The sequence below is a fragment of the Nicotiana tabacum genome, chromosome 8 (genome assembly GCF_000715075.1).
Source record: "Nicotiana tabacum cultivar K326 chromosome 8, ASM71507v2, whole genome shotgun sequence".
Lineage (NCBI taxonomy): Eukaryota > Viridiplantae > Streptophyta > Magnoliopsida > Solanales > Solanaceae > Nicotiana > Nicotiana tabacum.
Genome location: NC_134087.1, coordinates 97808866 through 97880954, shown reverse-complemented (window position 1 = coordinate 97880954; position 72089 = coordinate 97808866). Strand labels below are relative to the sequence as shown.

The 72089-nt window shown below is 38.2% G+C and overlaps 1 protein-coding gene and 1 non-coding gene across 2 annotated transcripts; one reads left to right on the top strand and one right to left on the bottom strand.

Moving 5' to 3' along the window:
• Positions 1-1352: 1352 nt before the first annotated feature.
• Positions 1353-3650, bottom strand: LOC107790736 (dof zinc finger protein DOF3.2-like). Its single transcript, XM_016612693.2, has 2 exons — positions 3377-3650; positions 1353-2515 (listed from the first exon to the last, which is right to left on the bottom strand). Exons 1-2 carry the CDS (start codon positions 3407-3409, stop codon positions 1679-1681), a joined length of 870 nt encoding a protein of 289 aa, XP_016468179.1. The 5' UTR covers positions 3410-3650; the 3' UTR covers positions 1353-1678.
• A 31584-nt stretch (positions 3651-35234) lies between these two features.
• On the top strand, positions 35235-35308 carry TRNAN-GUU (transfer RNA asparagine (anticodon GUU)). The gene has a single exon. It is a non-coding gene; the product is annotated as a tRNA-Asn (tRNA).
• The last annotated feature ends 36781 nt before the right edge of the window (positions 35309-72089 follow it).

Genomic DNA, 72089 nt, shown 5'->3' with positions numbered 1-72089 from the left:
CAACCCCTAGCCTTCCAAGCTAACGATGCGAGTTCGATTTCCACTGCCGTTCTATATCTATTTATTCTAAATATTTTAATCTATTCATTCAATCAAATTTGGTTTATTAGTATTAATACATCATTGAATATGCAATTCCAAAAAATCTTTCACATCCGATTCTATGATGCAATATGGAGTATGAGTCTAAATTACACATTCAGCTGACTTGAAAGCCATCACCTTTGTCACCGATTTATTACTGTTCAAGATTACAACATCATTGTATTGGATTTCAACTGGGCGGTGGATTGCTGGAAATTTTATCGCATCAGAAGAAATAAACAGTTGGTTGGTTTATGTCCCAAAACAAATGGAGTAGCAGAAACAATGAATTTGGGCGTTTATTAGCTTCCAGTGCTTTTACTGAGAAAATGACGTGACAGCACACAATTCATACGGTCAAATGACATGTGAAAATCTTATGTTAGAAGAATGCCTCTTTTTCTCCTCTAAAATGTACCAGAAAACAAGTGAATATTGAAAAACTATAGAAAGAAAAATTGAATGGAAGAGACAACAAGTTCTCTGTTAAGGTGGATGTTGACAATTAACATGGATATAAAAACGTAAATATATTAGTACTACTTTTTTTAATGAAACCGTGAAAATAATTAGCTGAATTGACTGCCCCATAAAGTAGAGATTGATGGATTCAATTTGGTGCAGCATGGTCAAATAATGAAACCCGAGAACCAGAAAAAAGATGGCTCATTTAATAGTTAACAGCAACGATATTAGAATGTTAAGTTTGAAAATAGATAGGTTCGAATGGGGTTGGCACATATATAGAATATTGTCAAGTTTGTCCTCAAGAAAAACAAAAACTGCCAATTGGCAATTCTCAGAAACTGTGAAAAAAATTATACTCCATATATATACGTGACATAGTAAAATATTGTAAATACTATTTCAGCGTTGGATTTGAACGAAAATCAATCCCGAAATTGGTGCTCATGCTTCACTCAAGTTCGATAGCTTAAAAGAAGAGAAGAGCCTTGCAAAATCTCATTATCATTTAATTATTCCTATCATATAATATTCTTTCTAAGAAACAATCATGATAGCATATCAATCATAAATTAAATATGAAACATATCAATCACATTCACTTTCCTTAAACAACAATCCAGTAAAATTTTATAAGTGGGGTCTGGCCGAGAGGATAGTGTATACGCAGACCTTATCCTTACTCCGAAGGAGTAGAGAAGCTGTTTCCAATAGACCCTCGGCTCAAGAAGAAGAAAAGAGACAGTAGAGCGTAACAAACCAACAAAATTTCACACACCACAGTATGTCTGTCAGGAGCCAGATTAAAGAAGAATAAATCAACTTTCATAATTTCATTAGTTTGTCAATCCATAAGGAAGAGACCTAAAAGAGACATCCCAAATAGTTTTAAAAAAAATAGAGAGAGAGATGATTCAGGTGAATCAAATCTCTTTACACAACTCAAGATCATTAAGTTAAGTTTCAACTCTGATCTAAGAACAAAATTCTTTCATCTTTTTTACCTAGCAAAGACTGAGCGACATAGATAATAAATAAAATAAAAAACTCTTGGTAATGAACCCTTCTCTTTGGTGGATACTGCATAGCGCGAATCCAGATTAATCAGCTAAAAAAGTAACTCTAACATCTACATGAGAGGGCTATTGAGAAGTCCATGCCAAGAGTTACCACCAACCCCATTCCATATTCTCCTGCTTGAATCAAAATCAGTACCCATATTTCCATCTCCATTATTTATCTGCCATGGAAATCCCCACAACACTCTGTTGTCACCTTGATCTCTAGACATGTTGCACATCTCTTGTTTTACAGCTGTGACTGTAGTAGCTGTTGTTGTTGTAAGACCACTACTTATTTCTTGATCATAATGCATACTTCCCATTTCTTGATCACTTATATTATTGGCCCTCATTCCACCAGTTTCCACATGATGTCCCATATTCCCAACTCCATAATATAAATTTTGGTGAAATCCACCCCTAAGTGCATCAAAATATCCACTTTGAATTTCAGAAGGGGCAATGTTAGTCCTATTACACATCATTGAAATATTATGGTTTTCAATTCCCAAGTGCCCATTTCCTTGGTTTTGAAGTCTAGCAAATGCTAGGCCTAGATCAGTAGAGTCATAGGACATTGGTCTAGTGAGAGAAGAAAGTGGATTATTAGGGCTAGTGTTGATGGAATGATCTTGGCTAGTACTTCTTGATGAGGACCTTTTGTTCTTCCTACAGCCTCCTCCTACTGGAACATTTCTTAATGTCCCACCTTTAGTCCAGTATCTTCTGCATGATTTGCAAAAGTATCTAGGTTGAGAGAGACTGTAGTTGTTGTAGTAGCAGAATTTGGTGTTGCTGGAATCACATCTTGGACATTTCTGTGCTTGCTCGGGTGGCTTTGGCTTCTTGTCTTGCTGTGGCTTTGTGCTCACCAACACGCTTTCTAGGGTTTGGGAAGACAGTTCCTGAAAAAACACATTAACTATAGAAGATCAGAACTTGTTATCACTTGGAGGGAAAAATTGTAAAGAACTAGTAGTAGTAGTAGTAGTATATTTCATGAAGTAGAAAAGGAAACACTTAATTAATGTTCTAACTTCTAATGGATGCCGTAACTTTACATTCAAAAACATTTAACTTGAAAAGCAACATAGTTTTCTTATTAAATTATAAAGGGTTAGCTAGCATATCTTTGTTCTTATTTTGAAATACAAGAAATTTTCAAAAACTAGCAAAAGTATAAGCTTGTACAATAATACTAGATAGCACTTGGGCACAAATTATGAGTAATTCATTTACTTGGGGGGGGGGGGGTGTATTTTTGGGGTAAATAGTCCATGTATGTCTGATGATCTTTGTTTCTGATTTTACTTTCTCCCTTCAGAACTTCAAATGGATTGTATTTCAAAAATTACTTCTTCTCAATTAATTAAGATGGTTTCCAAAGAAACTCACCCTCCAAACCGAGGAATGAGAAGTAGGAGAATGACAACATATATAACCACTCCTAATGTGAACCAAAAACACTTAACAAGACTCAACAAGTGAAGAAAAACAGCTAGCATGCACTTTCGATCTTTTCACATGTAGTTTAGTAGAAGTGGTTATAGCTTTACAAGGACAAAAACAATTTCAAAATCTTCTCGGAGAGAGAGGAAACAGAAAATGAAAAACAAACAAACACGCGCACACAGAAAAAGAAAAGAATACAAGATCAAAAAGTCAATTGACACAAGTTGAACAAAACATAACAGAGAATAGAAAGAAACTAATCATTACTACTGCAAATACTACTCTTTATTTGCATCTAACTCACTAATTTATACCTGGTGATGATGTTGTGCGCTAGAGGGATCCATAATTAATGCACAATTATCTCTCTCTGAGCAGCTTAATATAAATTTTAGAGCTTGAAACTGATCAATCCTCCAAACTGGTTTAATTTTTGGGGGCTTAAGTAAGACAAATTAAAAGACAGGAATAAACTAAGAAACTGTTGAATAGAAGCAGAAGACAAATTTGAATTGCAAAGGAAAGGAGAGGAAATGATGCAAAAGCCAAGAGAACAACTTGTGTTGTGAGTGCTTCAATTCTCTCTAACCGCTCTCAAAATATATATATATATATATATATATATATATATATATATATATATATATATATATATATATATATATATAAATGTACATTAAGGAAAGACTGTGTGGAGCTAGGGAGTGGGCTGTTGCTTCAGTACATGTCTTAATTAGGTCCCTACTTTTAAAACAACCAACTCAATATATTCCTAAATGGGGTAAATGGTCCCTACTTTTACACTTCTCTTTGTTTAATAATTCATTATTAGTTCTACGGGATGTCTATATCTTCCATCAATATATATATATATATATATATATATATATATATATATATATATATACTCCATTAGGTAACCTTATTCATCAAAACTTAAACAAATGGAAGAAATCACCTATATTTTTGCCTCTGCAAAAATTTAAACCAAAAATTTCATGATTCTTACATCACTTCATTGATCATTAATCCCAGTTTTAAACTTCCTACAAAATTTAGTCTCGCTGGAAATTTTGTAATAAAGATCACATTATTTTATTATTGTTTATAGATAAATAAAACGAATATATATTGATGAATTACTAATTAAACGATTAAACTGAGTAGGCGATATGTATTTATCCTCCCTCCTTTCTGCAGTAAGTCTCCAATTGCTCGCGAGTTTTTTCTTCTTCTGACACTATGCAATGTATATGGAATTAAAATGATGACTTTCAGATGTTTAGGTAAGACTTTTACAAGTTTTATGACAAAAAAAATATGTAGAAAAGAAAAGATAATGGGCATGACTGATGTCGATCTCATTCTTTGTCCCATTATGCAAGCTCACCTTGTCTTGCACCCGCTCATGTCATTTCAGTTATGCTAGGAATTATTTTAAAAGAAAAAAATAATTGGCGTGCACTTTGTTTTAATATTCATATGAATGTTTATACCCTCAACCCGAAGAACTTAAATAGCGTGGAATTACAGACGTTAAACTTGAGAATTAAAGGACGCACAATATATTTTAAAGATAAAATTGCTGAAGGCTGAAGGTTGTTCTTCCTTCTTGTGAAAAGAGCTTTTCTCTATTTTATTTTTTATTTTTTAAAAAGATAAAAATCAGCCATACACGAGGAAAATGAAGAAGAATTTTCTTTGACATTTTTGTGATTGTGTTCTATTAGTACGATGGAATTTGTTTAAGATTTAAAAGATATAGTAATACAGATTCTTTTTCACTATATTCGTACAAAATTAAGTACGGATTTTCAACCTTGTTAACTAGGCTTTGGTTTGTGATGACCCAGTAGGTCATCTTATGTTTTAGAATCTAATTTTGTGTTTCAAAGCATCAAATACCTCATTTTAACCTTTCTCGATTTGCATGCGCAGTCCGGATATTTTTCCTGAAAGCTTTTATGTTAAAAACCGATAAAATATGGCATTTTTTGCCTTGAATCCATTTGAGTTGATTTCGGTCAATATTTTGAGTAAACGGCCCCGGATTCATTTTTTGACGGTCCCGGCGGGTCCGTATCGTGATATGGGTCTTGAGCGTATGCCCGTAATCGAATTCGGAGGTCCCTAGCTCGAGTTATAGCATTTTGTAGAAATTTGAAAGTTTAAAAATTTAATGACTTTGAAAGTTTGACCAATGTTTGACTTTATTAATATCGGGTATGTATTTTGGTTTCGATATTCAGTATAGGTCAAATTCTATATTTATGACTTGTCTGTCAAATTTGGTGAGAAACGGAGTAAGTTTAACGTGATTCGGACGTCCGGTTGTGAAATAGAAGTTCACGAGGTTTCTTGAAAAATTTCCTTTGATTTGATGCTAAATTCATATTTATAGGTGTTATTTTGGTGTATTTTGGTCATGCGATCAAGTTCTTATGATGTTATTACACTTGTGCGCATGTTTAGTTTGGAGCCCGAGGGGCTCGGGTGAGTTCCGGATAGGCTACTGAGTGGTTTTGAACTTAGAAACATAGCTGATGCATTTCTATTTCTGGTGTTGTCTGCAGATCTCGCAATTGCGAGGTATGGCTCGTAAATGCGAGCCTCGCTTTTTCAAAAAATATGTTGCATTTGCGAGTCCGGCCTAGGTTGGGGAGTTGTCAATTCCGCTTTTGCGAAGGCAGAGTCGCATTTGCGACTCAGCATCTTTGGGGATGAACTTCGCATTTGCGAAGAAAGGTCCGCATTTGCAAGGGCATCGGAGTTCGCATTTGCGACCACTTTATCGCAAATACGATTACTGAGATTTTGGAAGGAGTTCGCAATTGTGATGTTCGCGATTGCGAACATGATATCGCAATTGCGATATCTACAACTGTGTAAAACTTGAGTGAGACGAGATTTCTCTCATTTCTTCAAAATTTCAAACCAAGAAAACCCTAGAGGCGATTTTCCCAAGAACCCCTATTCCCCAAATCATTGGTAAGTGATTCTAATCTATTTTCTTTCATTCTTTCATTACATTTCCTAAGATTTCAACCTAAAATCTAGTGTTTTCATGGTGAAAATTGGGGGTTTGGGTAGAACTAGGGATTTTTGTAAAATTGGGATTTAGACCTCAAATTAAGGTCGGATTCCAATACAAATTACATAATCAGGCTCGGGGTGAATGGATTACCGGGTTTTGGTTCGAATTTTGGGTTTGAACCAAGTGGGCCAGGGAGTTGACTTTTGTTGACTTTTTCAATAATGACCTAAATTGAATCTTTTGCAATCGTGGATAATTCCTAAGGCTTATTTTGAATCGTTTGGTTGGTAATTTTCTAGATATTGTTGGTTCGGAAGCTTATTTGAAAGGCATAGTTGTGGTTGAGCTTTGAGTGGTCTTTGGAGCGAGGTAAGTGTTGTGTCTAACCTTGACTTGAGGGAACTATGAATCCTTGGACTATGTGCTATGTGAATTCCATGTGAGTGGCGTATATGCGAGGAGACGAGTGCTTATACGCTGCCTAATTACTTGTTTTCCCTGACTTCCATTGTTCTTTAATTATCTCCTTCCATGTCTTAAATGTTATATGCCCTAAATGCTTTTATGCTTATTTGCTACGTGTTAATCAATGTTCTCTCATGTTAGTGATGTTAGATCTTTTCATAGTTTCATAGTTCCCTGCTATTTGCTTAACTCTTACTTGCACCTTCTAATTGTAAATTACTGGATTGGTCTCGATGTGTAGTATTACTTATGTAGATTCTCATGTTGTACAAGATCTCTTTTTTGGTTTAGTTAAGTATTTATTTATCATAAAGATTTTTGTGGTTTGAATTATTAAATTGACTGTGCACATTGAGTATTCGGTACTGATATGGTGGGATTGGGTTGCATAACTGCAATAGATGAAATGAGGGTGGATTGCTATTGTGGAATAACTTTTTCCTCTTTTTTGGGTGGGATCGGATTGCATGCCGCAACAGGTGGAATAAGGGTGGATTGACATGGTGAAATATGGATGAATTGTGATATTAATATTGATATATGGTGGGATCGGGTTGCGCGGCACAACATCCTATGTGTTTATATTTCCTTGAGCTGTGTTGGTTTTCGGTATTCTCATTTAAAATGCTATGGATTGGTAATTTTGGACGACACTGGCTTATTACTTGAGGTTGTAGTTATTATTTTCAGTTGATTGTCTTATTTCTTCCCGTATTTCAATTTCTATCTTTATTATAAATAGAGGGGCAATGCGTAACATGTGCAAGGGCAGAGCAATGGGGCCAGACGAAATTCCGGTGGAATTCTAGAAGAGTGTGGGCCGGGCAGGTTTGAAGTGGCTCACTGGTTTGTTTAATGTTGTTTTTAAGACAAAGAAGATGCCCGAAGAATGGAGGTAGATTACGATGGTTCCGCTTTACAAGAACAAGAGTGATATCCAAAATTGCAACAATTATAGGGTATCAAGTTATTGAGTCACACTATGAAGATTTGGGAGAGGGTGGTGGAGACCAGGGTGAGGAGGTGCGTGTCTATTTCCGAGAATCAATTTGGATTCATGCCGAGGCGTTCGACTATGGAAGTGATTCATCTGGTAAGGAGACTAGTGGAGCAGTACAGGAAGAGGAAGAAGTATTTGCATATGGTATTTATTGACCTTGAGAAGGCATACAATAAATTTCCGAGGGAGGTCCTGTGGAGGTGTTTGGAGGTTTGCGGCATCCCGGTAGCGTACATTAGGGTGATTAAGGATATGTACGATGATGCTAAGACTCGGGTGAGGACTGTGGGTGGTGACTCGGAGCATTTCCTTGTGGTGATGGGGTTGCACTAGGGATCAGCTCTTAGCCCATTTTTGTTTGCCTTGGCGATGGATGTAGTGTCGCGTCACATCCAAAGGGAGGTGCCTTGGTGCATGCTATTTGCCGATGATATAGTGTTGATTGACGAGACGCATAGCGGAGTTAACGCGAGGTTGGAGATTTGGAGACAGACTTTGGAGTCTAAAAGTTTCAAACTAAGTAGAACCAAGACAAAATACTTGGAGTGCAAATTCAGTGAGACCCATGATGCAGACGTAAAGGTAAAGCTTGATGGTCAAATTATCCCCAAGAGAGCGAGTTTTAAGTATCTCGGGTCTATTATCTAGGGTGATGGGGAGATTGACGAAGATGTCACACATCGCATCGGAGCGGGATGGATGAAGTGGAGGCTCGCTTCTGGTGTCCTATGTGATAGGAATGTGTCGTTAAGACTTAAGGGTAAGTTTTATCGAGTGGTGGTTTGACCCGCTATGTTGTATGGGGCTGAGTGTTGGCCAGTCAAGAACTCCCACGTGCAGAAGATGAGAGTAGTAGAGATGAGGATGTTGAGATGGATGTGTGGGTGTACCAGGCGAGATAAGATTAAGAATGAAGCTATCCGGGACAGAGTAGGAGTAGCCTCCGTGGAGGACAAGATGCGGGAGTTGCGGCTGAGATGGTTCGGACGTGTTAGGAGAAGAAGCATTGATGCCCCTGTCAGGAGGTGTCAGAGGTCGGTCATGGAGAGTTTGAGAATGGGTCGAGGTAGGCCTAAGAAGTACTGGGGAGAAGTGATTAGGCAGGACATGGCGCTGCTTCGGCTCACTGAGGACATGACCGTTGATAGGAGGGTGTGGAGGTCGAGGATTAAGGTAGAAGGTTAGTAGGTAGTTTATAGTATTTACCGATAGGCTTAGCAACGTGCATGTCCCTTCATATTCTTAGATTTTTATTACGATATGTGATTTTGTTCGCCTCAGGTATTGTATTCCCTTGCTATTATTTAATACTACTTATCCTTTATCTCCCCTTTTTCTATTCCATCTTTCTTCCTTCCTTGCTTCTCTCTTCCTCTTCTTGCCCTTCTTGAGCCGAGGGTCTATTGGAAACAATCTCTCTACCTACATTAGATAGGGGTAAGGTCTGCGTACAGACTACCCTCCCTAGACCCCACATGTTGGGATCAAACTGAGTTTGTTGTTGTTGTTGTATTATATACTGCGTACAAGTTGTAGTGTAGGTGGCCTGCCTTAACCTCGTCACTACTTCGTCGAGGTTAGGCTCAACACTTACATAGTACATGGGGTCGGTTGTACTCATATTACACTCTGCACTTCTTGTGCAGATTTTAGAGTCGGTCCCAGCGGTGGCTATTATAGGGTGCTTAGATAGATCAGCGCAACGAAGACTTGAGGTACAACTGCTCAGTACCCGCAGCTTCTGGAATCCCCCTCCCTTTTATTTATATGTGTATTTTCATTCAGACAGCTTTGTATTTATTTCAAACCCGTGTATATACTATTCTAGTAGCTCGTGCACTTGTGGCACCGGGTCCAGGGATGTATTAAATGTTTGGATGTTTTAGCTTCCACATTATTACTTTGGATTATTGCAGTTAATTCAGTTTTTCTTCATTATTTAATTTTAAACTGTTAAAAATGGATAATATGTTCTAACGTTAATTTACCTAGCAAGTGAACTGTTAGATGACATCAGGTCCCGATGGTGAAAATTCCGGATCGTGACATGATTTATCCTCAACAAAATGGGAAGTTTTTGGCCCCAAATAGTACAAAGAAAACAAATAAGAACAGAGCATAAATCAGAATCTTTGATGTGGGCATGCAATAGATATGAAGATGGGAAGATTGAAGAGAATGTTGGCTGCATAACATATATATGGTCCCAACAGGCAACAGAAACCATATATGGATGTCGAGTGGCTACAACTTAAAGGTTTTATTGACATGGACAATTGATGATCATAGGATGAGGCAAAGACGGTCATTAGATCAGTCAGAGACATCTACTGACAGAGAAAAATGCACTAGTACTATTATTATTTTTCATGCTTCACTGGAACCACTTACCACCAAACATCTGAGTCCCAACTCAACCACAAGTCTCTGCTTCAAGTGACCTGTCCTTATCAACCTTGGTTTTGATGACCATGTGAACCGTTCCTCGATTCTTAATTTAGGAGGATTTTGTGAGTGCAATTAAATATATTGCTTTCGTATATATATATATATATATATATATATATATACTAGTCTTAGGGTACGCGCTTTGCGCGTGTATTCTGTCTCAATGAGTATAATATTTAAAATATAGTATTAAGTTATAAAATAAAAGTGTAAGTTCCTTAAGGTGATCATGAATATTAATTGTGTATAACTAACTCAATAATTAAAAGAAATATCTTATGAGTCCTCAACATAAATAATTCAACTTAAAATTTGTTTCAACTTTACAATTTCAGAATTTCAGTTTCACGGGCAAGAACCTTGAAAATCTAAATAATCTTGAAGGATACAATTTACAACATATATTCAGGTAACTAATAATCTACGAACTTTAAATTAACACAAAATCAAAGTACAATAATAAACAAAAAGGGACATTTAAAAAAAAAAGCTAGTAAGAGAATCTACAATTGAAATCTAGCTAATAAACTCACTCATATTTAGCTAAATGTAACATGGATTAAAAATTAAAGAATCTCATAAATTATCTTGTTAATTTTACGTCTTTTATTGATTTCTGCTCAACATTGCTCATAAGTATAATAGTGTATTTAAAACTTTTGAAAGTTAAAAGTATAATATTGAATAATATTATCAGTGCAATAGTCTTGTTATTTTTAAAAAGTGAACTAAATACTCTATTGTCCAAGAACTCGTACCTCTTCTTTTTTAAATCATTTTGTTTTACCTTTATTTTATTTTCTTATCATTTATATATAGTTTACGCGTTAGACTTATACAAAGTTTGAAATCAAAAGAAAAAAAAAATTTAACTTCCTCCATGGTTCATATAAGAAATAAATTAATAAGTAACTTTTAATTAATTTTAAGCTCTAAAATTTTAAAAAAGTTAATTAAATAACTATTATATGAAATGTTTCTTATAATATTTAACATAAAATTGAGGAACTTCAGAATATATTTTTATGTGTGATAAAGATCAAGTTTGAAATGAAAAGAAAAAGCATTAGTTTTAAATTTTAGTCCTTTATTGTATGTAACTATTATTTCATAAATAAAAAGTATTCTATTAAGTTTAAGAAACTCACGATTTTCTTATTAATTTATATATGTTATGTAAGAAAGTCAATTTTTAGATTTACGGTAATAATTAGGACTTCTTATTTAGTTCAATAAGGAAATATTTAAATTTTAGGTGATTCAAATACCCTAATTATTAGGAAAGCAACTTAAATTATAATTATGTCCAATGTAAAATTTATTTTTAGAGGGTAAAAAAGGCGAACGACATTTCGCTAAGGGCCTTCGTGCTTTTAATATAGTATAGATATATAGGCCATATTCTCATTCCCAATTTTTGGTTGACTCTAAATGAAACATTGTGTACAATCTATTCTCGGATCCACCTAGGGGTGGCAAAATGATTCAAAAAACAGTTAACCACCCATATTATCTATTAAAAAATGGGTTGGATAATGAATTATTTAAAAACGGGTCAAATATGAATAAGAACCATATTATCCATTTAAAAAATGGATAACCAGTGGTTAACCAATGAATAACAAATGGGTCTAACTTTTATATTTGTAAAGCCTCAAATTGGAGGTTCCTCAAGTTAGGGAGACTAAGAATTTTCCCAAAAGTGATCATATGTAAGAAGTCATGGATAATATGGGTAACCATATTATCCGCCGGTTAATTCATTTTTTATCCGTATTAAATATGGGTCGGGTCGAATAATTTATCCGTTTTTTCATTACCCGTTTTCGACCAGAACCATATCCGATCCGACCCGCCCGTTTGCCACTCCTAGATCCACCTATGTGTGCATACACTATATATTCAAGGTTTCAAAGGTACGACAAATAATGCACAATTTGTACGCGTTTTCGGTCAATATAGCACTGCAATTTATTCAATCATATTATGAATTTTGTTATAAATAGAATTTTATTTATGGTAAATGTCTATATTTAGAGAGATTCTAGGGTTCATTACTTGGTGGCTAAGTCACCCTCTCCCTATAAATAGAGGGTTCTATTTCATTGTAATTCATCTCTTATCAATAATAATTCTCTCTCTCTCCACTTTGCTCTGCAATACTCTTCTTCTTCTTTTATTATTTTATAACATATTATCAGCACGAGACTCTAATTAACATATTGAGTAGAATCTTTGGGATTGAGCATAATAATTGTCAATTGTTCCATGAACTTCCTTCATGATTAAATTCTGGATTTAAGGTAAGTATTTTACTTTATTTCTCTCTTTTAAATTCTTGAATTTTATAATTTGATTTTAAATACAAGCAAAGACAATAAACTTTGATTATATGTCTAGCATGACATGAAAACTTGATATGCATCTAAAGTCTATTATATGGCTTATATGACTTAACTTATATGATAATCCCTGAATGATTTAAATTGCTTAAAGCATATACAATTCTTGATCTTGAAGTACCACATCCTCAATGCAATTTATGCACAAATGTATCTTGCATAACTATAAGCATGATAATGTGATAGCGAGAATACCTCTATGGAGATATTGAAGAGCCATTCTACGATATTTATGAAGACATTATATATCTATCACGAATGATGATTTCAAGGTGCAAAATACTCATTCAAGTTAATATAGCGGATTTATTTATCAAATCTCTACCAACGATCTCTTGAAGATGGTGCACAAGATTGGAATGTGAAGGCTCACGGATGTGAATTGATGCTCTCACCAGGGGGAGTTAATGCGCGTTGCACTCTTTTTCCTTTACAAGGTTTTGTCCCACTGGGTTTTCCTTGCAAGGTTTTTAACGAGGCAACCAAAAGGCGTATCGTTAGATATGTGTACTATTTTTCCTTTACTAGAATTTTCCACTGGGTTTTATTTTAGTTAATGTTTTAACGAGGCACATTATCTGTTGAATAGATATTCAAGGGGGAGTGTTATAAATAGAATTTTATTTATGATGAATGTATATATTTAGAGAGATTCTAGGGTTCATTACTTGGTGGCTAAGTCACCCTCTCCCTAAAAATAGAGAGTTCTATTCCATTGTAATTCATCCCATATCAATAAAAATTTCAGCTCTCTCTACTTTGTTCTGCAGTACTCTTCTTCTTCTTTTATTATTTTATAACAAATTTATAATTTTAACATCAAATGTTTTTACCCTAAGCTTATGGCAGACTTTGCCTCCGTACCGTTGGTCATGGCAAAAATCCATGACATACCTGACCTAGTAACGGTATAGCTTGGAGGAAGTACAATATCGACAGCAAGTAGAAATAATCACAACATTCAACTTAGAATTATTATGTGCAATCCATCTAGTATTTATCTGTATTCCTGACTTAAAATTGTAGATTTGCAATGTAGTGACAGTAATTGTTAATCTCTAGCTATATTACTCCTAATAACAAATCGTTATAGTGTAGTGAAGGAAAAGCAAGGGTGATGTGTAGCTCCAACGGATTATAGTTGACATCAAGCGGCGGACCTAGAACTTGAAGTTTGTGTCCTGAACTTCAAGTTCATAGCTCATCTTAGATATTAGGTTCGCAATGAAGTTTATACTATCTAAGAAAAAGTTAATAGGTTCATCCAAACCCATACCAAACTCTAACTCTGCCTTAATCTGCGTGGCAAGTGACAATAATGCTTAATAAAAAAGCAAAATACCTTAAATCACCCCTAAACTTGGCTCAGATTATTAGTATCATACCCGAACTATACCCGGTCTTAATTATCTCCCTTAACTTGGCCTTTTGAGAGCCATTATACCCCTAGACGCTAATGTGGCAAAAAGTGTGGGTACACTCACCTGCCACGTGGATTTTTTTGTTTGCGTTTCATTTTTTTAAAAAATAAAATATTTTTTTACCTTTTTAAGAATATTACTTTTTAGATAATTTTTTTTAATACAATTTATAATAAAACTTGGATACAACTACTTTATTTAGGCTAAATATTTTTATTTGGCCCAAAATAACAAAGTTTCAATTAATCTTTTTTTGAATTTGACCTGAAAATAAAGATTTATACAATTAAAATAAATAGTCAAGGCATCTAAAAAGTTATAAAAAAATATATAGTTTGAAATTAATTATTTTGGCTATAACTTTTCATATTAGCTCTAAATTACGGTGCTCTAAATTTATTTATTTTTATAGATTTTACCTAAAAAAATTAAAAAAATACAGTTGAAATAAATAGTCATTGCATCAAAAGAAAAAATAAAAAAAGTGTACAGTTGCAAGAAATTACAAGTGCAATTGTACACTCTTTTTATTTCTTATTTTGATGCAATGAAATTTATTTCAGCTATATGTATTTTGTATAGCTTTTTAGATGCCTTGACTATTTATTTCAATTGTATAAATCTTTATTTTCAGATCAAATTCAAAAAAAGATTAACTAAAACTTTATTATTTTTGGCCAAATAAAAATATTTAGCCTAAATAATGTAGTTATATCCAAGTTTTATTATAATTTTATTCTAAAAAAGTAATATTCTTAAAAGGGTCAAAAAATATTTTATTTTTCAATAAAATGTCACATAGATAGAAAAATTTATGTGGCAGGCGATGGGACTCACACTTTTTACCACATCAACGTCTAGGGGGGTAATGACCCTCAAAAGGCCTAGTTGAGGGGGATAATTAAGACCGGATATAGTTCGGGAAGAATACTAATACTCTGAGCCAAGTTTAGGGATGGTTTAAGATATTTTGACAAATAAAAAAGGTATAAAGCTTTAAAGTTTGAAACTTTGAGAGTGACATGGTTTCACATATCATGATAGTGTAATTATAACAGTACAAGCTAGTTCCTCGATCCATCATTTTCCTTCTTTTATGCTTCCCAGAGTTTAAGTTTTTACAGCAAAAGTTTACTCGATCTGTATGACTGCCTCGTATCCTATATATTGTAACTTGTCTGCCATATAGGTGTGAGCTAATTTGTGCTTGAAGAAATGTGTTGCTACAAATATACGCATATTTTATCCAGATATATTCATACTCATGTGAAAACAGCCCATGGCGAATCTTAGAAAGACAAGTAGCGACATTGCCAACCTAAAATCAGTACTCTCTGCTACCTTATCTGCGGCCAATTTTTCCATCTTCTGCCATAAGCATTTCTTTCTCATCATACTGTTTGGACAACCAGATATTTCTGTTTTTCCAAGATTGCTGTACTTTGGAAGTTGTTGTTTTTCTTTTTCTTTTTCTTTTTTCTCATCAATGAGCAGGTTGAAATATAAATAACTTAATGAAATTTTTTAATGCAATTTGCTCGTCATTTACATGAGGGGATCTGTAGTGTTATAGCGCAAGATGAAAATATTTTTGTGGAATTGCCATTCATGCACAAGTCGTTATTTGAATTAATTTCATCTTTATTGTTTAACATTCATTAAAGCTTTCTCTGCAAAGGCACTCTAATTAGATTTAGAGAAATTACACATTATGAAAAGATTTTAAATTTTATCCATGAATCATTTTTTTTATGTTTGTTGTGTTCACGTCAACTACTTGTGCATATTTGTATCTCGACTAATGTCATATCCATAAACGCGGAGCCAGGATTTAAAGTTTATGCATTCTAAATTTGTCTCGAAACAAATAGATTGTCTTAGTTATTGGGTTCACAATTAAATATTTATACATATTTAATAAATTTCTTAATATAAATACAGTATTTAAACAAAAGTAACTGGATTCGGCCGAACTCTCACTTATAAGGCTAGCTCCACCTCTAATGCCCACCAAAATTAAAGCTAATGGCCTCATACTAGGTATTTTAGGTAGGAATTCAATAGAGAAAGGGTCTCCAGGTTGTTGTTCGGTTACCTCAACTACTACAATTAAGTATTTAGCGTTATTATTATAGGAGAGGTAATCCAAAAAGGATGATGATTAACCTGTTAAAAATGGTAATATCACATTGGAAATATAATTTTCTTACCGGTATATAAACTTAAATTTTAATTCATATGTGACCGGGGCGATCAAGACTTTATTTAATGTACAGCGTATTAAGGTAAATTGTGGTCAAAATGTCACAGGGCTTACTAAACAAGACCATAAAGAATGATTAAGTGACTTCCTTATCTACGGAGTAATTAAGATAGCAAATGGGGAGCACATAAAATTTGCAAATCCATAAGAGACCAATCAAAAGAAGATATTGAAGAGGCAAAGACATAATAGTCTCTCTTTCAATATTTTCCCTTTTCCCAAAATTGCCAAATTAAGAAGCAAGATTCTAGCTAGGAGCTGAAGGAAAATCTTTGTTAGTTGTAGCAGCAGTATTTTGTCACCAAAGTAACTCAACACCAACAGCAAATATTCTAATCTGTCAGTAGCATTAAACAATAAATAATCATATCATGGAAAAACTATCGATCAATCATTGATCCCACCACTCATTGATTATCTTCGGATCCTATGAAAATGTATTTTGCCGCCTCCTCCATTTCAAAATACATACGTATTCTTTATCAGACATTTAAAATATCCTTTTAGTAATAGCATAATTATAAAAGGTACTTCATTAATTCTCTTTCTTAAATAATTAACTAATGATTATATACCTTCTTGGAATGATAAGAGTGAATTAAAAATAATAGTGGATATTATTTTATTTTTTTTAAGAAACAAATATTTTAGACTAATTTTTATTTTTTTTACTATGATAATGATAAGAAGGACCGAAGTCGTATAATATTTCTTGTGGACTTTGGAAGTAGCGTTCGAAATATTTTTCAATGGGGAATGAAAACATTAAAAATACAATGACCATAGAAAGTAGGAAGGTAAAGAGGAACAATAAAACATGTACAAGAATACTAGCGATGACGAAATAGTTCGAAAAACATGTTAAAAATTATAGTAATCATCTTAATTTGGAGCCAACAGATGAGGCCTTGATAAGATTTACGTCCAAATTTTTTAAAATTTCAGCATCCATCAAAAGGAAAGAAAAAGAAAATGGAAAATCCTCTACACTAGTGGTGGGCACATGGAATAATGTGGGACCTGGGTTTGATATGAACGATTGAACATGACATGGGGATCAGTCAAGTAAGTTGACTGGTCAAAATTTCCCATAATTCAAATAAAACAACTGACTCAAAAGTTAAAGGGGACTGTTGTGGAATGTACTAGAAAAACGAGCCTCGATTTGCAAGATTAAACAATAATTCAGGTACTGCTAGCAAATATTAGTGCAACTTTAGCATCTCTTGTGAAGAAAAGAATCTGCATGCGTCTGGATTCCCATTTCTTGGCTTCACTATAAATGCAACAAGTAGTGATAAAGAATTTTAATTTTCAGAACGTTCTAATCAGATCAGGAAATCAAACATAAGATTTGCCTTGTGCTTTGTGCATGCGCAGGTCATTGGAAAACGTTGTGTTCACTTGTCACTTTGGAGAAATGCCTTCTAATTGCGAATATTTTATCCATCAAATTAACAACTTTAGGCGTTGTTAGGAAATCTCCAATCTTATCCCCATTCTACGTAATAGGGGCAATTTTTGGATTAATTTAGCTCCAACTCTCCCTTATTTTTGTCCCCAAAATGAGAGATAAATAGTGTTCCCTCAAATATGGGGTACACTATTAATTTCCCTCATTACTATTTATCATTTTTTTTATTATTTTACTATTTAATCGTTTAATTTATCTCTTTATATATACCTAATTATGTTTATGTAATGTCTTTAAAATATTAATTTTACATCTTAACTTTGGTGTATAGTTTTGATAAATTAATTTTCGTGCATTTATTATTTTTATGTAAAATTGTAAGTGAATTTTATTATAAGTTATAATTGTACAAAAAATATATAATTATCTCAAAAAATGAATGGTATAAAAGATGGAATCTGTTTAATGAAAACTAAAAAATAAAATTGAAATGAAAGATAATAATATAATATAGAAGAGAAAGAAGAATATAAAAAAGTTTGGGGAAAAAATGGAGGAATTGTTGAAGTAAGTTGTCCCTAAAATAGGGATTTCCCCATTTTGGGGACCAAAAATGGGGTAAAGATTGGAGATGCCCTTAGTCTTCGAGTGATTTTATTTTTTGTACCCCACACAACTGACACCAGTTGTGTGATGACTCTTTTTTATCCTCTTCTTAGGTGCATTTACTATGAAACGGCATGTTAGCTAGAGTCCGGAACTGATATTGTCTTTTTGGACTCAAAATACATAAATAGGTAGGAATAAAACTTAGTGACCAAAATATGTAAAACTTGGTTTCATACTGCATTTTACATAAAACGCCTTTTAATATAACGTTCTACATATTTTGTAGGTTCACCAATAACTCTTTTACGCTTAACTAACATAACAATAATTCAAATATGTAAAACGCCCCTTTTAAACTGCATTTTACTTCAAAAAATTTGATCCCCCAAGATTGGGCATTGCCTTATTGTCACGCCCCAAACCATGGTCTGGGCGTAACACGGCACTCGGTACCTGACTGCATGTGATCGAGAGAACCAACTGTATGGATGGATCAACATGTGGTATAACTATGAGGTAGAGGTAAATATAAAACATGATAATCTACTAAAGAGTCTGACTAAAATATCATAAATGCGGAAAATACTGAAAGGTCTGCAAGTATAAACACGTAGCTGACAAAGCTAACACATGAAAGCCTGCTAATATCTGACTGACTGGGTTATAGTCTACGAAGCCTCTAAAGAATACTGAAAATGCTAACTGTTTACCGGGAAAAGGTCCCCGATATACCTTATTAACTGAAATACTATAATGACTAAAATAAAAGAGAGATAAGGCCCCGAAAGACTGGGGCTCACCAATAGCTGATACGAGATGTCCTAGCAAGCAGAATCATCAACCTAAAAATCGTTACCTGCATCGTGAGATGCAGGCCCCGGGCAAAAAGGGACGTCAGTACATTTGAATTGCACTGGTATGTAAAACAACTGAAGAAAAGAACTGTAAATACTGAAACTGAAACTAAACTGCTAGCTGATAAACTGATAACTGAACAAGGAAGTAAGGATATGAATACTCCCTCTTCTGAATGATGAACAACCTGTTTATCTGATAAACTACGGCCTCGGGCCCAATATATATATATATATATATATACGCAAGCTACGGCCTAAAGCTACGACCTCAGGCCCAAGTATACGTATACATAACTACGGCCTCAGGCCCAAAAATGCATAAAGCATAAACTACGGCCTCAGGCCCAAATACAGGTGTTCAACATTCAGGAATTTAGAATCAGGAACTGAGAATCATACTGCAATACATGATACTGAAATACAGAGCCATACCGACTTACATGATATTGGTATAGTGAATAGGATTAAACTGAGATGAGTATTCATAATAAGTTGATTTGTCATAACTGAAACTAATAGAATATCGAATGATTATGAAACTATGTCATCTAGAGAATATAAGTTCTACTTCTATTCATGGAACCAAGGCATAATTACTTTCTGAGGAAACTAATAATGTTCATGATGAATGGGACGTAGGGAGAATCATAGATATTCCCAAACGTAAAGAGTTAGCCTTACATACCTTAACTTCCCGCCCTTGAGTGTAATACAACATTTGTCAACTCTTTCAACTTTAATCTATAGAAATACAAGTCAAAGGAATTCCATATTAGCTATGATGCTCATGTTTTGGTCACTTAAGCATTTTATCAAACACTTGGTAAAAATAAAGCTTCATAGTCCTTATTAATGGTGTCTCTACACCCAACAACTCATTCTCTTGTACCTAGATAAATTTTAAAATCTCAAATGATTATAATCAACAATATTCTTCATCACCCATAAGGTAAACAACACCCTTAACCAATAATCAATACTCAACACCCCAACCATATAATCACTCATTCTTTTCTATCAAACCCATCAACTCATATCTCATGAACTAGGGTTTATAATCATTAAACCGATGCTAGAATCAATTAGAGGATGAAGACATTCCCTTTTTGAAGTGCAAACCCTTTGAATTCGAGTTCTAGGCTTCCTTCTCTCAACAATGATGTCCCAATCGAATATCTAATGATATGGAGGATTTACCCATATTAATAAGATGTTGGAAAATTGAAATTAACTTAGAATCACCATTAGAACTTACCTTGGGTGGTGGAGGGACCCTTAAAGAGTTAGGTTTTTGAGAGCTTTCCTTTCTAGAGCAAGTTTTAATGTTTTGGAGCTGTGGGGGACGAAATAGGGCTAAAAGAACGAATTCCCAAGTCGGACACCGCATCCCAGTAGGTTTGACCGCGGTCCCAACCGAAGTAAATAGCTGGAGCACTGCCTCACGACCGCGGTCGCGGTAGAACGCGGCCGAACGCGGTGGTTACACACCATTCTGTAAAACAGGCATAACGTTTTGCACAAAGCTCCATTTGGGCTCCACAATATATCGTTCGAAAGATATTTCAAAGGCCTACAACTTTTATGCTTTGAATTTTCTTAAATTCCTTACATATCTTCACTAAACCCTGCTGGAAGATAGACTTTCTGCAAACTTAGTCGATTTTGTCAAATCTTATGCACCTCACTTTCCATCTTGATTTTGAAACAACTATTTTCACCCATAATCATCCCGATGGGACTTCACATATTCAAAATATATCCTTACTACTCCTTTAACTCATTCATACCTAAGCAGAATTTATGGGGTGTTACACTTATTCAAAGGCGTTAAGGGTTTTGAGAAAACACATTCAGAAATATTCCAACTTCGTGATAATTTTTCTTGTTGTTAAATTCTCAAGCTTTTTTCATAATGTCTGAAGAGTGAAAAGTAAGGGTTTCATTATATTGGGAGGGAGGAGGTTGAGATTGTGGTGTCGAATAACTCAGTGAGCTATAGTTTATTTCCACAGTGTCATGTTAAGTTGCAACTTACAATGGAGTACGATAGACCGGTATCGTTGTTATGCAACAAAATGACGTTGAGCAAACGTTCGGTGAACCTTGTTTTATGTAAAACGCAGTATTAAACTACGTTTTACCTTAACGTCCCAAACGGACGTTAAGGTAAAACATGGTTCATAACTGCGTTTTACATATTTTGGTCACTAAGTTTTTTTTCCATCTATTTATATATTTTGAGTCCAAAACGACAACATTTAGGTTCCGGACTCATGTTAGCTACTTTCTCCCATTCCATTTTAATTGTCATATTTATTAAAATTAATTTTTCCAAAATATTTATCGTTTGAAAAAAATAGGAGAAAAGTGATTTTTTTCACTTAATTTTATCCTTGCTTTTATTATATGAAAAGAGATTAATGTGATGATTAAAAAGTAAGAGTAAACTAAAATCAAAGAATAAATCAAGGTTATTTAATCAAAATATTATTTTAATTAATATTTTTTAAGGGTATGAAAAAAAATTGATAAGTAAAATAAAATAAAATCAGTGTGTACTTTTGAAGGCATGATTTTCTCGAATTTTGTAAAACATCCTTCATATTGAGGGGAGTTGCTTTACCTTTGAAAACATTAGAATCATTATTAGCGTAAGAACACTAATTCATGGACTAAATCGGTGTTTGTACTGCAGCTAATTGGTACTCCTATTTTATCTCAGTGGTCCTGGCTCTGTGTCTGTTTAGTTACCTCGAGTAGTCCATACATAATGGGAAAAGTTTCAAGATCATCTTTTACCAACAAGGGGACTTTTGGCAGGATAAGTTGGAGAAAATATATTAGCTTTTGGTTTTATTGCTAATTTTTTGTTTGTGTTTACCGTGAAAATGGTAATAACAATTAAATTTGATTTAGTGGTTCTAAAAATACGTGATCTATTTTTATGTTAGTTGTCAGGCAGTTGATGCTACGTGAAAGACTTAGAAACGAGATAAGAGCTTAAAAACGATATGTTAACCAAACCAAATCGTTGTTGATCGGGGCATCGAGCTTGCCGATTCGAGGGCCTCGGGGTCGAATCTGATGCTCGGCTGTGAGTTATCGAGGGTAGTCTATGGAGATTAACAGTTATAAATAAATCAATGACGGCTCTTTATGGCCAATAATAAGCAATAAGTGATGAACAATGAATGCAAGCAATGAATATAAGCAATAAATGGAATAATGAAATCAAGAGAATGTGTTAGAGAGCAGAGAGAATGTTCTTGTGTATTTAGTATGGAGCACCAGATATTTACAAAATGACTAGGATCCCTTTTATATAAGAGGGGGAATCCCAACATAGTACAAGTGCATTTATTACAAAGATATGGAGATGTGGCAGCTGGTTAATGCCATGATACGGGCTCAGACTAGCATGACAAACTTTGTCGTTTCTAGCTACATGCCTTGGGAACTCCCCACTTTCCCCCGTAACCGTCAGCCTCTTACTGCCCCGAGGTCGAGCGTCGATGGTTCCCAAGGGATGAAACCCAACCGTGGTCTTGAGCCTTCGACACGTGCCTACGAGGCGTCGTAATGATGGAAATTAAACCCTCTGATTTTACCGTATACAGATAGTCCCTGCATTTCTTAGAGTAGAATGATAAGAAACGTCCTTAATAAACATCTTTCCGAATTTCTCGTGATAATGCTATACTGATGACGTCATACTCATGACATAGACTTTGTGGCAATCGAGGCATCATGCTGACTCATCTTTTCAACGCCTTTCAATGCACTGCCGATTTTTGTCCTTCTAAGCGATAATATCGTCGCCGATTCAGTTCCAAAAATGCATTAATTGTGCCCGTCGATACGTCTTTCAAGGACATTGATGGCATCGTCGGTTGCATTTTTCAAAGGGTATTGATTGTGCCCGTCGGTTACTCTGTCCTTTCTCTATAAATGGGAGCTTTCTGGAACCAATTCTTCATTCAAATGTTCTCAAATTAGCCTTTCACCATTCTCTTCTTCTCATCCTCGTCCGTCATTATCCTTTATGTTTAAGGCCCGCGGTCTTAAGGTTTTATGGCGGCGTTTTCTTCTGCTACGCCATGACCTTTTTCCTGGGCTTTCCCTTGCCGAGCGAGATTATTCTAACTTGTCATTGTTGTAATTACTGTTGTCGTTGTTGGCTCGAGACGATGAGACAGGGGGGCGATTTCCTCTTCCTTGGGAGGATATTTGGACTCTACACCGCTGCTCACGAGGGTATTCGGACTATACATTGCTGCTCACCTTCCTACCCCGGCCTAGTATGGTACTTCATCCCTTTTGATTTCCATGAGGTGAAGTGGCACCTCTATCCGGTAGCTTGCACAGTACAATGTCCCAAGAAGTGGACTCAAAGTAGCCGTGCAAGTGAGGTCGACGCCCGCCAAGTCTTCTATCAGGCCGTGATCTTCTTGTCCTGGTGAAAGCCTTTGCTCTTTGGCAGGCTATGGCACTTTTTCATCCTTTTCAGCTTCTTCACTTTCCTCTTCTTCATCTTCTCCCTTGGAGATACCATTTTTGAAGATCGAGGCAAGACCTCCGAGGAGGTGGCGGTCGAAGATATTGCCGCCGAGAATGCATACTCGAGGAGATGGTGCTTGAAGATACTGTTGCCAAGGATGCATACCCGAGGAGATGGTGCTCGAAGATACTGCCGCTGAGGATGAACCCTCGAGCATAGATTAGGCTCTTGGATTTTACTATATGTATACTTTTGCTTCTTTGTTTTTGTGTAAGGACCCCTTGTGGGCTTTTGTAATCATGTGTAAGGACCTCTCGCGGGTTTTTGTAATCAAGTGAATATAAAAATGTTTCTTCAATTTGTCTCTGATGTATGCTATTTTCCCTTTATCTATACTTGTGAAGAATCTGAGTGCATGACTCCATCAGTTGGTGCAAATATCGGGCCCGGGTGTGAGTATTTTTTTTGACCTTTGATTGATTAACACGGCTTCCCGCGGAACCCTTTGTCGTTCCTTGGACCGAGCTCGAGTTGGACTAATAAACTCGGGTCGTCGAGACCATGACTTCGAGTTGAATGAGAGTAGGGCTTCAAACCCCCCAAATCGAGACTTAGCCTTTAGACACTGCGATAATCTTCGAGGGGGGATTCGCTCGGAAGCTCGAGAATGGAGACTGCCTTTAGGTTTTCGAGAACAGTCCCCAAGTAGGGGTTTGCTCGAACTCGGGCCATCTGGAAACTTGTTTTGAACTTAGTGTAAATAGCCTTAAGGCATTGTAGATAGATCCCGGATGAGGGCCTATCCGGGTTTAGATGGTACCCCGGGGCCAAGCCCATATGAGGGGAGTTTTAAGTGCATGTTTTCTCCTTAAGAGGAGCCTTCGAAACTGGGTACCATCTCGAGTCTTGTAATAATATCGATGGCCCCTTAGAGAGATCCTCGAGATCGGGTACCATCTCGAAACTGGCGATGATGCCAATGGCTTTCTAGAGCCTAACTTCTTTTTGATGGAGGTCCTCGAGATTCGGGTACCATCTCGGGACTTGCGATGATGCCAAAGGCTTCCTGGAGCCTAACTTCTATTTGATGGAGGTCCTCGAGATCAGGTACCATCTCGGGACTTGTTTAGCGCGGGGGTCTCCGACCCTAAATCACACGACGTTCGTCAAGCGGACGACACAGCTGCGAAGTGACCAAGGTGATTCCGCCGGCACATCTTCACAAAGTGATTTCGGCCGGCATTTTAATCGGCATCTGAGGCAGGCAGATCTCGCCGTTTTTTCCATATATAGGGTTGATTCTGCTCTTCTGGAGATTCCACCATTCTGATTAGTTACCATTTTCTCATACGTTTTTCCTTTCATTATTTCAGTATTAACACTCTTGCCTAAATTCCTGCTCTAGTTCCCTAAGTTTGTTGCATTAATGACAGCTACATCGGGATCCGTTTGGCAGGGAAGAGAGAGTTCCACCTTCGGTTCTCACCTTGTTGGTGGAGCACCACTGATGCCAGGCGGGCCTGACTCAGGGCATTTTGCTTTGAGAGGGGACTTTTCGTCAGAAAAGTACCCCGATGCTCAGGATCAATGGGAGTATACCTTGAAGTTTACTTCTTCGATAGGAGAGGGACATCTTGAGATGGTAAGGAAAGACTGCGGATGGGGGAAAAAGGTAGTACTGCAGGTACCTTCCCCGGATGAGAGTATTATGGACCGTGCCGAGGGGTTTCTGAATGTGTACACGTATCCTTTCACGCTGGTCCCCCTTAATAGGGTCGTGCTTGACTTCTATTGAAAGTATCAGGCTACCTTAGCGCAGATTCACCCGTAATATTGGCGGATAGTATTGATGATGAGGTTTTTTGCTGAGAAGGCAGGGCTCGAATTTATGCTTAGTCATCATATCAGGCTATACTGGCATTTTCATCATCGAGGTTTGCTAACCTTACGATGCCGGTCGACCACGCCTTTTATTATTGATGATGAAAAACACGAAGGTCGGGTGTGGATCAGTCGATTTGTCCGAGTATGGACTGTTGATATTATCCACGTGGAGTTTATGTCATTCCCTGAGGAATGGAGTTATACATGTGAGTGGTACACTCGTGCCTTCGCAGTTTTGTTTTATTATTTATGGCTAAGGGGTGTTCCGTAAATGTGCCTTCTTTCCCTCTTCTGCAGCAATTTCATGGATGTCGTGCGAGGTCCATGATCTGCCAAATTGGGCTCGGGAGTTGGCGACCCACTCGACCTGCGATGAGCGTAAGTGGCGAGCTCTGTCTAGGGGCAGATGTGAAACAAAACATCACGGTATGAGTTGTGCGATCTATTCCTTTCCCTTCTTTTAGTTGGAAAAGCCCTTTCTCTTTCCGCATACCAACCCTGTTATTGTAGGCATCGGGGAATCTTCTGAGGCAAGGTCGTGCCCCCTTGGAGGCAGAGAAGGATTGCTAGCTTCTGGGCTAAAGAATGATAACAATAAGCAAGAGATACCTTTGCAGGGCGACGGTGCTCAAAGCAAGGCGAACCTGGACCTAGGGCCCAGAGTGGAAGTATTGACTGAGCCTACCATACCAGTGATTTCTGGTTTTCGGAAGGCAGTTTCTCCTTCATTGTCATCTTCTTTTTCCGTCGGAGGTACTTCGAGGGATACTCGAAACTCGGGGGCATATGCACCGAGCAACCATGTCCCGACTAGGGTCAACTCTTTTGGAGCTGAGGGAGCTAGGTTAGCAGATGTGCGCTCGACATTCGAGAAAGCCCAGCGACTTCACTCTGTGGTGAGTTTTGGCACAGGCCTTTCGAATTTTTTGCCTTCCCTTCCTTATTGAGTTTTCTTATGCAGGCTTTCGACAAGCTTAAGTTCGAGTTGCTTCGCCATGAGGCCAGGCTGCGAAAAACTCTGGATGAGGAGAAATCCCTTAGGCTCCTTTGAGATATTTGAAGGAGCAGGTAGTTTTTGTTCTGAGCGAGTGTATGTTCTTTTTTCTAGCTCCTGAGGCTAATGTTTCGTTTATTTCAGTTGCAGAAAAAGGCGGAGGACTTGGAGCGCCTTCGGGACGAGGTTGGTCGAGCCTAGTGCAAGTATGATGAGTTAAAGGATCAGGTGGACACTCAGGCATTGACGGAGAAGGGTGCTCTGGCTAAAGCTTCTGCCCTTGAGGTTCAACCTCGCTTAGCTCGTGATAATAGCTTGGTTCGAATAGATATGATTACGAAACTCGAGTCTGAACTCTTGAAGATAAAGGCCGAGGTTGTGGATGCCCGGGCTGAAGCTATAATGAGCCGAACTAAGGCTGACCAAAAAGTGACAGTCTATTTGAAGGCGTTGCCGATACTCAAGCTAAGCAGAGAAAGATCCTTGACCGCGAAGATAGGAGAAAAGAATAAGCTCAGTGTAAGTTTCAGAGGAAAACCCTCGAGGAGATCCATGCTAGGGGATTTGACCTCTCGGAAGAGTTGGCGCGGGCGAGGGCGGATGAGCATGGTGCTCGGTTACTTTTGTCTGACACCGAGGATAGCGAAGATGAGGTCGATGGGCCACAGCCCCCGGGGGTGTAGATTTTACTTTCTGATTCTGTATATAGCATTTTCAAAGCACATTTGTAAATGGGGCTTGTATTTTTTCGCGTATATGTATCAAGGGGAAACCTCGCGGTTTGTTTCTTCTGCATTTCTTTTTGCCTTGATTTTAGCCAGATGAACTGGTCTTTGAGTTAGAAGGAATCCTTAGATTCATAGTATGGCCTTGAGGCTCATTGGGCTGGCCCGTAGGCTCTTACGCACTTGGTCGATATGACCTTTGGTTTTAGTGTTGGCGATAGTGGCTCTTACGCTTTTGGTCAGTGCGACCTTCGATTTTAGTGCTGGCAACAGTGGCTCTTACGCGTTTTCTCTTAGGCATATTTAGTTAATTGTTTTGGGTTCAATCTTCGAATCAGATTTTGACTCAAGCTCATTCGACCCTCAAGTTTTTGAATTGCAAGCTGGCACTTAGGCTCTTACGCGTTGGGTCGGTGCGACCATTTTTATGGGCTGGGGACAGTTGCTCTTACGCCTTCGGTCGATGCGACCTTTTATGTGGGCTGGCGACAATGGCTCTTACGCCTTGGGTCGATGCGACTTTTTATATGGGCTGGCGACAGTGGCTCTTACGTCTTGGGTCGATGCAACCTCTAATATAGGCTTTAATTTTCCCTCATTAAGGACTTTTTGAAGTAAAGTTTGCCTGACTCTTCGACGATTTAATAAAAAACCTCGATTGTGAGTCGTTATATGGCGATGATCGAGCATCTCGGGAGGTTTTGGCTCGGAGGCTGAGTATCTCGAAGCCAATGTTTAGGAGCTGACGTGGTCGAAGCTCTTTTGCCTATATCGAGGGTAGCCTGTTTAACCGGTTCTTTTCGAAGTATATTCGAAGTAATTAAAGGCTTGTGATTTATAGCGACGGTTAGGCGTCCCCGAGTCGTGTTAGTTTGGCTGGTACAGCCTTGTGACCGGAGTCATTTGTGTTTGGCCGTAGCCTTTAAGTCCCGAGTGAAGTAGTTTCGGCGTCTATATCGAGGGTATGCCTTTTTAGGGGTCTTACAAGTTCGATATATAGCTGAATCTTTAAGATTGAGTTTATGCCTTTAGTAAGGTCTTACAAGTTTTACATGCCTTTGAGGTCTTACAGTTTAGGATACTTGGTACAAGTATGGTTCATGCCTTGCTTGAGTTCTTACAAATATTATTGTTGCCTTATGTAGGTCTTACCAGACCAAGTCTGCTCGCTTGGGGTCTTATGGCCTCGGGTTTTAAATAAGTGGTGATCGGCGACAGTCCCCGAGTAATCAAGGGTACCTTGGCTTGAGAGCCATCACTTGTAAACTTGGTATTCCCTTACTGAGGGCTTATGATTTTGGAGCTTCCGACCCGGAGGCCATGCGATTTTAGAGATTTTGATGCCAACCCCCGAGTGTTTGGGACGTTTTTGGCTCTATAGCCACTTTGTGATCTTGATGTTGCCTCATTGAGGGCTTACGAATTAGGAGCTCCGACCCGGGGGTCACATTGTTTTAATTTGTTGACGCCTGTCCCCAAGTATTCAGGATATTTTTTGGCTCTAGGGCCTTTTTTTGCAAAAATATCGAGCTTCCTTAAAATGCAAAGCGCTTTTGGGAAGTATTCTTTGATTACTTATACATGTTTTTGCTGTTGCGGCCTCGGTTGTTCTATGCGAACACAGTTCGTTTAACCGTTTGGCCTGGTACATTATTTTCCTAGCGAGAGCCCACTTAGCGCATCTTGTCTTCTCTGAGTAGGTAACCTTCCGGGGGGATGCCCCCCAGTGTTCGAGGTTGACTGCAAAAGAAGCCTTGAATACTTGTTGAGTTTTCCTTAGACAGCATATGGATGTTGCATCGTTAAAAACCTTGTCGGTAAAACCTTTTTTGGGATAAAAACCCGGTCGAAGGAAAAGAGTGCAATGCATGCTTTTTGAAACCTAAGGCCTTCGAGTTGGAGAGTGATTTGGTCGTTTCGATCGAATACCTATACTCAGATTAACGTAGAATGTAATTGAAAGAGAAAGGAGGTGGTCATACCTTACTGTAGAATGTGTCGGCGATGTTTCGAGCCCTGGTATGAATCAGTCGCTTGTGATGAGGACGTGGTATGGTCCCCTACTTTGTTTAGTCAGGGATAGCCAAGAGTGTAGCTTGTTATCGCTATTTTACTGTTTGTTTATCCTTCAGCTCTTTCAAAGGTTGATGTACCAGTATCGGGGCCACATCGTGCACTGCGAACATTTCTCTCGCCGTATGTTGTTCCTGTAGACGGTCGTAATCCCATCTTTTGTGGGGAATTTCATCATTTGATGGAGGGTGGATGGTACTAATATCATGCAGTGTATCCATGGCCTTCCGAGTAAGGCGTTGTATCTCATGTCTCCCTCGATGACATGGAATTTGGCATTTTGGTTGTGCCGGCCATGTTGACTGGGAGGGTGATTTCCCTTGTTTCGCTTTCCATGTTGAATCCGTTGAGGACTCAAGAGGCGGGTACAATTTGGTCAAGCAAGCCAAGCTGCTCTACCACCCTCGACCTAATAATGTTGGCCGAGCTACCTGGATCCACAAGTACACGTTTAATTTGAAATGTATTTACAAGAAAAGTGATTACTAGTGCGTCATTGTAAGGCTGAGACAAGATCTCGATGTCCTTGTCGCTGAATGTAAGGGCATCCTCGGGTATGTAATCCCGAGTTCGCTTTTCTATGGTGATGGATAATTCTATTCTTCTCATCATGGGCTTCTGTGGGGCATCGATGCCTCCCAAGATCATGTGGATGACATGATGTGGCTCATTCATCTCGTTCTCTATCGGAATTGATTTTTGGCCCGGTCGCTGAGGAACTCTTGGAGGTGACCTTTACTGAGTAGTCTGGCTAATTCCTCTCGGAGTTGGTGGCAATCCTCGGTCTTGTGGCCGTGTGTGTTGTGGAACTCACACACTAAGTTATGATTTCTTTGCGAAGGATCTGATTGCACAGGCCTGGGCCACTTGGCATATCTGATTTTACTTATGGCAAACACGATGTCTGATACATCGACATTGAAGTTGTATTCCGACAAGCGAGGTGCCTCGTTGGCCCCGTGTTCCTGTCAAATCCGGCTTTGTTGACAAATCCCCGAGGGTTCTGGCCTCGGTCCATCCTTCGGTCATTGCGGGGTATGTTACGCCTCGGGGTATTTCTCCTATCGTCGGTGTATGGCTGGTACCTTTCCTTGTTTGGCTTTGGCTCCTTCACTAAAAGCCTGCTTGGGTATACCGAACCCGAGGGGACTCCTAGTTGGTCGTCCTCAACCCTGATTTTTGATTGATATCGGTTGTGAACATCTGACCAGGTCACGGCGGGATATTCAACCAGATTCTGTTTCAGCTACTTCGAAGCCACCGAGCTTCGTTCATTCAGACCTTGAGTGAAGGCCTGTATTGCCTAGTCATCGGAGACTGGTGGTAGTTCTATTTGTTCCATCTGAAAGTGAGATACGAACTCTCGCAGCATCTCATTCTCTCTCTGCTTGATCTTGAAAACGTCGTATTTCTTTGTTGCTACTTTGATGGCACCGACATGTGCCTTTATGAAAGAATCTACCAGCAAGGCAAATGAGTCTATATAGTTAGGAGCCAAGTTGTGATACCATATCATGGCCCCTTTTGAGAGCATTTCCCCAAATTTCTTTAGCAAGACGGACTCGATCTCATCGTCCTTTATGTCGTTGCCCTTCACTGCACAAGTGTAAGCAATAACGTGGTCATTGGGGTCAGAGGTTCCATTGTATTTTGGAAGGTCTGGCATTTTGAACTTCTTTGGAATGGGTTTTGGAGCCGCTTCCTCTGGGAACGGCCTTTGTATGAACTTCTTCGAATCTACACCTTTTAGGATTAGAGGTGCGCCCGAAATTTGGTCGACCCTGGAGTTGTAGCTCTCGACCTTTTTGTCGTTGGCTTCTATCTTATTCTCGCCCGATTCGATCCTCTTTATGAGGTCCTCGAGCATCTTTACGATGGCGGGGTCGGCTACCGACCCGTTGTTGCTTGATCTCTCCGGTACCTGCTCTGATGGAGGAGCTGTCCCCGGCGCTACCGTGCTGGGAGTTTTCTGGTGACTTTGCAACTGAGCAATCGCTAGCTATTATGCCTGCAACATTTCAAAAATAACGTGAAGGCTAACCTCCCGTTCTTCCCTAGCCGGGGTGTCATGAGCTTCTTGTTGGTCTCCTTGGTGCACGCTCCGGTTAGTGTGAGAGCTTACATCGACGTGTTGAACATCGCGTGAGACCGCGTCCACGGGAATCAGTTCTGCTGTGTTCTCAGGGTTTCGTAGTGGTACACCAACTCCTGGAACATCCACACCATTTTCTCCATGGTTTTCAAAATTATTATTCACCGAATCAGACATTTTGACCTGAAATCAAATATCTTGGGCAACAGAAAGTGTGAAAGATAACTTGCGTTATGTAGTTAAACCAGCAAGAAAATAATCACTATTATTTTTAGCCCCACGGTGGGCACCAAACTGTTTACCGTGAAAATGGTAATAATAATTAAATTTGATTTAGTGGTTCTAAAAATACGTGATCTATTTTTATGCTAGTTGTTAGGCAGTTGATGTTACATGAAAGACTTTGAAACGAGATAGTAGCTTAAAAACGAGATGTTAACCAAATCGAATCGCTGTCGATCGGGACCTCGAGCTTGCCTATTCGAGGACCTCGGGGTCGAGTCTGATGCTCGGCTGTGAGTTATCGAGGGTGGTCGATGGAGATTAACAGTTATAAATAAATCAATGACGGCTCTTTATGGCCAACAATCAGCAATAAGTGATGAACAATGAATGCAAGCAATGAATGCAAGCAATGAATATAAGCAATAAATGGAATAATGAAATCAAGAGAATGTGTTAGAGAGCAGAGAGAATGTTCTTGTGTATTTAGTATGGAGCAACAGATATTTATAAAATGACAAGGATCCCCTTTATATAAGAGGGGGAATCCCAGCATAGTACAAGTGCATTTATTACAAAGATATGGAGATGTGACAATTGGTTAATGCTATGATACAGGCTCAGACTAGCATGACAGACTTTGTCGATTCTAGATACATGCCTTGGGAACTCCCCATTTTTCCCCGTAACCGTCGACCTCTTACTGCCCCGAGGTCGAGCGTCGATGGTTCCCGAGGGATGAAACCCAACTGTGGTCTCGAGCCTTCGAGACGTGCCTACGAGGCGTCGTAATGATGAAAAATTGGGCCCTCCGATTTTATCGTATACAGTTTGGTATACTTTTTTAACCTATATATTATAAATTATATAAGTATTAGTTATACAACTTATTTGGTATTATCTTATGTATAACTAATACATAGCAAACCATTGTATTAGCAATATCAAGGCTATTAATGCATGCATTAGCATTGTTAAAGATAAAATTGTCCTTAAAGTCCCTTAAAACTAAAGAATATGGAGGGTATTTTTGTAAACAACTCATTTTCTTAAAAATTGTGCAATGTATACATTTTAATTTTTAATATACCACACCAAACTGTGGATGAAAAATAATCTCAGCCTAACTAATACTTACATTATTAACCTATGCATTACTAATCTCTGCATTATTAATACATCTTATTGAGCATTATTCTTATATTTTCTACAAAACGAGCCTGTAACTTCTGAACTAATAACCATGTAATTCTTTGATCTTTTCGTAGTCATTTCTGCGGTCAAATAGTCCCTCAAGTTAGTTGAAGGAAGGAGCAAATTTCGGTAGCTTCCTTCAACTCCAAATATTCTCATATATCCCAATCTTAGGTACAAAGATTAACTTGAAGTTGATTAAGCAATATAAAGCCCATTGAATGCCAAGAATTTTACAAGTTCCCCCTTCGTCTCAAACTACACTATCATATCATCTTTAATACATTGATTAAAAACTAATTTTATTTGATTATGTGTAAAATAAAGTAAACCATGCTAATCCAAGTAGTATGATTTAATAATATGGTTTCACATATGCCAGAAAAACATATCAAGGACAAATGCAATCATAGTGGTTCACACGGAAGTTAACCCTTTAGTATAATCATATCATAGGACAAATCAATTGTCCAGCTAGGTTGTTACGTTATGATTTTTTTTGTCCAGAGAAATAATTAAAATTAAGTGGTTGTATGGTCACCTTTTAGTCAAACATGCTATACTTCATCGTAAAACAAGCTACTTAGAATAGAAAATGGGCATTGTTAGCCATTTCCTTGACATTTGTTTGACTACTAATTATGGTGAAAGTGTCTAAGCTCTGGCCTCACTTCTTTAAGATCTTAATCCATTAACTTTATCATCTTACGTCTAAAATTGCTATATTACTGATTAGTGATAAATTTATAAGTATCCAGCAATTACTTTTTGTTTTCCTTTGGTAACAGCTATAACTGCTTTTGACCTTTTGTTTTTCAATATTATGATGATTAACTAGATATATTAAAATTTTGAAAAAGCAAAACTATCAAATTTAACTACCAGTCCACCATATTTGTAACAATTTTCCATTTTAATTTCGTCCAATATTAGTGAACAATACTTTTCATAAAAATTAAGGAGGTAAATCTTTTTGTCTCTTTAATAATAAAAATCATTCACAAAAAAATAAATAATTACAGTACAAAGTAGAATACGTGAAACAGTGAATAGTGCTAAGAGGGCCGAAAGAAGGTAAGTGTACCACCAACAAAGATTGTGACGAGATAGATACGATTTTGGCGCTATACAAATTTTAATTAATTGAAACCCAATAAGCAACAGATTTAAAAAAAAAGGCCCAACGACGTGGAGCCGGGGACATGGGTGAGTGGCATGTTTGGTGGTATCAGGGACCCACCAGATAATGGCAAATGTTTGGATTAGAACAGAACCACTGTCAAATCAGCTATTTCATAATAGCTTGGTGGAGCCCACTACTTCTCCCTCTTCAAGTAAGGAATAGCCCCCTCTTCTAGGGCATACTACAGGTAGGTGACAAAAATTATTTCGTAAAATGGGTTTTATTATTATATGAAAATGAAATTGATAAACTTTTTACCATACTATGGCGCAAAAATGTTGGCATCATTTCGTTTTAATAAGTCTTCCTAACTTTTAGAATTTTAATCATTCACTATTCTAGTTATATACGTGATATTCTTTTATTAAGATAATTTTGTAGTGTTACTTCAATATTTTCTTTCACTAATATTAATATAAAATAATAAGTCAAATCGATGTTTTAAACTTCATTAAATATTATGTTAATTATAGAAAATATGTGAGTTATTGAAACTTTATTTATTGATCTCCATTATCATAATTAATTTAAACAATTTGATTATTCAAATATGTATTTATTGGATAAGTAATTTATACCCAATCACTTCGTATAGAATAATTTATTGAAGATTAAAGCACAATTGCAAATTGGAAAATCTCATACTGAGTATACCTTACGTAAGAATACATGGAATTATATGCAATAATTGGAACTAGCCGTACATATCTACTCATGAACGTTGTATCACATATACTTCTATTTATTTACTCCTTTTCTTTTTATTGTTGTTTTAAACTTATAGCCAGAAAAAAGTTGAATATTTTAGTCAAGAGAGAAGGTGTTAACTCCTAACTAGGGATGAATAATCCAGCTCGTTTTAGTGGAACCTGAGCTGTTCATTTGCATGCCTATTCCTTAACTTACAAGCATTTTATGAAAATAACAATAGTATATATATATATTATCTAATCATGACTCTGATTCGGTTTTCTTTGTTTTTTTCTATTACTGCACAATGAAGGCATCACGTGCTGCACGAGGTCATGAAACAAACCCAAAGAGTCGGGCCGTGATGAACATATAATAATGGGCCAAAGAAAACGCTGAAGTAGTGACATGAACATTTTGATTTTAGTTGGAGAGCGGTACAAGTTTTTCATGAGCCTTTGCTTCTGATCTTTGCTTCTGATTCCTCGTAAACTTGTTAAAACAGCTATGTCCCTTACTTTTATTCAATTTTTAAATAAAATAAGCACTTTAATGGAGAACTAAATTAGATAGACCCAAATAATGCATGATCCAAATCTTACCAAGAGAACAAAAACAAAAAAGGAATCTTACTAAGAGGTTATCTCTCCGTTTGCTTTGTCTTCCAGAATATATTTGACTTTATATTGTGTTAGTGTCAACAAGCTGGAATAGCTCAGTTGGTTAGAGCGTGTGGCTGTTAACCACAAGGTCGGAGGTTCAAGCCCTCCTTCTAGCGTGTTGATTTTTCTACTTTTGCCTATCATTTTCTACTTTTGCCTAGGGGTGGGCATATTTCGGTCAGAAGAAATCGATCGAATCGGAAATATTTTATTTCGGTTTCGGTTTAAAATTTTAAAATTTCAGTTTTTCGGTTCGGTTTTTGGTTATTAATTTATTTAGTTCTGTTAACCGAAAAATCGAATTATTAGCATATAGGTTATTTAAGTTATATATAGGCTAAGCTCATAGGTAATAAATTAATACTATTAGGTCCAATCTATCAAAGACTCAACCCAATTAAGTAAGTCCATGAGCTTCCCAATCTTGAAGACTTTCACTCTATTAAAATTTCCATAGCATAGATGATAGTACACCGGGAGGATTTCACACAGAGTTGTAATTTACACTATATTTGAAATTTATGATCCATAATAGTGTGCAAAGTTTAGTCTATTTTTTTTTTATGTTTTATAAACACAATATTTCCAAGAAGTCCAAAGTTTTGGGAAAAAATAACAAATTCACAGTCCTATTATTACATAGAAGAAGCCCAACATGATAATGTTCAAACCAAAAATCGAATCGAAATAAACTGAACCAAACTTATTTCTGTGCGGTTGCAATTACTATTTTTACAAAACCGAAAAGCAAATAACCGAACCGAATTTCTTCGAACCGAACCGAACCGACTGAATGCACACCCCGTACTTTTGTCCATATCAAACCGTTCAGAGTTTGGACTAACCCAACAACATAAGACAACACCAACACCAACACCAACACCCAGCCCATGACTTTATTTTCTACGTTTGCTATTATCAAACTGTTCACAATTTGGACTAATCCAACAACATAAGACAACACCAACACCCAGCCCATGACTTTCTCCCAGATACAACATCACATGGACTAGTCCAGCAATTAGCAGTTTGTTCTAAAAGAAGGAAAACAATTATAGTCTTTTTGAACTAATAATTCGTCAAGACATCCTTATACGAACTCAATAATGCGGAAGCCCAAAAAAAGATATTTTTACATTTTTATGGCATACAGTAAACTATATTACTCTTCATACTTAATTTTTAATATAATTACCTTTTATATACCTAATTATCATTTATGTACATTTTAGGAGTTTTAATGGTATTAATTAGTCTCCTAATTTAACTCTACCGTATATTCCCACTCCCCCCAAATTTCTCTCTCCAAATCTCACCCCCTCACTTACGTATCAAACCACACCCCACGATTTCCTCTTCAATCACCCATTATTTCCTCTTCTAAAATCAGCGAAAATCTGTAACCCCTCCATCATTGATAACCATTAAAAAGCTTTGAAGTTTTGAATTCGAATTTGGGTTTTCAAAAGACATTGTTGGTTGGATTGGATGTTGTTGCAAAGAATTGAGAATTCTCTCTACGTCTCTCTCAATCTCTCAATCCCAAATTTCAGTAATATAAAGCAAAGGAAAAGAGAGCAACAATTCCACCATTGACAGCCATTAAAAAGCTTTGAAGCTTTGAATTTAAATTTGGGTTTCCAAAAATCATTATTTGTTTGGATTGGGTGTTGTTGCAAATAATTAGGAATATGGTTTGGAGTTTATATCTCAATTTTGAGGGATTTTCGTGAAGATTAGACTTGGTTTTGGCTGAATTTCAGCTTGAAACTCGAAGAAGAAGACATGACATACATTATATTGTAGAAAAATTGTAGACTGTTGTATGATATTATAGTTGTATATACAACAACAACAACAACAACAACAACAACGACCCAGTATAATCCCACAAGTGGGGTCTGGGGAGGGTAATATGTACGCATACCTTACCCCTACCTCGAAGGGTAGAGAGGCTGTTTCCAGGAGACCCTTGGCTCAAAAAAACAACAAGAGCCGATATATTAGTACCATAAAAATGCATAATAAAATAACAGCAATATAAGAGATATGAAATACAGAATACGAAATACGAAATAGATGGCTGGTATAGTAAAACTAGCAGGTAAAGCCCTGCATCAATAGACGACCAATTACATTCTTAGTCTAACTCCTAACTGGCTAGTCTCACTCTATTGTGTTGTAGAAATATTCACAAGTTTCCCCTAACCTACAACCTTAATGCTCGACCTCCATAATTCCCTGTCAAGGGCCATGTCCTCAGTAATCCTAAGTCGCGCCATGTCATGTCTGATCACCTCTCCCCAATACTTCTTAGGTCGCCCTCTACCTCTCCGCGTGCCTACTACAACCAGTCGCTCACACCTCCTCACCGGTGCATCAGTGCTCCTCCTTTGAATGTGCCCGAACCATCTGAGTCTTACTTCCCGCATTTTGTCCTCCATGGGGGCCACGCCCACCTTCTCTCGAATATCTTCATTCCTAATCTTATCCATCCTAGTATGCCCGCACATCCACCTCAACATCCTCATCTCTGCTACTTTCATCTTCTGGATGTGTGAGTTCTTTACCGGCCAACATTCAGTTCCATATAACATGGCAGGCTTAACCACTGCTCTATAAAGCTTACCTTTTAGTAACGGTGGCACTTTCTTGTCACACAAGACTCCCGACGCTAACCTCCACTTCATCCACTCCACCCCTATACGGTGTGTGACATCCTCGTCAATCTCCCCGATCCCCTGAATAACCGATCCAAGGTACTTGAAACTACCCCTCTTGGGAATGACTTGAGAGTCAAGCCTCACTTCAACTTCCTCTTCCGACGGCTCAACTTCAAATTTGCACTCGAGGTATTCCGTCTTCCTCCTGCTCAACTTGAAACCTTTAGACTCAAGAGCATGTCTCCAAATCTCTAGCCTCTCGTTGACGCCGCCTCGTGTCTCATCAATTAGAATAATGTCATCAGCAAATAGCATGCACCATGGCACCTTCCCTTGAATATGATGAGTCAATGCATCCATCACCAAGGCAAATAGGAATGGGCTGAGCGTAGACCCTTGGTGCAACCCCGTAACAACTGGAAAGTGTTCAGAGTCGCCTCCAACTGTCCTAACCCGAGTCTTAGCTCCAGCATACATGTCTTTAATCACCCTAATATAGTCAACCGGGACCCCTTTATCCTCTAAGCAGCTCCATAAGACCTCCCTAGGAACCCTATCGTACGCTTTCTCCAGATCAATAAACACCATGTGTAGATCCTTCTTCCTATCTCTGTACTGTTCCACCATCCTCCTAATAAGGTGGATAGCTTCTGTGGTAGATCGCCCCGGCATGAACCCGAACTGGTTGTCTGAAATAGACACCGTCCTCCGCACTCTCATTTCTATAATTGAGTAGAAATAATGTATGAAAATTGTAGATAAGTTGTCTAATATATAATTAGTTGTATGAATTTTTTTTTACTATGTATAAAAAAATACAAAAAATACAAAAGACATATTGTATAAATTTTGTATAAAATTTGTATTTAAGTTGTATGTTATTGTAGTTGTATTTAACTAGGTAGAAATAATGTGTGAAAGTTGTAGATAAGTTGTAGATAAATTGTATAATATATAATTAGTTGTATGAAATTTATTTTTATTATGTATAAATCAGATACAAATATACAAAAGACATATTGTATAAATTTTGTATAAAAAATGTATTTAAATTGTATGATATTGTAGTTGTATTTAATTGTGTAGAAATAATGTATAAAAATAAACACGTCGTAATAGCTGTTGGAACTTTGAAAGTGAAGTTAGCTATTCTATTCGTATTTGCTAAGTAAATAGTAGTAGAAGATATGATACAATACGAACCAAGAGAGGGACCATTATTCATTAATGAAAACTAAAATCCACTCACTTTGTCCTCGTGAACTTATGGAGACGTATGCCTAACTCAAAACTACACTAACATTACACATAAGTAACAATAGTTTCTGTTAACAAAAACTAGTGTCAAGAAAAATTGTATCAGTTTCTCTGGGCACAAATCAATATTCTAGTAATTATTTTCAAAGTTAGAAGACCTTTGGTAATCTCCTAAAACCTTGCACATTGAAAGATAAATTTTATTATTATTGAAGGCACTCAAACAAGTTTCCTCATCTGATGAAAGTTGCAACCAAACCAGAGATGTAAAAGAAATCAAGGAAGAAACAAGTACTAAATAAAAATAAAAAATACGACCTAAAAATTATTTAGCGAAAACATGAAATGTAACTTTATTTGAAGCTGTGAAATACATCTTTAAGCTTTTCTCTTTTAAGTGATAGAATCTCTTGTTGAACAAAAAAAATATCAGCAAAATGTATATGCACAGATATACAGAAGGAAAAAATATCAAATAAAAGTAAAAACTGAGAAACCTTCTTGAAGAAATCAGCCGAACATAATGGAAGATCTGGAGAGAAAGGGGAGAGAGGAGAAAAAAAAAGGAAAATGGTATAACTAAATCCCTTAATTGAAGGCACTAATAATGGATTGGGAGCCTTTTAAGGTGGAATGCATATATTTTGTAAATAAAACTTGTGTAGGTAGGGTAATTTACTAAACAAAAATATTTAGGGTAATATAATTTACTATATGGCATAGGAATGTAAAAATCTAAAAAAAAAACTAGAAGATAGATAAGTAATGAAACAAGAGATAGAATAACAGAGTTAAAATAGAAAATAAGACTAGGGAGAAACAGAAAAATGAATAATCAAGAGAAAGGGATTGAGCTCATAAATATATTTATAATAAGGAAAATTCAAAATGAGTTCATTAAAGAGATAAAAGGGATATTCCTCAAAATTTCATCGAAATAGCATACTCATTCATCAAAATCTAACTTAGAAAACTAAATCCTAGAATTAGATATTTATATTATTGGAATTTTTTCATGTCTATACACTATTTGAAACTTTATTACGAAAAATGTCCATATTTTGGTATTTATCTTACTTAAACATATTTTAGTTACAAATATATACAATCCACATTAAAATGCTCCTAATCTATTATTTATGCCTTCGATCAATGGATTTAATTCCATTATTTTCCTTCTTTCTCTCCAGCAAACCGTTGTTTTTCTTTGCTTCTGGGGAAACTTCATGTCTTTGGAAGTGCACACTCGCCCTTCCAAGCACATGAAACCTATTATAGATTAACCAGTTTAACCAAATGGAGTTTTTCAGAAGATGAGTTGGAGTATCGGAAAGACCATAATAGAAGATGAGTTGGTCTGAGAAATTTAATTTAATTTTACGTTGAAGACACTCAAAACACATTTCCCTTCCCATTTTCAAGTTTCAATTACAGATTTTGATGATTTTTCATCAAATTAGAAGCTTAGTTGTTGTCTTTAAATGCTCTTTGGGCAGCAATTACTGAAGAAGAGAGCAGGAACAAAAACAGGATCACTGCTACGCAATAAGATTCCGACTTTCTTCTTCTTTTCTTTTCTTTTTTTGAGACAAATCTTCGACTTTGGCTATGTTGATGATCATACGACATCGTTATCATGTTCAGCTATTTCTTTCTGGCCTTGCTCCTCGGCTATAGTTTCAAAATTAATCGAAAGTTAGCTACTTTTTCGTGTGAAAATAAAATCCCAAAAAAAAAAACACACTTAGCTAGCGTTTGGCCATAGATTCCAAATTTGTTTTGAAAAATCTGATTTGGGTGAAGTTTGGTTTGAAGATGAAAATGTGTTTGGACATACGTTTTCAAAATATATTTCCCAACTTTATTTTGGAAAACATGTATATAATTTCCAAATTTTGGGATTTTGGCCCAAAATCAGCAATTGAGGTGATTTTGAGATTTGGGTTTGGAATTTGAGATTTTGCCAAGACGTGGGCAAAATTTATGGCCAAACATGAATTTTGAAAATAAATCCCAAATTTATTTTGACAAAACTCATGGCCAAACGAGGCCTTAAAATCTGAAAAATTCCAATAGGTTTCCTGGTTATGTTTTTAGTGTTAGGAAGTTGGTATTTCTCCAAATGGAGACGTCTGGTTATGCATTGGGCAATCGTATAATTCATTTACAACTCACATTATACAACTCACATATAATCCATTTACTCACTCGTCACCTATACATCCACCGAAAGCAAGAAGAAACTTTATCTAGGCAGTTGTAATTTGGATAAAAGCATATACTTAATTAGACTAGCACGCACAAACAGAACAAGAGATACCTATTAGTACAATTTTATAAAGCAATTGTGAGACAAGTAAATTTCTTTTGTATATTTTGTATTTGATTTATGCATAATAATTATATATTATACAACTTATCTACAATTTTCATACATTATTTTTTCCTAGTTAAATACAATAAAATATCATACAACTTAAATATAATTTTTATAAATTTTTTATACAATATGTCTTTTGTATATTTTGTATCTGATTTATACATAGTAAAATTAAATTTCATACAACTAATTATATATTATATAACTTATCTACAACTTTCATACATTATTTTTACCCAGTTATATACAACTACAATATCATACAACTTAAGTACAATTTTTATACAATATTTGTTCAACTTTCACACAATATTTAAATAAAAAAAATATACTCCCTCCATTTCAATTTATGTGAACCTATTTCCTTTTTAATCCGTGCCAAAAAGAATGACCCCTTTCCTTATTTGGAAACAATTTACCTTACACAATGATTTATAGTCACACAAAATATATGTGCCTTATTTTACACCACAAGATCAAAAGTCTTCTCTCTTTTCTTAAACTCCATGCCCAGTTAAATGGGTTCACATAAATTGAAATGGAGGGAGTATATAAACAACATAATATAATTTTTCTACAATTTTACAATAACTTTACTACAATTTCTGTAGTATAATGTATGTCATGTCTTCTTCTTCTTCTTCTTCTTCTTCTTTCTTCTTCTTCTTCTTCTTCTTCTTCTTTTCCGAGTTTCAATCTGAAATTCAGCCAAAATCAAGTCTAATATTCACCAAAACACCCTCAAAATTGATATATAAACTCCAAATAATATTTTCAATTATTTGCAACAACACCCAATCCAAACAAATAATATTTTTTGAAAATCCAAATTCGAATTCAAAGCTTCAAAGCTTTTTAATGGCTGTCAATGGTGGAATTGATGCTCTCTTTTTCTTTGCTTTACATTATAGGAATTAGGGATTTGGAGATAGAGAGAGACGTAAAGAGAATTCCAAATTATTTGCAACAACACCCAATTCAAATAAATAATGTTTTTGAAAACCCAAATTCGAATTCAAAGTTTCAAAACTTTTTAATAGTTGTCAATGGTGGAATTGCTGCTATCTTGTGCAACATACGTGGGAGAGGGGGGTGCGATGTGGAGAGAAAAATGTGGAGGAGTGGAAGATGTGTTAGACTAATTTTAGGACACTAATTAGATACTCATTTAATTCCTAAAGTGTATATAATTGGTAAATTTGTATATAGAAGGTAATTAAATTGAAATTTGAGTAGGGAAGGTAATAAAGTTTTCAATAGTGTATAGGTATTTAAAAATTCCTATGTGGCTTTTTTTGAAAAATAAAATATATTTTTAGAGCATCATAATTTAGATCTATATAAAAAACTATAGCCAAAATAATTAATTTCAAACTATGTATTTTTATAACTTTTTAGATGCATTGACTATATATTTCAATTATATAAATCTTTATTATCATGTCAAATTCAAAAAATGATTAACTAAAACTTTATTATTTTTAGTCAAATAATTTTTTTAGCCTAAATAATGTAGTTCTATCCAAGTTTTATTATAAATTGTATTCGAAAAAAATTATCTAAAAAAGTAAAATAATTTAAAAAGTAAAAATATATTTTATTTTTCAAAAAAATGCCACATATGCAGAAAAATCCACATGGCAGGCGAGTGCACCCACACTTTTTGCCACATCAGCGTCCATGGGGGTACTCGTTCTCAAAAGGCCAAGTTGAGGAGGATAATTAAGACAACAAATAGTTTAAGGCTGTAACTAATAATTCATGTCAAGTTTAGGGGGTGATAAAAGTATTTTGCCTGTTATTTACTTAAGACTATTACAAAGATGGCCAAATGGGCCTTAATTGCAAATTGCAGCTTATGGCCTACCATGATCGCATGAACACGTGACTGCTAATTCTTTGCAACACGCATTTTGTCTTCGTGATCTGGCTCCTTCTAAATTTGGCATCTTTCGCGATAGCAACCCGATTACGCGATTACACTGCTTTGTAGAGCAGCTCTCCTTCACGATCGCATTGAACAAGAAAATTGTAGCTTCAAGCTTTATTTGACTTTTGGTAGTACTCCGAGGCCTTGATATATTCATATGTGGATCTTGGGGCGGAGTTAGAAGTCGGAATACGGGTTCAGCCAAATCTAATAACTTTTGTTCAATTAGTGTATTATTGCTAAATTTTTTTTGTTGAAATTGTATAAATATAAAACTTAGAACCATCTATGAGTATTATAAAATTTCAAGCCCATAAAATTAAAATTTTATGCCTCTGTGTGGGTCTTATTTTTCGAGTGTTAGGCCGAATCTTATTACTTTTGATTTGACATTGTGAAGATTTTAAACTGTCATGTTGTTTAAAGTCTACAAATAATTGTTTACAGCAAGCGTAGATGATTATTTTGAAAAAGAAGGTAGGTAACATACTAGAACTTGTTTATATTATTTTCTTAAAAAATATTAGTTGATGTAGTCAAGTAAAAATCCTCTGTGTTATCAAGAAAACAAAATAAATCGGGGCCACTCAAATTTAGAGCCATCAATATGGACTTGGCTCGTTGCGCCGGTCCAACCCAACTCGTGATTTAATAAAGTTGGACTAAAATTTTTGGAGTCCATTTAAAAATGAAGCTTTTGAGCCCGACCTATGTAATCATGTGGCCCGTGAAGCTTGATTGAGGCTAGGCTGGGCCGACCCATGTGCTTAATTAAAAATATAAAAATAATATATGGAACTAAAATAACAAAAAGAGTAGTCTAATCTCAAACTAGTAATATTTTTTATGCGAATACAAATATTTTTTGTGTTTTGGGTCATCACATGTTTTTAAAATGAATTCTGCGTTCCGAGGCCTTAAAGACCACTTTCGGCATCACCTCGATTTGCGCGCGCAGTCCGGGTGCGTAGCCGGAAAGCTATTATGTGAATATCTGTGAAAATATTAAAATTTTGACTTGAAATGCATTTAAGTTGACTTTGGTAAATATTTTGGGTAAACGAACCCGGCCCCATGATTTGACGGTCCCGGAGGGTCCGTGAAAAAATATGGGACTTGGGCGTATGCCCGGAATCGAATTCCGAAGTCCCAAGCCCGAGAAATGAATTTTTAGAGAAAATTATTTTCTGGAAATTTCTATGAGTTTTTGGAAAGGAAATGCATTTAGAATTTGATGGTATCAGGCCCGTATTCTGGTTCCGGAGCCCGGTATAGGTCTTATATGTGAAATAAGACGAGCCTATGAAATTTGGGAAGAAATGAATTTCATTTGATGTGATTCGGACCTTAAATACAAAATTTGATGTTTTATGAAGTTTTGAAATATTTCATTGATTTTGAGGTTTAATTCGATGTTTATGATGTTATTTTGATGATTTGATTATACGAATAAGTCCGTAGAATATTTGTGAGGTTGTGTGCATAGATGGTTTGGAGCCCCGAGGACTCGGGAGAGTTTTGGGTAGGTGTCGGGGTGATTTAGACTTAGAAAATCTGGTGTGTTAGTCATTTTCTGGTGTCTGGTGTTGACTACTATGCGATCACATAGGGCCTTTCATGACCGCATAGCTCAGTGTTGGGGGAGGAAATATGTAACACTATGCGATCGCATAGCATGTTCCGCAATCGCATAGAGTCGGTAGGCAGGCTGGGGTAGCTTGTGCTGTGCGATCACATTTCCTCATTCGCGATCGCGTATCATAAGAAGCCAGTCCACTATGCGATCACATTCCTTTCTTCGTGATCGTATAGACCAAAATCCGCCCAGTTATTATAAGTTCAAAAACAGAATGTATTACGAGAATTTCACCATTTCTCACAAACATCTTCTTCTCCACACCTCTTGGGCGATTTTTGAAGAGAAACTTCACCATAGCTGCATAGGTATGTAATCCTAAGCTCGTTTTCTTCCATTTTTATCAACACCCATTAGATTTCTAGGCCTAAAACATGAGATTAAGGGTAGAAAATTAGGGATTTGGGTAGGTTAGGGCTTTTTGATTATTTGAGAATTTGACCTCATTTTGGGGTCGGATTTCAAAACTAATTATATATTTGGGCTCGTGGGTGAATAGGTGATCATGTTTCGGTCCGAACCTCATGTTTTGACCAAGCGAACCCGAGGTTAATTTTTGACTTTTTGGGAAGAATAATGGGAAAGCTATAATTAAGCATTGGAATTGGATTGTTTAGCGTTTGTTGATGTTATCAAGTCGATTATGTCTAGATACAATTGACTTGGAGCCAAATTCAAAAGGAAAAGCGGTGTTTGAGGTTTGAGTTGGCCGTGGAAGTTCGAGGTAAGTATTTGGTCTCACCTTAGCTTGAGGGATTAGGAGTTGTGTCTTATTTGCTACTTGTTTCTTGTTGAGTACGACGTATGGGCATGGTGATGAGTATCTATACGTTGGTGTCGAGCATGACCGTGAGTCTTAAATTGAATTATATTGTGTTCTTAAATAATACTACGGATGCTTAAGTTGATGATTCTCTGTATTGAGCAAGGATTATGATTATCCTCGTGGAAATTACTTATGACTGAGTATTGGTGTTAGCTGAGGTAGTTAGGTGTTGGAACAAGTTTGGTTATAACTGTTTCTCTCTTGCCGGGATGTAGTTACTCATACTGTCGATTCCCTTGCCGGGATAGTGTAGTTCTTTATTGATCCCTTGCCGGGACTCTTGTTATGATTGTTGTTGATTGTATATGTGGATCGGGTTGCGTGCCGCAACAATGATATATGTGGATCGGGTTGCACGTCGTACAATGATATAATTGGATCGGGTTCCACGCCGTAACAATGATATAGTTGGATCGGGTTGCACGCCACAACAGTGATAAATGATATAGTTGGATCGGGTTGCACACCGCAACAGTAATAAATGATATGGATCAGGTTGCACGCCGCAACAGTGATAAATGATATGGATCGGGTTGCACGCCGCAACAGTGTTGTCATGTGTTGGGATCGGGTTGCGCGCCGCAATAATTGATGATATAAAGCGTTTATAGATTGGTTACACGCTCCTTATTGTTTTGTTGTAGATTCTAAGTGGTCCTTATGCCTTTTCTTATCTTACTGTTGATATTGACATATCCCGCAACATATACCCCATCCCATCTTTACTTGTTGTTCTTGTTTTATTTTTTGTTGCATATTATATAACTGCACAAGTTTATTTGGTAGTTTGGTCCTAGCCTCGTCACTACTTCGCCGAGGTTAAGCTAGGCACTTACTAGCATATGGGGTCGGTTGTGCTGATGCTATACTCTGCACTATATGCAGATCCCGGAGCAGCTTTTAGACAGTAGCATTTAGGTGGCTGCCTTCAGTCCAGCTAGAGATTCTGAGGTAGTCCTGCAGGCGTCCGCAGGCCCGACGTTCTCTTCTATCTTATTATGTATTCTGTTTTCAGTTGTTTCCGAGACAGATTGTACTTTCCTTTCAAACATTTGTTGTAGTATTCATAGACAGTCCGTGATATTGTGACACCAGATTCCGGGTAGAGAGGTATGTTGGCATCGTCATACTGACTTTAGTTATTTTATCAGATTAAATCTTTCGCTTGATTTTATTTATCGTTAATAATTTAATGTTGATTACCTGCTAATTCAAATTGTTAAAAAGGGCTAAAATGAAAGAGTTAGTGATTCTTTATTTTGCGGCTTGCCTAGCTTCTACGAGTAGGCTCCATTATGACTCCCGAGGGTGGGAAATTCGGGTCGTGACAAATTTGTATCAGAGCTCTAGGTTACATAGGTTTCACAATTCACGGACAAGCTTAGAAGAGTCTGAGGGATCGGTACGGAGACGTCTGTATTTATCCCCAAGAGGCTACAGAGTTAGGAAAAACTTCACATTTATTCTTTCTTATCATGCGGTTTGGCTTCTCAATGCTAATTGAATTTCTACTATGTTCTTTCGCAGATGGCAAGAACACGTGCTTCCTCATCCACGGATCAGCAGCCCGAGCCCCCAGCATCAGCTCCCACAAGGGGCAAGGGGCGAGGCCGAGGCCGTGCTAGAGGCCGAAGTAGGGGCAGAGCTCAGCCTAGAGCAGCAGCACCAACGGCGGAGCCTCAGGTAGACTTTGATGATAAGGTTCCAGCCCAGACAGTTTTGGTAGGCCCAACTCAGGTCCCAGAGGGGTTTTTTGCTACCCCAGTACTTCAGGATGCTCTGGTCCATCTAGTGGGCCTTATTTAGAGTGTCACCCGGGCAGGCTTGCTTCCTGTAGCACCAACCGTCTTCCAGGCTGGAGGAGGAGCCCAGACTCCTACTACTCGCACTCCGGAGCAGATGGTTCCCCAGTTTTAGACTCTAGCGGCTCAGCCAGTTGGAGTAGTTCAGCCGATGTGGTAGTTCAGACCGGTGATGGAGCAGCTATGTCTGCCGATGCTTTGTGGAGATTGAACAGGTTCACCAAGATCTTCACTACTACTTTCAGCGGTGCATCTTTTGAGGATCCCAAGATTATCTAGACAGTTGTCATAAGGTTCTCAGGAACATGGGGATAGTAGAGACCAATGGAGTCGATTTTCTTACTTTTCGCTTGTCGGGATCCGCCAAGATTTGGTGGAGAGATTATTGCTTGGCTAGACCAGCCGAATCACCAGCTTTGACTTGGGAGTAGTTTACTCAGCTATTTCTGGAGAAGTTTCTCCCCATCACTTAGAGAGAGGCCTATCAGAGGCAGTTTGAGCATCTCCAACAGGGTTCTATGACTGTTATCCAGTATGAGACCAGATTTATCAACTTGGCTCGTCATGCCATTATCATATTTCCCACCGAGAGAGAGAGGGTGAGGAGGTTCATTGATAGACTTATTCAGCCGATTCGTCTTCAGATGGCTAGGAGACAGGGAGTGAGATTTCTTTCAAGGAGGCGGCCAATGTGGCCAGGAGAATGAAGATGGTTTTGTCGCAAGGAGGTGGTCATGGGTCGGACAAGAGGCCTCGTCATTCAGGCAGATTCAGTGGTGCCTCATCTGGAGGCAGGGATTCGTATGGTAGAGGCCATCCTCCTAGGCCCTTTCAGTCAGCACTTCAGGTTTCTCATGGCACTTCAGGTGGTCGTGGTTCTCACATGCAGTATTCTGATCAACAATCCTACAGTGCACCACCAGCTCCTATCAGTGCACCGCCGCTCCAGAGGTTTTGGGGTGGTCATTCAGGTCGCCAGGGTCAGTCTCAGTTTCCTCAGCCGCAACACTCATGTATATGTTTCGAGTGTGGTGAGTATGGTCATATCAGAAGGGCTTATCTGAGATTGGTAGGTACTGAGTCACGGCAGCAGGGTTCCCGTGCTATAATTCAGGCACCAGGTGTTCCACAGCCCGCCCAACCAGTTAGAGGTGGGGGTAGAGGTGCTAGAGGTGGAGGTAGAGGTGCTAGAGATGGAGGCCAGCCAACTGCAGGCCATCCCAGAGATGTAGTCCAGGGTGGTGGGGCCCAGCCCCGATGTTATGCTTTTCTAGCCAGGCCTGAGGCTGAGTCTTCCAACACAGTTATCACAGGTACTGTTCTGGTTTATGGCCGAGATGCTTCAGTTTTATTTGATCCAGGATCTACATACTCCTATGTATCATCTTATTTTGCACCGTATCTGGTCATGCCTAGTGATTCCTTGAGTGCCTCTGTATATGTGTCTACACCGGTGGGTGATTCTATTGTAGTAGATCGAGTCCATAACTCTTGTATAGTTGTGATTGAGGGTCTTAAGACTCATGTAGATTTGTTGCTTCTGGACATGGTTGATTTCGACGTCATATTAGGGATGGACTGGTTATCACCTTATCACACTATCTTGGATTGTCATGCTAAGACTATGACCTTAGCCTTGCCAGGTTTACCTTGTTTAGAGTGGGGAGGGACTCTTGGTCATTTTGCTCGTAGTGCTATCTCTTATGTGAAGGCTCGACATATGGTCGAGAAGGGGTGTTTGGCCTATTTGGAATATGTTCGAGATTCTAGTGCCGAGGTTCCTTCTATTGATTCTATGCCTGTTGTTCGTGAGTTCCCTGAGGTATTCCCTTTAGACCTGCCGGGTATGCCACCCGATAGGGATATTGACTTCTGCATTGATTTGGCTCCGGGCACTCAGCCTATTTCTATCCCGCCTTATCGTATGGCCCCGCCTGAGTTGAAAGAGTTGAAGGAGCAGTTGCAAGACTTGCTTGAGAATGGTTTCATTATACCTAGTATTTCGCCTTGAGGTGCGCCAGTGTTGTTTGTTAAGAAGAAGGATGGATCGATGAGAATGTGTATTGATTACCAGCAGCTGAACAAGGTTACAATCAAGAATAAGTATCCATTACCGAGGATTGATGATTTGTTTGATCAGCTTTAGGGTGCCAAAGTATTTTCGAAGATTGACTTGAGATCTGGCTACCATCAGTTGAGGATTAGGGCATCCGATTTCCCTAAGACAGCTTTCCGCACTCGGTACGGGCATTATGAGTTCTTGGTGATGTCATTCGGGTTGACAAATGCCCCAACAACTTTTATGGATTTGATGAACCGAGTGTTCAGGCCCTACTTGGATTCATTCGTGATAGTCTTCATTGATGATATTTTGATTTATTCCCGTAGCCGGGAGGAGCACGAGCAACACCTTAGAGTGGTTCTTCAGACTTTGAGGGATAGTCAGTTGTATGCTAAGTTTTCGAAGTGAGAGTTCTGGTTGAGTTCAGTTGCATTCCTGGGTCATGTTGTATCAGCAGAGGGTATTTAGGTTGATCAGAAGAAGATTGAGGCAGTCAAGAATTGGCCTAGACCAGCATCAACTACTGAGATCCGGAGTTTCTTGGGGTTGGCAGGCTACTATCGTCAGTTCATGGAGGGGTTTTCATCTATCGCAGCCCCGATGACCAGGTTGACCCAGAAGGGTGCCCAGTTCAGGTGGTCGGACGAGTGTGAGGCGAACTTTCAGAAGCTCAAGACAGCTTTGACTATGGCACTGGTGTTGGTTTTGCCCATAGGTTCAAGGCCTTATACAGTTTATTGTGAAGCATCTCGTATTGGACTTGGTGCGGTGTTGATGCAGGAGGGCAAGGTCATTGCTTATGCTTCGCATCAGTTGAAGATTCATGAGAAGAACTATCCGGTTCATGAGTTGGAGTTAGCAGCCATTGTTCACGCATTGAAGATTTGGAGGCATTATCTATATGGCATGTCATGTGAGGTGTTCACGGATCATAAGAGTCTGCAATACTTGTTCAAGTAGAAGGAGTTGAATTTGAGGCATAGAAGGTGGTTGGAGCTATTAAAGGACTATCCGGTTCATGAGAAGAACTATCCGGAGTTGGAGTTAGCAGCCATTGTTCACGCATTGAAGATTTGGAGGCATTATCTATATGGCGTGTCATGTGACGTGTTCACGGATCACAAGAGTCTGCAATACTTGTTCAAGCAGAAGGAGTTGAATTTGAGGCATAGAAGGTGGTTGGAGCTATTAAAGGACTATGATATCACCATCTTATATCATCCGGGTAAAGGCCAATGTGGTAGGCGATGCTTTGAGTAGGAAGTCAGCCAATATGGGTGGTCTTGCTTATATTCCGGTCGGTGAGAGACCGCTTGCTTTGGATGTTCAGGTTTTGGCCAATCAGTTCGTGAGGTTGGATGTTTCTGAACCCAGCCGTGTGTTAGCTTGCACAGTCACCCGTTCTTCTTTATTGGAGCGTATCCGTGATCGACAATATGAGGATCCCCATTTGTATGTCCTTAGAGACATAGTGCAACATGGAGGTGCCAAGCAGGTTACCTTAGGTGATGATGGAGTTTTGAGATTGCATGGTCGAGTTTGTGTGCCTATAATGGATGGTCTTCAAGAGTTGATTTTAGAGAAGGCCCATAGCTCCCGGTACTCTATTCATCCAGGCGCTGCGAAGATGTATCAGGATTTACGGCAGTATTACTGGTGGCAGAGAATGAAGAGGATATCGTTGCATATGTGGCTTGGTGTTTGAATTGTCAGCAGGTTAAGTATGAGCATCAGAGGCCTGGTGGTTTGTTCCAGAAGATTGAGATTCCTGAGTGGAAGTGGGAGCAGATCACTATGGACTTCGTTGTTGGACTCCCACGAACTCCGTGAAAGTTCGATGCAGTATGGGTTATTGTTGATAGGCTGACCAAGTCAACGCATTTTATTCTTGTGGCAGTCTCCTATTCTTCCGAGAGGTTAGCTGAGATCTATATCCGGGAGATTGTTTGTCTTCATAGTGCCCGAGTTTATTATTTCGGACCGAGGTACACAATTTACCTCGCATTTCTAGAGAGCAGTTCAGCGAGAGTTGGGCACACGAGTTGAGCACAACATTTCATCCTCAGACGGACGGGCAGTCCGAGTGGACTATTCAAATTTTGGAGGATATGCTCCGAGCTTGTGTCATTGACTTTGGAGGATCGTGGGATCAATTTTTACCTTTAGCAGAGTTTGCCTACAACAACATCTACCAGTCAAGTATTCAGATGGCTCCTTATGAGGATTCATATGGTAGGCGGTGTCGGTCTCCGGTTGGATGGTTTGAGCTGGGAGAGGCTCGGTTGTTGGGTACGGATCTGGTTCAGGATGCCTTGGACAAGGTCAGGATTATTCAGGATAGACTTCGTACAGCTCAGTCCAGGCAAAAGAGCTATGCCGACCGCAAGGTTCGAGATTTGGCTTTCATGGTCGATGAGCGGGTATTGTTTCGAGTGTCGCCTATGAAGGGCATGATGAGATTTGGGAGGAAGGGCAAGTTTAACCCTAGGTTCATTGGCCCGTTTGAGATTCTTTATCGAGTGGGAGAGGTAGCTTATAGACTTGCATTGCCACCGAGCTTATCAGTCGTGCATCCAGTGTTTCATGTGTCCATGCTTCGGAAATATCACGGCGATCCATCCCACGTGTTAGATTTCAGCACTGTCTAGTTGGATAAGGACTTGTCTTATGAGGAGGAGCCGGTAGACATTCTAGACCGGCAGGTTCGTCAGTTGAGATCAAAGAGTTTTCCTTCTGTTCGTGTTTAGTGGAGAGGTCAGCCTCCTGAGGCATCAACCTGGGAATCCGAGTCCTATATGCGGAGCCGTTATCCCCATCTTTTCCCCGACTCAGGTACTTCATTCTTATGTCCGTTCGAGGACGAACGATTGTTTTAGAGGTGGAGAATGTGATGACCTTTTGGGTCATCACCTATTTTTAAAATGAATTCTGCATTCTAAGTCCATAAATACCTCTTTCGGCATCACCTCGATTTGCACGCACAGTTCGAGCGCATACCCGGAAAACTATTATGTGAAAATCTGTGAAAAATATTTAAATTTTGACTTAAAATGCATTTAAGATGACTTTGGTAAACATTTTAGGTAAATGTACCCGGACCCGTGATTTTACGGTCCGAGAGGGTCCGTGGAAAAATATGGGACTTGGGCGTATGCCCAGAATCGAATTCCGAGGTCCCAAGCCCGAGAAATGAATTTTTAAAGAAAATTATTTTCTGGAAATTTCTATGAGTTTTGGAAAGGAAATGCATTTAGAATTTGATGGTATCGGGCCCGTATTCTGGTTCTGGAGCCCGGTACAGGTCTTATATGTGAAATAAGATGAGTCTGTGAAATTTGGGAAGAAACGGATTTCATTTGACGTCATTCGGACCTTAAATGCAATATTTGATGTTTTAAAAAGTTTTGAAATATTTCATTGATTTTGAGGTTTAATTCGATGTTTATGATGTTGTTTTGGTGATTTGATTACACGAATAAGTCTGTATGATGTTTATGAGGTTGTGTGCATAGATGGTTTGGAGACCTGAGGGCTCAAGTGAGTTTCGAGTTGGTGTCGGGGTGATTTAGACTTAGAAAATCTGGTGTGTTAGTCATTTTCTGGTGTCTGGTGTTGACTACTATGCGATTGCATAGGGCCTTTCGCGACCACATAGCTCAGTGTTGGGGGAGGAAATATGTAACACTATGCGATCGCATAGCATGTTCCGCGATCTCATAGAGTGGTAGGCAGGCTGGGGTAGCTTGTGCTGTGCGATCGCATTTCCTCATTCGCGATCCCGTATCGTAGGAAGCCAGTCCACTATGCGATCGCATTCCTTTCTTTGCGATCGCATAGACCAAAATCCGCCCAGTTATTTTAAGTTCAAAAACAGTATTTATTACGGGAATTTCACCATTTCTCACAAACTTCTTCTTCTCCACACCTCTTGGGCGATTTTTGAAGAGAAACTTCACCATAGCTGCATAGATATGTAGTCCTAAATTTGTTTTCTTCCATTTTTATCAACACCCATTAGATTTCTAGGCCTAAAAACATGAGATTAAGGCTATAAAGTTAGGGATTTTGGTAGAGTTAGGGCTTTTTAATTATTTGGGAATTTGACCTCGTTTTGGGGTCGGAACTAATTATATATTCGGGCTCGTGGGTGAATGGGTGATCGGGTTTTGGTTTGAACCTTGTGTTTTGACAAAGCGGGTCCGAGGTCAATTTTTGACTTTTTGGAAAGAATGATAGGAAAGCTATAATTAAGCATTGGAATTAGATTGTTTAGGTTTTGTTGATGTTATTAAGTCGATTATGTCTAGATACAATTGACTTAGAGCCAAATTCAATAGGAAAAGCGGTATTTGAGGCTTGAGTTGGCCGTGGAAGTTCGTGGTAAGTATTTGGTCTAACCTTAGCTTGAGGGATTAGGATTTGTGTCCTATTTGCCACTTGTTTCTTGTTGAGTACGACGTATAGGCATGGTGACGAGTATCTATACGTTGGTGTCGAGTATGACCATGAGTCTTAAATTGAATTATATTGTGTTCTTAAATAATACTACGGATGCTTAAGTTGATGATTCTCTGTATTGAGCAAGGATTATGATTATCATCGTGGAAATTACTTATGACTGAGCATTGGTGTTAGCTGAGGTAGTTAGATGTTGGAACAAGTTTGGTTATAGCTATTTCTCCTTTGCTGGGACGTAGTTACTCATACTGTCGATTCCCTTACCGGGATAGTATAGTTCTTTATTGATCCCTTGCCGGGACTCTTGTTATGATTGTTGTTGATTGTATATGTGGATCGGGTTGCGCGCCGCAACAGTGATATATTTGGATCGTGTTGCACGATGCAACAATGATATAATTAGATCGGGTTGCACGCCACAACAATGATATAGTTGGATCGGGTTGCACGTCGCAACAGTGATAAATGATATAGTTGGATTGGGTTGCACGCCGCAACAATGATAAATGATATAGTTGGATCAGGTTGCATGCTGCAACAATGATAAATGATATGGATCAGGTTGCACGCCGCAACAGTGTTGTCATGTGTTGGGATCGGGTTGCGCACCGCAACAATTGATGATATAAAGCGTTTATAGATTGGTTACAAGCTCGTTATTGTTTTGTTGTAGATTCTAAGTGGTCCTTATGCCTTTTCTTATCTTACTGTTGATATTGACATACCCCGCAACATGTACCCCCTCCCATCTTTACTTGTTGTTCCTGTTTTATTTTCCGTTGCATATTATATAACTACACAGGTTTATTTGGTAGTCTGGTCCTAGCCTCGTCACTACTTTGCCGAGGTTAGGCTAGGCATTTACCAGCACATGGGGTCGGTTGTGCTGATGCTACACTCTGCACTATGTGCAGATCTCAGAGCAGCTTTTGGACAGTAGCATTTGGGTGGCTGCCTTCAGTCCAGCTAGAGATCCCGATGTAGTCCTGCAGGCGTCCGCAGGCACGACGTTCTCTTCTATCTTATTATGTATTCTGTTTTCAGTTGTTTCCAAGACAAATTGTACTTTCCTTTCAGACATTTATTGTAGTATTTATAGACAGTCCGTGATATTGTGATACCAGATTTCGGGTAGAGACGTATGTTGGCATCGTCGTACTAGCTTTAGTTATTTTATCAGATTAAGTCTTCCGCTTGATTTTATTTATCGTTAATATTTCAATGTTGATTACCTGCTAATTCAAATTGTTAAAAATGGCTAAAATGAAAGAGTTAGTGATTTTTTATTTCGCGGCTTGCCTAGCTTCTACGAGTAGGCACTATCACGACTCCCGAGGGTAGGAAATCCGGGTCGTGACATTTTGTTCTTAAAATCTTAGGTTTTTCTTAATGTTTAACTCATTAATATTGCATATAATTATATATTTAGATGAAAATAAAGATGTTAAGACATTTTTGTTTCACGGGAGGATTCAAATATGCTTGATGAAGATGATCTGTTGGTCTTGGATATGCCATGAATACCTTAAAAATATTTTTGAGTAGTTTGTTTTGAGTATTGACTTTTAATGAATGGAATATTGTCCTCCTTTTTCTGTGTTTTATTATAATTTATTGGAACAAGTCAAAATTATTAAGTTTTGTAGAAACTTTGTTTTATATATATATATATATATATATATATATATATATATATATATATATATATATATATCTGTGTGTGTGTGTGTGTGTGTGTGTGTGTGTTAAAGTTAAAAAAATAAAAAATAATTTTTTTAAAATGGTGTGCCTGCCCGTGGGGCCCATGACCCAGGTAGGGCTAGGTTAGGTTGACCATTTTAAGGCCCATCAAAATAGTGGGTCGGTCCCACCCAGTCTGTTAAATGCGAAAGCCCACGTGGCTTAGGTTAGATTAGGCTTGGCCTTATTTTGAAGGACTTTTATGTAGAGAAGAAGGAAGGCATCGAGGATTTTATCGACGAAAGAAAGAAAGGGAAAAAGAAGGGTTTCAGACAAGAACATAAGAGATTTCGGATTTGTCTATGAAGTGTATAGTTTGGTCTTTTAATTTGATTAGTGACAGTTGACACGTAGAAGCATCTTGGCCATCAATCGCTCTTAATCTCAACCGTCGATATGGCACACTAAGGCCTCATTTGTTTGCACTTAATAGAGGTCTGAATTTTAATCATTCAGGTCTCAGACATTAAGTGCATTTATTTTTAAAGTCTGAATCTTAATTATTTAGATCTTAATCCTTACGTGTGTCTGTTTTTTTCACTTAACAACCATTTAATGGGTCTGAATAGATCCGGATGATAACAAGGACTTAATTTCATTAAGATGCTATCATCCATATTCATTATTAACTACCGCCATCGCTTACCATTATCAACTACCACAATGCCACCCACTACCACCATACTCTACTACCACTACCATACTCAATCATAGCCGCCACCATCATTGACTACCACCACCCATCATCCCCGCTACTCCCACCACCATTATTCTCAACCACAACCAAAACTCATCCACCTTAACTCGCAAAACTAACCACCCCATCACCCTCAACAAACATAGTCGGCACTACCCATCATTATAAACCACCACCACCACCCACCGTTATTAACTATCATCACCCACCACCACCATCCCCAATCATAATCGCCACCACTATCAATCACCACTAATTAATATCCTGAACCACCTCCACCAACCAAAACTATCACCAAGCACCGTCTCTAGTCGGTATTCACAAGCACTACCGTTAGTCATCACCACCAGCAACTATTATATTTTAAAAAATTATATATTTTATTAAGAGAATATTGGATTAATTAGTATTTCATTTGAATTTTATGTTTATTAATTTTTAAATAAAGATAAATTTTATACATTCATATGTTAAAAAACAAACAGTCTTGATTATTTAGTATTCAGATCTTAATACACATTTTAATATTCGGATGTGTATTCAGATTTAAATGTCTTAATCTTAATACACATATTTATATTCAGATTCAGACGTCTTAATCTTAAAAAAATAAATGAGGCCTAAGTCTACAAAAGTTGAGATGTTTGGAAGCTTCTCTCACGTGCATGTAAATACATAGTATAGGAATAAAATTAGTTATGCATATGTTTTGACATTAAATACAACACCGAGAAAATTTATGCATGTTCCTTGTTAAATCCTTCATGGTATTAGAATAATTATAGCTTGATCCTTCACAAACTTTATCTCAAAGCTTCATAAACTTCAAAATCAACCATGGAAGTAACAAAAAAAACTCCAGTGATCTCTACTCATATGGTTTAGCCCTGGTTCTTCATCTACTACAGTCAATCAGAACCGTAATTACCCTTATTTTCTTCACTCATCCGATGCACTTGGAATGACTCTTATGAACACACCATTTGATGGGAGAGGATTTTCAAGTTGGAGGAGATCAATCTTGATTGCACTCTATGCTAAGAATAAACTTGGCTTCATCAATGAAGTTGTGGGTAGGGGTGGGCATAAAATCTGAAAAATCAAAAAACGGGACTGGACCGAATTAATTTGGTATTTAAGATCGGTTCTTCTCTTATTCAGTACTAGTTCGCTATGAGATTTTTGGTTACTAGGTATTTCGGTATGATTCTCGGAATTGAACTTTCGATACTTCGGTAAATCGAAATACCGAAAAATTTGAAGTAAGCCTTCCTACCACTTTCCAGCCCAAGTTCCGAATTTCCCATTTTCAGCCCAAATCCAACTTATTACTCATGTCCCCTAGGTCCTAGCCAGTAAGATTAAGCCTGAAGTCCAACCCAATTAAGGACTTTGAGTTTCGTTGTTTCATAAATTCCTAGTTTCCTTTACTGTTTTCTTGAAAGCCCTACAATATATTGGAGCCTTTTCTACCTTTCTAGTGCAGTGATTACAAGCAGTAAAGTGAGAGATTAAAGTATGTAAAAATCCAATGCTTTTCTTATACATCAAATTCAAATGGATTTGGGAAAAATCAAATAGTTTGGCTACGGTAGTCTATGAAATCAAGATTTTTAGCAAATCATTCACCATTTAAAGGTATTTTTTTAAATATTATTACTAATAACAATATTGAAACCGTACCAAAATCATACTGAACCAAACAAGAAAATACCGAACCATACCGAACTACTTTGGTATGATATTTGGTATACACAATTGATATACCGAATATCGAAGTACCGAACCATAGTTCTTAAAAACCGTATCGAAGTAACAAACACCCACCCCTAGCTGTGGGAAACCAAATCTAGACTCCAAGGACCTTTCTCAATGGAGCAAGTGCAATGACATGGTAACCTCCTGGTTACTGAATTCACTGTCTAAGAAAATAGGAGACAATGTCATCTACTCTAAGTCTGCAATGGAGTTGTGGAACAGTCTTGAGCGCAGATTTGGCCAATCCAATAGGGCCAAACTCTACCACCTACAAAAGGAGATATCAAAGTCAGTCCAAGGAAATAGTAGTATAGCAGGTTACTTCATAACTCTAAAGAGACTGTAAGATGGGCTGGACTCTCTAAGCACACACTTGGAAAACATATGTGACTATGTAAGTGATGTAAAGAAGAAGGTAGCTAAGTTTTTGGAAGATCAGAGAGTTATCCAATTTTTTATGGGACTTAATAATTTGTATGGGCAAGCAAGAGGAAATATTATCATGATGAACCCTCTTCCTAGCCTAGATCATGTCTATTCTTTGTTACTACAATATGAGAGTCAAGGAGAAGTATACACAAGTCCTCAATATCCTTCTAATGGAGCATCCTTTATGGTAGGAGCTCGGGGAAAGTTCCAACAAATGAATAATAATCAAACTCAGAAACCCTAGACTGGTCCTCAAAAGTATGGAAATAGTCTACAAAAAGTCAAAAGAAAGAAGTCTAAGTACAACCCTAATGTGACTTGCTCTCATTACATGAGGATAGGACATGTGAGAGTAGACTGTTATAGACTCATAGGCTTTCCAGAAGATTTTCAGTTCACCAAACAACCAAACAATTACTAGGCAACAGTGAAAGGAAATACCATGATTACAGGACATGAGGGAGAGGTTGCAACAACTGTTAACAATGAGGGAAACATGAACAATCGGCCACAAATGTTCAGCAAAGAGCAAGTCTCTAAGATAGTTAACTTGATCAAATAGGTTCAGGTTGGGAACACAACACATGCAAGTTTAGAAATCAATGTTAATATTGTGGCTTGTACAATTCTTAAGTATACTTGAACTTGTCTTTCAGCTTTTAATACTAGAACTTGGATCATTGACTTAGGGGCCTCTAAACATATGTGTTTTGATTCAAGTTCTTTTATAAATTTGACTCCCCTACCTATCCCTTTATATATTAGTCTACCCAACTCTTTTCAGTTATATGTTACACACATAGGTAGTGTTTCCATTCAACCAGATATAATCCTTAAGAGAGTTCTTCATGTGTCTTCTTTCAGATATAACTTATTATCTGTTCATAAGTTATGTAGTCAACTAAAATGTTCTCTAAATCTAACTTCGGATGGCTGCCTAATACATGTCCCTTTAATGAGGAGGGGACAAGTTTTTGGTGAAGTAAGAGATGGATTATATATACTCAAGCCCACCAGTATAGTTTCTAACATTCTGCCCTGTCAAGATGTAGTTTCAATTCCAAAAGGAAGAAATTTCAATCATTGTTCTAGTTATGTTTCCTTTCAAACACCATTAGTAGCTAATATTATTTCTAGTGTAAGCGAATGGCATGTCGGATTGGATCATTTTCCCTTTTCAGTAAGGAAAAATCTTAATTTCATTAATTTTCCTTCAAATTTTGATTATATGTGTAACATTTGTCCTCAAGCCAAACAAACTAGACTTCATTTTCTTTTAAGTCAAAATTAAAACAAAGGCAATTTTTGATTTAATTCACTTTGAAACTTGGGGACCATTCAAGACTCTGACATACAATGGTTATAAGTACTTTCCAACTATTGTAGATGATTGTCGTGCCCCCTTTTTTCCCGCCGCGGGGAGTCAGAAGTCCGTGTTCCGACATTTATGGGGGAACAACTCGTTTCCTTTTGGGAATTGAGTATTTGAAGAGTCGCCACCTAACGAATTATGGTGCGTTAGGGCACATAGAGTAATTAACTCTTTGACTAGTTTGCATTACCAAAGATTTAGAGTAAGGGCTCGAAATAACCTTGAGGGGAAGGTGTTAGGCACCCCTCGCGGTCCACAACGGTGAGTCCTGGCCGAACTTATACTTATGAATTAGTCCTTTTAACAAATAAATAGTTTAAACACATACTTGAAAAAAAAGGCATGTTTTGGACGTTGTATGACTCAAGTAACGAGATAAAAAAGGACAAGACTTAAACAAGTTGCATACATATAGAGAAGGTAAAGTTTAAACATCATGAATTGGAAAAAAGGGTCCTGATTGGTTGGCCTACAGGATCACCCCACGCCATGCCCGGTAATCACTCCTCAATGAGGGGCTACACGTGACATTAGCATGTAGTCATCATATCCTTACTACCCAATTCCCTCCCTTTGGTCATAGCCTAAAGCGCTCTAATAGCCTTGATAAATTTCCTATGCGTGCACTACTCATCCCTTCCTTGTGGCTCTGGAGGTATTTAGGACCTCTACTTTTGGAAAGTTCTAGACCTTCCTAAGGTTTCAAAGGATAAAAAGTCTAGGCGTCAATCAAGAACAATTAGGGATGCATTTAAAGAGAACAAATTACAGGCTCACAGTTACATCCACAAATATAACAAATAAATGCACGTCTTCAAACAACAGTCAGGTATTTAAGAGAAAATCCTAGAACATGATATCTAGGTAAGCAGGGATTATACAGTATAAATTAGGACCAAGTGTCAAATACCTATTAGCTTGCCTACTGATTTTATACCTGTTGAATCTGCACAATCTCAAATAACAAAGCACAGTTTTATGGTTAAAAAATTTGAATCGCCCTAGAGGCTTGCCCAAACGCATAACAGTGGCGTCCTAAGAGCATGATATCTATTAGGAATGCAGTAAAACAATGATCAATTTTTAAGCGGACAACTTGAGATCCTATAGACATGTTTTCTAGCGGCATTAATTAAGGCAGTGTTTGAGAAAAACATATTTAAAGAAACAGATAGTTAATTAAACCAATTCAAACATGAATTTGACTGATTTGTTATTGTAAGTTCTATAGACATGATTTCTATTAGAGCTGATTTTAATTCCTATAGGCATGATATCTAGTTATTAAAGCAATTTAGATCCTATAGGCATGGTTTCTAATATTGTGAAAGTAAAGCAAACATAACAAGTGCATTTGAATTAACACAACCCTATAGACATGGTATCTACCCTACTTACCCAACATATGTATAACTACCCACCCATTTTCACTAATCACCCCAATGTTGTTTACAAATAATTATTACAGACCAATAGCTAAAATGAATTACAGAAATAAAAGAAAAGAAGTTAAACTATAAGGAGCCTGAAGCAGGCCCGAATACAACCTGAGGGTACCAGGCCTTCAATAATATCAAATGCCAAGGGTTTCAAAGCCAATTTCATGTCCAGGTGTGTCAGAGTTTCCTAAGGACCTCAAGGATCCCAGACAGTTGCTCACACCCAGAATTTTATAATAGGGATTGAGTTAGTGCAGTGTGGAATAGCCAGCCCCAGCGTACCAGAGTTCCAAGGTATCTCAAGAGGATCCCAAGGCAATACACACACTGGAGGGGTAGACCCTAGTGACTTAGGAGTAAAGTGAGAGTGCTTGACATAGTTTTGAAAAGGTTTTGATATGAAAAACAGTATTGAAAAGGACTCAATTAAGTAAGAAAGTTTTATGACACAATAGGAATTGATTGGTGGTAAACAGTTTTGAAGAGACAGTTATAGGTGTGATGGACAACGACTGGTTGGGAATATCTGGGAGGTGAGAGTTGATATGTGGGCGGTGGTGCTTGGTATGTGAGTTGAGGTGTTTGATATGTGGGTGGAGGCGTTTGATATATGGGTGGAGGTGTTTGATATGTAGGAGGAGGTGTTTGATATGTAAGTAGAGATTTCTGGCCCTAAGCCACCATTACTGCCCTAACATCTCTCTTTTTCGATATGCCACCTGATTGTAATGCCTTATTTGTGGCATGTAGTGACTCAAAATTAGTTACCATCCTAGTCTTGATTCCTTCTTCGATTCTTTCTCCAAGTTTGATGATATCAGAGAATTTATGATTTTCGATAACCATCAACCTGTCATAATATTATGGTTCCTGTGCTCTGACGAAGAACTTGTTCATTTGTTCCTCGTCCAAAGATGGCATGACCTTGGCCGATTCCGACCTCCAATGAGTAGCATACTCGCGAAAAGTCTCAGTAGGTTTCTTCTTAAGATTCTGAATGTAGAAAACATTTGGTGCGTTCTCCGTATTGAACCTGAACCGGTCCATGAAATCCGATGCCATATTTACCCAATTGAACCATATCTTGGGATCTTGGCTGATGTAATAGGATAAAACATCCCCAGTAATACTCTTCAAAAAGTGTTTCATTTGGATCTTTTCGTCTTTCTCGACCCCGACAAGCTTGTCACAGTAGGTCCTCAAATGAACCCTGGGATCACCTGTACCGTCGAACATCTCAAACTTGGTAGGTTTGTACCCCTCTGGCAGTTCTACATCTGACTGTATGCATAGGTCTTCATAGTTCAAACCTTCTATTCCTTTGTTACCTTCAACACCCTGAACTCGGCTCGTCAACTTCTTGAGTTCTTTAGCCATGTTCTTAATGAGCAGGTCCTTCTCGGAAAATTCCGGTGTATAGGATATTGGTTGGGTAGAGTGAGACATAGTTTCTACATATATAGGGTTACTTTGATGGGTGCCAAGGACTTGGTTGTAATGATGGTTATTGGTGGAGTTTTGAGGATTGGGAATGGGTTGTGGTGTGTTTTGGGGAGTGTGGTAAGTGGTGGTTGTGGGTATTGAATTGGTTGGTGGTGATGTTGTGGCGGAGTTGGTATTGGTAATGGATTGGGATTTTGGGGTGGAGTTGCGTATTGATTTGGTGCGGGAGGATTTTGTGTATGTTGGTTTTGTGTATTTTGGGGAGGTGCTGGGTTCTTTATGTTCTGTTGGTTGATGTCAGGGACATTCAGAGTGAGTGACAAGTTTTCCAAGTTGCGAACCTACTCAAGTTCTCCTTGCACTTCCAGTATCTTTTGTTCCAATCTCAAGACTAGATCATTTGGTGCTGGAGTACCTCGTCCATCTGAAGTTTATGCATTCTCAACATTTTCCTTTTGGATACCACTTAAATCGTCTATTTTTGCTTTTCCTCTGCCTTTTATATTGCTTGGAGGAGGAGGTGGTGGAGGGCCTCTAGATCTGGTATGATACACTAATGAAGCCAGTATGAGTGAACCAACCTAAGGGGATGAGAATAATCAAAATAAGAAAAAACAAAAAGGTAACAAGTTAGTGAGGATTCTGAAATATTTGCAGTATTTAAACACATATTGTGGAAACATAAATTCGTTTCCTAATTTAGGGAGCCTCGTTGTGCCCGCCTAGCGACAAGTAGATTTGGAGAACTTTAGATGCCAGTAAATACTTCATTTCATAATGTAAAAATAGACAAATCCCAAAACGACACTAAGATAATAGAAAAGTAAGTCACTATTGACACATGGACTTATTACATTTAGGAAAGCAAATAAGTCTAGCCTACTTGGTCCCAGAAGGACCATCCTCAGGCTGAATGCTTTTGTCGATCAAATCCCCAAGTTCGCGTAGGTTCATCAGTAAGAATGCCTTTGCCAAATGTCCTCCTTCGTTTCCCTCAGCGTTCTGGCAGTTGGTGACTCTCTTCCTCACTTTTCCTTCCAATTCCATCAGACTGTATTCCAGATATTCTAGCTTTTCACTAGATTTGATGGCCCTTTCTTTCCATTCATTGATTTGGTCACTTGATGGAAGATCCCTCCACCACTCTATCAAGAGTGAGGGTGTGCTAGCCATACCGAATCTGGGGACCTCGTTCCTCATTTTCTGCAAAACAAAAGGGTTAGGCCCTTCTCCCCCACAAGACTCGACTATTTATACATTCATGATTAGCATATTGGCATTTAGTTCTCCAAATTAATGCACAAAATGTGGTTGTATCCATTGGGATTATGGAAACCCCAATGGACTTTTGGATAAGGCTTGTCTTAAAGGACTATTATGTGGACAACATATTAATCCGACTAGGTTTGACCATGATGCATGCACAATTATAATCAGAGTAAGGTTACTATGTAGGTCTAGATTGGTACCCTGAAGCAAACAACTTGAGGGGGAAAGGCACGGAACCGTCGACTGCACCACTGATCAAATAGTTTTATCGCAAATAAGCCTTTCCGCATTTAAGGGTAATAAATAGGAAGAGCGCAACCACTCATCAAGCGTTGCTATATGATTTAATACGCACGAGTGGAATATGATGTGAAGCATGATTTATGTTGTAATAAATAGCATGTACTCAAGTATTTGCACGTAAGAAAATAATAAATGCAGTATTTAAATAATTGAAAGACAGTTACAAAAAAAATAAAACAAAGAGGAAAGTCAGTTTCAGGAATAAAGGATCATAAATGCTTGAAAAATAGACAATTAAGTGCAAATAAGGGAAAGGGTATGGGATAAGTCATGCTTGAACTAATTCACAAAAGATAAGTTCGTTATGGTTGTAAGCACGTGATTTTTGCTTTACGGACAATCGCTCCAAAAGAAAATAAAAATAGTGACAAATGATTTCGCTGTACAATTTTTCGAGTTTTCCGTGACATGTGTTGTTAGTCATTTGTGGGTCTGTCCATTTCGCATCTAGTCATTATCAAACAAAATACAAAAAATATGTGTCGTTAAAAGAAAATTCAAAAAAAATATAAGCATCTTTTAGTCTAGGTTGTGATTTAACCATTTAGATTTTTGCTATATGTGTGTAAATAATTGTGTTAAGTATTGATTAGTTGGATGTGGCAAGCTCATTTTTTTTTTATTTTAATTGTATTTTAAAAGAAAATTTTTGGAAAAACAAAAGAAAAAGGCATATGATGTAGTAAATCGGACTTGGGCCTATTTTGAATTGAGGCCCAAGTCCATCCCACTTCAGCCACGACCAAGGACCCGGTCCAGACCAGGCCTTCCCAGGCACCTCCCGAAACGACGCCGTTTCAAGCAAATCGATCTGAGCCCTCCAAGCCTCTTGATCCAACGGTCCACATACGCACCCGTGACCCGACCTGGTTAGCCGGTCCAACCCAATCCATCCCTTAAGCCCAAACGACCCCGTTTAACTATCAAACGACCCCGTCTCATTTCTCACCATCAGATCCAAGCCGTTGAGATCATCTGATCTAACGGCTCAGATCCAATCCCCTACTCCGTATATAAGCCTTCCCTTACACCCCACGCCCCCTATACCAACACCCCATCCCATCATCCCCAAGCTCAAACCTGAAACCCCCAAACCCTAGCAAGCCGCCCTAGTTTCCCTTCCACCAGAACCCGGCGGCATGAACGCCGATGACCACCCCCTTCACACCTCTGAAGCATCCAACCATCCTGAACATGAATCTACTATCCATTTGCCTCGAATCACTTTCCTTCGTCTCAAATCTTCATTTGAAGATTTGAGTCGAACCCGGACCTATACCAAATTACCCCATCTTCATACCAGACACTCCCCTGACCCTCCTCGTGACCAAACCAAGCTTGGTTTGGTCCGAATCTACCCACAACTCCCAAAAAATCAGATCTGAAGATCCAAAACCTAGAACACATGCACCTGGGGAATCCGGCCGGTCTTGAAAGGGGTTTGAGGTTTAATGGATCTTAACCAAGGTGTTCTCATGTGAGAACACCCTGGTTAAAATTTGTTCGGCCTCAAATGGTCAAAGCTAAGTCGGATTTGGGACAGTTTGGTTTAAACTTTTTCAGTAAGTTTTCCTGCTCTTTGTTTTAGTTTTGATTGAGTTGTTAACATGCTTTGTTGTGAGTATTTGTTATTGTCTGTTACTTTTTCTGTTTTCTTCCATCTCTAGCAAAGACCTTTTATTTGGTCGATTGATTTTCTATGTGTGTGTTCTGAATGTACTCTGTGATATACATGTTCGTCGATTAGATTAATCGTCAAATAAGTTAACTTATATAGGTTCCCAGTGATTGACCAAAGTTGTCCGAAGCCCTTTAGGTCCCTGAACGTATTGTTTATATGAGCGACTGATTATTACTTGTTATAATTAGTATAGTCGACCTGATAAATGTCGTCGATTAACTTCCTACGACTGAATGTTCAAATGTTCTGATATGTACAACCTCACTTGACTGAATGGACCTGTATTGTGAAATGAATATTGGACATTATCTGTGAATGCTAGTTTGTAACTACATTGTAAAAAAAAACAATTAAAAGGATCAGGCTAGGGCAATTCTGAAATTGAACTTTCAGAAGTTCAAAAATGCCCTGATACTGCAATGGGCAGGGCAGTAATAATCAAGGGCTAACAAGGGTATTCTGGGGCTTGAAAAGGACAGAAAAGATTAGTTTAAATGAACTGACAAGTAGGGTACTAATTAAGATTAAACTAATGCCAATGGGGAACAAGACATAAGAGCATGAGAGTTTAAAATGAATACTAAAATGAGCCCATAACTCTTGATTAAAGAAAATCAGGCGTGGGGAGCAAATGGCTGGCATCAAAAGATGCTTAAGGATGGGTTTAAGAGGTAGGGGCAGACTGTAAGTTGCAGGATGCAGGCAGCTTAACTGCACTGGGTTATTAGCTTATAAATAAGCTGTTTCAGAACATACAAAGGGGCTGGAATTTTTAGTCTTGAGGCTGGAACTTTTAGTCTGAAGAGAGGTCTAGTGAGTTTAAAGAAAACTGAAAAGCATAAGGTAGTTTCCAATAAACATTGTAACCAAACACTGCCTGAAAGTTGTATAAGAGTGCATATTGGTCAAGCTGTCTTGGCCAAGTTCTGTTGTTTGCATTGACTGAGCTGTTTGTGGTTGTTGAGCTGGTGGTTTTGCTGCATTGAACACTCAGTTATTGCTGTTGTTTCATTATTCTTTCCTGGGATTTCTCGTTTGGTGCTCGACTATTTGCTGGTTCTTTTTGTTCTGGGAAATATTGCTGGTTGTCTGTGGGCTGTGGAAAACATTTGATTGTTGGTTTGTTGCTGTGCTGTTGCTGTGTATCTGCTGTTGCTGTGTTTACCGCATACTGCCCAGCTGATCATTCCTTTCTTCTTTGTCCTCTATACCAGGTACACAATTACACTACCAATGTAACTCGAAAGTTTGAGCAATGAGTGTAAAAGAGAAGATCTGCAAATGTTGTTTATATACATGTACTGTTGTGTTGAATGTCATGTAGTGTCTAATAGCTCACATTTTTGGATACTGAAGGTAGCTTACAAGCCTAGCTGATGTCAATGTAGGGGACCGAATGATAGTTGTATATGTATGCTGTTAGATAAAAGTATTCTCAATGAATTAGGTTGCATCTCAGATTTAGTTTACTTTGCAGTATATGCTGTAACGTATGCCAAGCATGAAAACTGTACATCATGGGTTAAGTTCTTCCTTTTCTGATTAATGGTCTCATATAACTAGTAAACCACCTGTTAAGACAAAGAACATAAAACTTGCAATATCAACCTCATGAAGGTCGAGTTCAGGTCAAAACAGGCCAAGCATGCCTGCTTCGAGCAAGCAGTGGCCCAGGTTTGGCCCATCACGCATGGGTTGGATTTGGGCCCGTGATTATTTATTCGACTGACTGTGCACGCAGCCTCGTTCCTGATTTTTTTTAAAGCATTTCCGAATTCTGTTATAAATAACTTGCAAGCATGTAATTAACTAGGACTATCTACTGTTTTCAATTGATAGAGACAAACACGACAAGAAATGTAGTTGCTATAGGATATCCTTTTAAAATAAGAACGAGATGAGCCTCGACGAAAATAAACAAAACGCGCAGGCTGCGGGGCCCTCGTTAAACGTATGGTATCGAAGCATTCAGTTTCCAGGATGGGTCGTTTAGCAAATCTCACGGCCCTCCCAGAATAATAACGCGATAGTCTCTTTAAGCGCGTATCTAATAATTTTACCTTCTTAAATTCGGGTGCGCATTTATGTGACCCAAATCCGAATCTCGACGGATTCGAAATGCGTTTCTAATCACGGGTACATTGATTGTGACGTGCTTCAAAATGTATGTCCATGACGTCGCAAATTCCTTAAAAAATAATAATGAGATGAGACTCGCCAAATAAAAATACAAATTGCGGGGCCCTCAGTAAATATTTGCTTTTAAAAATTTTTTAGACTTCGGGATGGACCGTTTAGTAAAATTCCGCGATCCTACCCAAAATAAATACGCTAGTCGCTTTAAGCGCGCCTTCAATAATTTAATTACCTTAAACTCGGGTGCGCATTGATGTGACCCAAATCCAAATCTCAACGGAGTCAAAGTGTGTCGACGACCACGGGTACATTGATTGTGACGCGGTTCGAGATACATTTTCACAACGTTGCAATTTCTGATAAAAACAGTAAATGATAAAAGTGGTTAAGAGTCAAATTTTGCACATAAGTTCACACTTGTATAAAAATCAGATAATCAAGCCGAATATAACAGTTGAGCGACCGTGCTAGAACCACGGAACTCGGGAATGCCAAACACCTTCTCCCGGGTTAACAGAATTCCTTATCCGGATTTCTGGTACGCAGACTGTAATATAGAGTCATTATTTTCCTCGATTCGGGATTAAAATTGGTGACTTGGGACACCCTAAACCTCCCAAGTGGCGACTATGAAATAAATAAGCAAATCCCATTTCGATTGTCCTTTAATTGGAAAAAACTCCCCCTGCGCCCCCCCGGGCGCGGAAAAAGGAGGTGTGACAGCTCTGGCGACTCTGCTGGGGATCTATAACCCAGAACCACTGGTTCAGGTTAAGAATTCGAGCTTGAAATAATTGTTATTATTTGGCTTTATTTATTATCTGTTTTTTTTCACGTGTTTGAGCCTAATGTGCTAAATGCTGTCTTTACCGCTTTGATATTATTTGAACTGTACATATAAACTGTGCCGAAACCATTCACTTCTTACCTCCGGGGAGAAGCTCGCTGGTCGAGACTCCCTATTCTGTTAATGTCAATACCTGAAATAAGAAAGAGGTCGGACAAGTTACAAAGCCGGACGATCCCGCGGGTCCCCGGTACGTACCCCCCCTTGACTCGAGTTGTCCGCTCGGGTACACAGTCTAGAACAAATACCCAGGTTACGAACCTAGAATAACTTGACTTCATGCCGGATCCCTAGTAGGAACGCTGATTTGCATCATGTTGCATTTGACTTAGGGGACTCAACACAGGGGTTGGGTCCGTCTAGGACAGGCAACCTGAAATGAAAGGACCATCATGCTGCATTCCTATCTGTGTTGTGCATCTATTTGCTTCGGTCCCGCATGTCGACCGGTTCCTAAAAAGGAAAAAATAGCAGCGTAGGGGAGATAATTACTTATGTTGGAAAAATAAAACCAATGTCCAAGTAGTGTCAAAACCTCGCCGGAATTTTTCTAAAAAAAAAAAAATGAAGACAAAATTTGTCTTGGTATTGAGAGATATTAAAAAAAAAATAATATAAAATTTTTCTTTTATCACTTTCAAAATCAAAAAGGGTATTTATTTTGAAAAAAAAATTCATAATTCAAAAAATGTTGCTTCTTCCATAGTACCCCTTTTATAAATTCAGACTAATAGTCCAAATATTTCCTAAAAAATATAAATATTTTCTTTAGTCTTTGTCTCTTTTCAAAAAATGATAAAAATACGTGTTCTTGATTTCTAGGTTTATTTGATTTTCTCTATTCACGATAGCCCGAACTACGCGGGTTTTATTCTCACCGGATGTGAGATACGTAGGCAACCCTCATCGCGTCCAACCCCACCTTTTGCTAAAAAGCCAAAAAAAAAACAAATAATAATAATAATAACAAAAAATACATGTCAAATTTTAGTTTTTGTCATAAAAAAGTCGGGTGACGCTGTTTTATCAAGACATAGCCGAATGTTCCCGAAAGGGACGCCGGAAGGCTGACTTTGCATAAACAGCCACCTTTGGGTCATTTTAAGATTTGGTCCAGTTGACCCACACAGCCTTAAAATCTTCGTCCCCAAAGTGTTTAACAGCCGTGTTCAAAACTTGATCCCCTTTGTAAAATATTTTGGAGTCAAGTCGTTTTTGTTAAAATCACCTTAATAAATGTGCAGGATGAGCACGATGCAAAATGAACATTTTTCAATAATGACCAAAATCCCTGTCAAGTTACGGCTATGGTGGAATGATCTAGGTGTTGAAGGACAGAATGAGGTCAAGAAATATTTGAAAGGTCTTGTGGGTTTGTTGGAAATCCAGCCTCGGGGAGATATCATAAGAGCTTTGGTTACCTACTGGGACCCGGCGCACAATGTTTTCCATTTCTCTGATTTTGAACTCACCCCGACTTTGGAAGAAATGGCCGGGTACTTCGGGAATGCGGAACTTCCGTTGAGGCAAAAATACCTGGTCGCCCCAAGAGTTGTCACAGTACATCGATTCCTAGATTCATTGAAGATACCCAGAACGGTCCACAACCCAGATCTGGCAGCCGGATTTTGCACTCCAAGCTTCATATATGATAGGTACGGTCATGAGGGGGGATTCAATAATCCCATCAACAAACTGTGCAGCAAAGGTGTTCGTCAGAAGTGGGACAAACACAGACGGGTAGCTTTCATGATGATGTTCTTGGGCCTTTCTGGTATTTCCAAGGAAAGACGGAAACATTGATTTGAAGATATCCGGGGTTGTCAGCACTTTACTCACGCAAAGTGACAGTACTCTCGCGCCAATGGTGGTATCTGACATCTTTCGAGCTCTTACGACTTGTAAAGCTGGGGGACATTTCTTCGAAGGTTGTAACTTGCTCCTACAGATATGGATGACTGAGCACCTTTGCCGTCATTCCGAGATTTTGAGCCATGGTTCTCCGAAAAAAACTTGCATAGAAGAATCTTACACGAGAACCAAAGAGATCAGTTTACCCAAAGGAGTCCTGGCATGGACCTCGTTCTTTCAAGCTCTTACTGCCGGCCAAATACAATGGACACTAGGATGGCTGCCTGTTGATGAGATCCTATATATGTCGGCAGCTAAAACTCATTTCTTACTGATGGGGCTTAAGAGCATTCAACCTTACGCACCCTGCCGAGTTTTGAGACAGTTCGGAAGATGCCAGACAGTACCTCATGAGGAAGATCTTAGCACTCAAGCAGTTGAGATAAGTCCTGACGGACAGTTTCCAGAAGCGAAAATTCGCCAAGTCTGGAGTGAGTGTCAATATTTGAAATCAGATACTTGCGTACAGGATCGAGCCAAAGGTGAGACGGCACCAGGTTACCTCGCGTGGTATAGAAGGGAACTTGAGCATGAAAGGCCGGTTAAGAGACCCCACATCCTGAATTTCGCTGAAACATCGCAAAAACAATGGGATTGGCTAGCAAAAGAAAGAGGCTATTGCGCCGAAATCAGCAGGTTGAAACAACAAGTGGAAAGCTTGAAATATGAGCACAATGTGCAGGTTGCTGCCAATCTGGGAGAGCGGAACAGGTTAATTCAGGAAAACGAAATGCTCAGAGCCCAGATCAAACAGATAAGGATGGATGCGGATGAATAGCCAAGGCATCGATCAGACGAGCGGCTGATAAAAAGGCTCAAAAGTGAAATCAGGGAATGGCAAGATGGTTTGGAGAAATC

What these genes read in the sequence shown, in the direction of transcription:
- LOC107790736 (XM_016612693.2), bottom strand. Translation starts at nt 3,409, where the DNA reads ATGGATCCCTCTAGCGCACAACATCATCACCAG. An exon ending in GCGCACAACATCATCACCAG is followed by an intron (nt 2,516 to 3,376) that starts GTATAAATTAGT and finishes GTGTTTTTTCAG; the next exon opens with GAACTGTCTTCCCAAACCCT.